Source organism: Aedes albopictus, chromosome 2 (genome assembly GCF_035046485.1).
Source record: "Aedes albopictus strain Foshan chromosome 2, AalbF5, whole genome shotgun sequence".
Classification (NCBI taxonomy): Eukaryota; Metazoa; Arthropoda; class Insecta; order Diptera; family Culicidae; genus Aedes; species Aedes albopictus.
The window spans coordinates 24,679,369-24,732,966 of NC_085137.1; the positions used below are offsets into that span (position 1 = coordinate 24,679,369).

General features: G+C 39.6%; 2 protein-coding genes across 2 annotated transcripts; both read left to right on the forward strand.

Moving 5' to 3' along the window:
- Positions 1-8,777: 8,777 nt before the first annotated feature.
- On the forward strand, positions 8,778-10,198 carry LOC109622662 (uncharacterized). Its single transcript, XM_020077069.3, has 4 exons — positions 8,778-9,282; positions 9,352-9,598; positions 9,661-9,791; positions 9,854-10,198. The coding sequence occupies exons 1-4, from the start codon at positions 9,213-9,215 to the stop codon at positions 10,150-10,152; spliced, it is 747 nt and encodes a 248-aa protein (XP_019932628.3). The 5' UTR covers positions 8,778-9,212; the 3' UTR covers positions 10,153-10,198.
- Positions 10,199-24,212: 14,014 nt separating this feature from the next.
- On the forward strand, positions 24,213-47,732 carry LOC109429642 (retinaldehyde-binding protein 1). Its single transcript, XM_029864124.2, has 4 exons — positions 24,213-24,806; positions 25,083-25,306; positions 36,016-36,477; positions 47,228-47,732. Exons 2-4 carry the CDS (start codon positions 25,085-25,087, stop codon positions 47,414-47,416), a joined length of 873 nt encoding a protein of 290 aa, XP_029719984.2. The 5' UTR covers positions 24,213-24,806; positions 25,083-25,084; the 3' UTR covers positions 47,417-47,732.
- Positions 47,733-53,598: the final 5,866 nt, after the last annotated feature.

Sequence of the window (53,598 nt, forward strand, 5' to 3'; positions counted from 1 at the left end):
CTCTGCTCCCCATAGCCCATCCCTTGTCCCCTTCCCCACTAACCCCTAGATTCAACCCTTACTACTACTACCCCCCCCCCCCCTTTTCTTATTACTCTCTAAAACAAACCTCGGATATCCGAAGGTGAAGACATTTCAAATGTTTTCAGATTTCCCTCAGTTTTTTTTTACACGGATTCCCGAATTAGCACGGTATTTTTTTACACGGTTTCTCAAATTAACACGGTTTTTTTTTACACGGTTTCGCGAATTAACACGGTTTTTTTTACACGGATTCGCGAATTAACACGGTTTTTTTACACGGTTTTTTTTTGCACGGGACGTATCCCCCGTGTAAAAAAAGACCTTAGTGTATATCAATATTGCATAGTGTCAGACTCTCACAGAACCGCACAAATTTGGATTTTCAGGACATTATTTTTGAACTTCGGATATTTTCCGCCTGTACCAGTTATCGCACTACTTAAGGAAAACTATTTCTACAAAAAAAAAAAACGGACCAACCGATGTCGTGGATGTGTCAAATGATAGATTTGTTTTCATACTTTACAGGAAAAATATTGAAACGGAGTCAAATCCATTTTAAGTATTTATTATGGCGTGTGCCATTGATAGGAACCCTGTACCAGTTATGGACATGTTATGTTATTTCGGTTCCACTTGGTACTATTTACATGCATTCCTTATGGGATTAGCCATAACTGGTACACTATGGCGAAAAAGGGTGAAAGGAAGCCAACATTTTAAGGAAAATGATTTATTTCTATGATAATTTTAGAAAATTGTGATGTTTTAATAAGGGCAATCATTTTTTTGTGAACGTGATCTGTTGCTCACATATGTTTTCTTGTTGATTTGTATCGTAAAAGGTTGAAAATCAACTATGGCGAATTTGAGGTACAATAGCCATAACTGGTACACTGAGCCTACTCTAGAAAACAATCGTTGTATTAAATATTGAAACACCATCATCGATCTTATATGCCCATGAGGGTTTCAGAGCCTAAGATTCCATAAAATAGTCGCCATATTGAAATTTGAGTTGCCAACTTGAATTTCGACAAGCCGTCATGCACTTTCTGATTATCAAGTTTGGATAGATTCCGACCAATTTCACCATAAGAAATATTCTCATATTGCATGGTTTAAAAGACCTAGTAAAATATCCGACATCATGGATTTTGTCCGCAAACACGGTTTTTGGACCGTCATCATGCATTTTCTGGTCTAAGTCATATTGCATAGTTCTGGAGCTAAAACTCCAAAAACAGCCACAATCTTTAATTTGGACGGCCATCGTGGATTTTGGACCACCTTTTAGGGTTTTCTAGCATTTTCTGACTCCGAATGCCTTCCGCATATTAAATATACCCATTATTGCGTAGTTTTGGAGCTAGAAGCTAAAAAACAGACGCCATCTTGAATTTGGTCTACCATCTTGAATTTCAGACCACTGTCTTGATTTTTATGGTCACTGCAATGTCATCCCGTGCGTCGTCGGCGGTATTGAACTGGAGATGTTGGTAGACTCCGGCGCGGACGCCAATCTGATCAGTAACGTGTCATGGTGCAAGTTGAAGGAAGAACGTGTGCAGGTGGTGTCTTCTACCAAAGGAAGCAACCGGGTCCTGAAAGCGTACGGCAGCGACAGACCGTTGAAGATATTGGGTTCCTTCGTGGCAGAGATAGAGGTTGGAAAACGCCGAACGCAAGCTGAATTTCTGGTAGTCGAAGGGGGACAGCGTTGTTTGCTCGGTGATACTACTGCGAAGAGATTGGGGATCCTTAAAGTAGGATTGGATATTAATCGAGTTGATGCCCCAACCGCACCGTTCACAACCATCAAGGGCATAAAAGCATGCGGTTCCCGTGTTTCAACCCATGCGTCGACTGCCGCTGCCCCTGGAAACAGCTGTTAACAGGAAATTGGACCAGTTACTTCAACGCGGTATTATTGAGCCAAAAACAGGACCTACAAGCTGGGTGTCCCCACTTGTTGTAGTTGGAAAGGCGAATGGCGAAGTTCGATTGTGTCTCGATCTTCGTCGCGTGAACGAAGCGGTCATGACGGAACATCATCCCATGCCGGCGGTGGATGACCACATTGCGCGGCTCGGTCGTGGTACAATATGGAGCAAACTGGATATTAAAGAAGCGTTTATGCAGATTGAATTAGCAGAGGAATCCAAGGATATCACTACGTTTATTACCGGACGAGGACTATTTCGCTTCAAGCGCTTACCGTTCGGACTGGTGACAGCGCCGGAACTCTTTCAAAAAGCGATGGACGAGATTCTTTGCGGATGCGAGGGAGTAGCTTGGTATTTGGATGACGTCATCATCGAAGGGAAGGACATCGAGGAGCATGATGCTCGTTTGAATGATTTGCTTTTATTTTCATGTTTCTACGATGCTTCGTTCTGGTGTTACAATTTTTCAAACGAAAGGCTTTTATGGTACATTTGGACATTTTTCAACAAAATTGGCCATAACTCAAAAACGAAAAGAAGTGCATTCCAAAAATTTCAGCGATTAAAGCTTATAAAATAACCTTCTCAAAAATATTTTTTCGAAAATTTTCCACGAGTTTGGGCATAGTTTTTCCGGCTTTTCTTTACGAATTTTCTCAACTGTGGAAAATTTTGTGTTGAACTTTTTCCAGTTAATATTTTTTTTGGATTTCTGAGAAAATTGGCTTTCATTTTCTAAAAAAAAACTTTGTTTCTACTATGCTTTGTTCTTGAGTTATGATTTTTCAAAGTGAGTAGTGTCAGGGGAAAACAAAAAAATTCCACCCGTGTTTTCCGGGAAAATAGGCGACCCTGAATTTTCCTCATTTTTTTTTGCTCATATATCCATGAGCCCTGCATGTGAAAAAAGTTTCGTGAAAATCTGAGGCCCTTCGGCCCAAACCCGTGCGGTAATAAAAAAAAAATCCCCAGTAGTAATATGTTTGTTTTAATGAAATTGGATATTTGAATTTACATTCAGGCTTATGACATCTAGACTTAAAAACAACAAAATAAATGCTCTGAAGCTAATACTCGCTGTTTTTGATTCAATAGAAATCGTACTTAGGCCGTGGATCAATGATATTTTATTTTTGTTTCAAAGTCGTTTTTTTTAGAATTTAAAGTATATTTTTCTGCGCGTAACGATTCAAATGATCCAACAATTGACCAAAATTGGGGGTCCGCTAAAGTTGTTGTCAGGGGTCCATCAATTTGAATAACCAAATGTATCTTCCTTACTTTTTTGGATAGGACTTTCAGAAAATCGCCACCTTCAATATTTTTAAAGACAAGGTGTAAATAGTGGGCCAGTCTTAGCGAGAGTTATATAAACACGGTCAACCGTTCCAGTTTTACGGTAGCAGAGAAGAATGTTGAAGTCTTCCAATATCTTGGTATTCAAATGGCGGGCAAGATCGACATAGGAGCGCGGATCAAGAAGGCAAGGGCTGCTTTTGCGAGTTTAAGATATGTGTGGAAAAACAACCAGATTAGTCGACGCACCAAAATTCAAATTTACGCCAGTGAAACCTGGTGAGTATCAGTGGAGAACACCCAACGGCTGCAGGTCTTCATCAATAGATGTCTGCGGTATATAACCCTCTAATACCCAACCCCGCCTTTAGACGGGGTATAGTTTGAGCATTTTTGTATATTTTCTTGCCTGGGCAATCAAAACTTTCATATTTTTAGCTGATATTTAGGGCTGTTCTGGTACATCTTACAATTGTTTTTGGTGTCTTTTAAAGCGTAATAACATTTATTAAAAATCATTGAAAAAAAGGATGTTTTGGTTACCTTTTGGATGTCATTGTTTCTTTTGTGTTTAATTGCAACAATTAACGTATTTTAAATTTTTCCTCCATCATTCTATTATAGTAGAAGAGTTTAAGGGAATTGAATACACTCTTAAATTGTTTTCCTAAATATTACATGGAAAATAAAATTTGTCATGAAAAAAAAATAAAAAAATATAATTTAACAATAATTATAAAATCTCAAAATTTTTTCGTCTTAAAAAATTGGTATGCCAAATAGGCTTACAGGAAAAGTATAAAAGTGTAGGGATGTCAAAAAATAAAAATTAGAAAATTAATAAACCAAAATTCACAAAATCGAGAATTAAAAAGAATCATCTTCCAAAACATGTTTAAATCGATTTTAGATGACGAAAAATGATATTTAGATCAACATAAAAAATGTCGGTATTAGAGGGATAATTCGTGCATGGTGGCCTCAAAATTGGATCTCTGACGTGGAGCTCCATCGTCGATGTCATCAAAAGCCGATAGCGACAGAAACTCGGAAGCGAAAGTGGAGGTGGGTCGGCCATGCTCTACACAGGGGCGGAAACGAAATCTGCAAGCAATCGTTAGATTGGAACCCAGCAAGACATCGCAGCAGAGGCAGGCCCAGTCGCTCATGGCGGCGCAGCATCAACATAGAAATAAAGGAAGTCGTCAGAAATTCAGGTCAAGGCGATGGCTGGCTATTGTCCAGGCGATCTGTCAATTCGGCCTTCTCCATCTTCATGAGTGCTCAGAAAGTAACGTTCCAATCATTTCAGGGGTCTCATAGAAAAAGTGTAGAAAACGGACAAATTTTGCGTGACGTGGTTTAAAAGCGTTCCCTAAATCTGATTTTTGACTGCATTGGTTTACCCATTTGATTATCTTTGTAAGCTGTACTTGTTTATGTTACACACCCTTAGTAGCTTAATTTGAGGTCCCGAATACGATATTGTTGCCAAAATTCATACAAGTCACGAACTTTTGCAGTTATATGAAGAGGGAGCAGCCATTAAGTACGTCACGCTAAAATTGGTAATTTTCATCCTCCACTCCTCCTGCTTCGTACGGGTTTTTTTTTCTATACTTAATAGGGTGACGAAGGGTATTATCGGCAGGTTTGTTCTCTTCGTCATGGGGGGTTTTTGTGAGCCGAATTATCTGGAATTTGGGCATATAACTCAGTTAGGTTGGGAAATATTTGAGGCCAAATCTGAGACCAATAGGTTTCAAAAAACCCGCCATGACGAAGAGAACAAAACTGATGAAAATACGTAAGTTCCCCTATATTGCTTGTCACACTTTAACAAACCCTCCCCCTGTGAACGTGATGTAGTTTATGAATGGCACTTGACTAAATTTACCAAAGCCACGAACAACGCATAAAGGTAGGCAATGTCCCAACAAAGATTTGGACGGCTACTTCTTATTAGAATGGGGTTTTTCCAGGGCTTAAGAAAACATGCACTCTTACCTGCATCTCATCCCAGGGGTTACCTAGCCTACAGAGACTAAGGGTACGACGGCCCAGGCCGCCGGATTCAGGACGCCAGACTCACACCACTTTCACCGATTGCACAATCTCGGCTACGGGATTCACAATGCCCTATCCGCGTACACTTTTGGGATCGGGTTTTAGACACTCCTCGTTTTGGACCCCCAAATCACTCGCGGATTCACAACGGGCCAGGACCATGTGCTGCCCACGCGGTCGAACCGACATCACTCCCTCACAGCTAGTTTCTCGATAGTTACGCCACTGGATCCACACCAGGCCCACGGAAACACTTTCTTGGGTGGGAATTCGCGGGACTCTGTCCTTCCACGGCTAGTCGGACTCGGGGTATCTGCCTTTCGCGCACACGCGGCCAACTTCGTTCAAAGCTTTTCTCGGGTTAGAAATTTATCACCGGCACGTCTATCTTCGCCAAGCATCAATCACCAAGAGACCTATCTCCCACTATCCCCGGTCGAGTCGGCAGCCCCGATTACCCGTCTCCTCTTTTTTGCTCCCCTTTTTCGAGCATCATTCGTGTCGCGAGTGGGGTTTAGTACAACGAGGGGAGTCGACGATTTTCCGACGGCGTGTGGATGGGCAATTTTTTATAAGAAATTTAAACTAGCTCCTACTCTAGTACTAATTATTTGTATTTTATTAATGATACATTTCTAAATGTAACATTTCCCCTGGGGCACAATAAAAAAAATGTGTACAATATGTATATATTTTTTTTTAATAACAAAAGCAAACAATTTGAAGTTAACTTGAACAATAACAAAGAAAATAATAAACATGCAATATAAAGATCAATTACACAAATATCAAGAAAAAGCAACTTTTTTAATTATAGAGTGCTCGAGTTGGGTTCGCGCATTCGGGGGACTCCCGTGATCTGGCACGCCATCACGGTGGATCCAAAAACATCTGATCGATCTCCCCGAACACTCGTTATGCTCGGCAACTGTTGCGAGCCATGCTGGTTAACTAATTATTCCTCCGAATCTAAACGACTTCAGCAAGGCTACACATTTTCATTTAGCATTGACAAACCCCAAAACAATTGAAGTTCTTTTCCGACGGACAATTGTTAGTATATACTTTTGGTTCACGCTGCTTGCATTTCGGAGTATGATTTCAACATTCCCCTTGTCACTATTGTTCGATAAGTCGATCGATTAGAAATCCTATTAGAATTAATTATTATTATCCTATTAGAATTAATTAGAATTTAAGGTCGTCCTTAAATGAAGTACATATCATTTTACACCTGTTGGGTAGTCCCTGCAATTGCTACGAGCGTGCGTGTTTGCATCAAGTCAACTCGGTGTCTTCATTCAAAGCATTTATTAACCCTCGAGCAGTCGCGTCTACTAGCCGGAACCGATTTCTCAGATCAAAGGTTTTTTGATTTCATTTCGGGTCCTAAATATCTGTGCAAAATTTGAGCACGATCGGTTGGGTCTGCACTTTGCGCATTGCAATTGAAATTTGTATGGGATTTTGTATGGGAAACATACTTTTTTGCTTTTTTGTCATAAGTAGAAAAAGTTTGTCTGAAACTTTTCAAACGATGATGTTAAATAATATCCTAGAATGTTATGAAAATCTTTGTCGAAGACCACAAAGCGATCCGATGCTAGTAAATAATGTAATATTCAACAAACCGTATGCATGTATTTAAGTTTTAACACGTAAAGGAATAACAATAGCATCAAAATCATGCTGTTTCGGCAAGCAATTCCAACGCTATAACTTTTTTAATAGGCATCAGATCACTTCGTGGTCTTCGATGAAGTTTTTCAGGACACAATAGGCCATGTTTTCACATTATAGGTTACATAATTTAAGAAAAAATCGAGCTTGTCATGGGAGAAATGCAAAAAGTATGTTTTCCTATGTAAAATCCCATACAAACTTCAAACGCGATACGCAAAACGTAGACAAAACCGATCGTGCCCAAATTTTGCACAGCTATTTGGGTCCTGAAATGGGACCTAAAAAACGTTAATCTGATGGGATGCCATGAAATTTTCCATTTTTCCATATAACGGATGACCCACTCTAGTCCACATGCGTGCATTTTTCATAGTGCGTGTACTCAGTACACGACGCAACCGCACTCGGGTTAATCACATATCGAAGAAATAGCGCGCCGAAGACATCAACTTGATTTGATACAATTGCTCACTTTCATTTACGTTTTCGTACTCGTGATTACTTATGTGATATTCCAGTGGTGAACTACATGCGCAATTATTTCTTGATATGGCTTGTATTTCAAGAACTTTATATCGTTTTGTAGCTAAATAATGTCAGATTATGAAACACCATTCATGAAGACAAACTAATTCATTGCTATGTAAATACTTTTTGAATATTCACTGGGTCTAGTCAGCCAGTGATCGTATAACATGTTGTATGAGATGTTAAAGTGGAGGCGATATGCGTAAATTTTACATGCGCCTAAATGGAGGCATGCACGCATATGGCCTCCAGTTTATCATGTTATGCAACATCTTATACGATTACTGGTTGTCTGGGTAACATCTTATGTTACTAATTGACGTGAATGAGATAATTTTGCTCTAAACGTGGACGAACATTTTAGGATTTTTTTTTGCTCAACAGTGTTGATACGTTTTGAAGCTTTTCTTGCAGTTTGGATCTGTACCACACAAAGCCCATACGGACTTCCATGATACATTGCGTTCAAGATGAAAGCTCCACATGCTTCTCCTATGCCACCGCTTGGCGCCCATCTCGCACACAACATCTTCGCACCGCTGGTTGCAGGCCCCCGACCTTACCCAACAAAATTCCTGTTAATCTTGCGCTCACGCAACGCACAATGGCTATTTTTGCCCCTTTGCTTTATTGTCGCGTTCACCATCGTTGGTGGCTAGGCTAGTTGATCGAACCGCCGGTGCGGCCGGACCAGACTGCCGAACGATCCCAGCCGAGGAAAAAGCCATGAATGAAACTATTCAAGCATAGCATATTGGAAACGCTGACGGACGATGTTCTACAATTGATTCCGCACAAGTGTGCTTCGCACGCATCGCGCACGACACTATTCGGCGGCAGCTGATTGGTATAGACAGAGGTTGGTCTGTCTGATCATCATCGATCGTCGTCATCATCAAAAGCGAGTCAGAATCAGATACGTATTTATCAGGACGGTCTCCATTGAGTCAATTTTCGCTGCCTTCAATGAATTACTTGTCGTCCGGGGTTGCGCTAGCCGAAAATAACGATCAAGCTTCTCCTATCAATTAGGTAGACGTCGAATGGCTGGCGATGGCGAATAGTGTCATAGTCTCGCTGTCGCAGTAGTCGGGCAGCAGCGTCTCCGAGGTAACCAATTGTTCCTTGTAGACTCTCAACTGACACAAAGTTGGCATGGAAATAGAGCGCTCGTTGAAAATGTGCAATTTCTTGTTGAACCAATCGGGTTCAACGCAGCAAAGATCGGTCAATCAACAAATATGAAATACGGGGACTGAGGGAGTGCAACCGAGGTGTGGTCCATTTCTGCATCGAACTTCGCAGTTGCAATCCGGGATGATTGTCTGCGGCCGTGGGGTGAAAAGAGATGGCAGATCGGTCCAGCCGAAGCGCCACCATTTAATTGAATCAGCGCGAATTTCAATTGATCAATGCTTACTTGGATCGTCTGGTGTTCAAACCCACGAGTGACTTTCCCCAAAGCGGACCCATCTGGATTCTCGGGATACTTGTCGAAGATAGGTCGAAATTTGGCAAACGATAATTTTTGCAACATATTAGAGCCGTACAATCTGGACCGAAGCGATTGATTGGCCGAGTCGCAGTCGCGAGCGATCGTTGGTGTCGTGCGGAGTTCTAGTCTCGAGCAGTGCGCTGAATCTGTGATTTTCTTTGTCAACGAACAAAATGGTCTCATCCGGCATGTGCTTGCTGCTACTGTTGGCTAGCATCCACGTAACATTGACTGCACCAACTCGTAAGTTACAAATCACGCGAAACGTAACGCTTCGATGTACAATACAGATCTTTCTTTTTTTCACAACAGGACGACGCCAGGAATTGGAAGGATGTTCGAGGAGTTCACCTGACTTGGGCGATTGCGTCGGGAACTCAATTCAGCACTTTGTCAACTTCATGGCCAGCGGGAAACTTTCACCGAAAGTTTCGGTAACACCGTTCGACCCTCTTCTGCTCCCAAATATGACGATAACCCATCAGAGCAAAGAGTTCAAGGCAGTATTCGTCAACCGCTATCTAGTAGGACTGAAACACAGCTTCGTTCATGACACGAGGTAGATATAATTGTTTACCGTCGGCTCAGAGCATCTGTACTGAAATGGTATTTCTCTTACAGCGTTGATCTCAAAAAGAAAGAACTGAGCCTCACCTTGTTGATGCCCGCTATGGAGCTGCTTGGAATGTACACAACCGAGTCCATCGATTACCACGAAGCGACGGAGAACACGATCCTGACCATTTCAATTAGTAAGTAACCTACCCAATTCATGCGATTAGCAATCTTCTAACCTAACATTCCCACAAAATAGGGAGTTCCGCGGCCAAATTTCGAGCTCAAGGTGAACTGTACAAATCCACAACAACCGGCATGGACCACGTCCGTCTCAACGTGACGGACGTCGAACTGGTGATGGGCCACTACATGATCAACGATCTGGACCACAGCACTCCCGTCCCACGGACGAACCGCCACTTTGATAGTGTTTCACGGCCCGAATTTGTGAAACTCATCGAAAAAGACCTACGGGTGCAGCTGGGCGCCCGATTGCAGCACATCGCCAACGAAGTGTTAGCACTGGCGCCCTATCAGAAGCTCTTTCCCGTATGATCTCCCGAACAAAGTAGGCCTCAATAAAGCACTGAGAAAATAACAAGCCAACGATCAATTGCCAATAAAAACAATGTATCACAGTTCCAACCCCTTCTCCCGTTGACCCATCCAAGTAGGCCGGCCGGTCGGATGCAGCGATCGACTGTCTCTTTCTGCCTTGCTCTCTTGGTCGCTGTCGCCGCCTGCTGTTGATTGGCTTCAATCAAAATGGCATTGATGCAGTTCAAAAGCCTTCAGACGCCTCGCCTCGGACAGTAAGAACCAGTCCCGAGACTGTAGATACTGATGATGATGGTTGAAAATAAAAGTGCATCTCCTCCGTGGAACAATAGCGGACAGGCTATAAATAGCGCTATGTCGCAACCCCCCACGACTGCAGAATGCAACAGTCCAACGACCCTGAACTTTGGAGTGGTGAGTGGCCGCCCCTTCAGGATGTCTCGCACGAGTGCACTTTTATTTCGGCGCGCCGGCGCTTGATTTGGGTCGGTCGGTTGTTGAACTGGCTCGCCGCCGTCCGTCAGGCACCTTTGACTGAGAGTAGCTCCGTCGAACATGGAGAAATTGTGTGGCAACGTCTCTCCGCGCGATCAATGAGATCGTAATTAGAATGTTTGGCTGCGACGAATTTGGGCAATGATCGGGTTTCGTCTGTAATTGGCAATTGGGCGGGAAGCTTGGTGGCGGTTGCGGTGGGGCTTTCGGTGCGTGATGTGTGAAAAGATGGCGCGATCTTTCATTGAGGATTGTGTCTATCTGGTGAATTATGTTTGATAGACGGGCACTGAAGTTGATAAAACCAGCGTGTTATCTTTTAATCGTCTGTATGGATGAACACCTAATTGGATCAATTTGAAGATACTTTTCATGCCAAATGGGAACATATTAATTTCATTTATTTAATTCAATATCTTTACTTAGAAAAGACCGGCTAGGTCTACAATAATACACCACAAATTTCGGTGAGCTGCCTCTGACGGAATGTTCGTTGAAGTTCTCAATGAATTTCATGATGATTTTTTTTTCGAAGTTTTTAAATATCTTCTGAGGTCGTTCTTCAGCTCCAGCTCGTCTAGGGATCTCAGGAGTGATTTAGGAACAACTCCGGTAGCCGTGAACTTACTTTCAGTCCTGAGCACCCACGGTGGTACAAAGGGGTAAATCCACAATACCTATCCTGGGCGATTGCCCGCCAATAATGTCTTGGCATGTGGCTAGGTCAAATTCTGTCGACTTTCTTTATTTCCTTATTAGGGCGTGCCGCCATGAGCCTCTGGATCTGCCTCTGCTGTGATGTCCTGCTGGGTTTTAATCTAACGCTTGCTTGCAGATTTCGTTTCCGTCCCTGCGTAGAGGGTGGCCGAACCATCTCCACTTTCGCTCCCGAATTTTCGTCGATATCGACTTTTGATGACTTCGACGATAGAGCTCCACGTTGGTGATCCAATTGTGAGGCCACCATGCACGAATTATATACCGCGGGCATCTATTGATGAGGACCTGCAGCCGTTGAGTGTTCTCCATTGATACACACCAATTTCCACATGCGTACAGCAGCAAAGATGCCACGTTCAAGTTGCAAATTCAAATATTGGTGCGTCGACTAATCTGATTGTTTTCCCATATACATTTCTTGAACTTACAAAGGCAACCCTCGCCTTCTTTATCCGTGCACCTATGTCGATCGTGGCGGCGCCATTAACCAACATTTGGTTACCAAGATATTGCAAGCTTCCAACATTCTCCACTACTTGCCCAGTTATCGTGAAGCTGGAAGGGTTGACCGCATTTACATCAATCGATTTGGCCTTGTTGACGTTGATGGTGAGACTTGCTGCTGATCAGCGATCAGCAAGATCATCGGACTTAAGCCCTCAGTACACGCTTTGCCAAGTGTGCAAATTTTTCCGCACGAATAATCCAGCAGGCCAACAGTGGTCTCAACATTGACAAAACAACGGAAATGTCAATCGTATGCTTTGATGTTGGTTGATGCATGCGGAAAAGTTTGTACACTTGGCAAAGCGTGTACTGAAGGCTTTACTCTGTATATCACAGCGCCGTTGAGCTAAGAGAGCAACGTCATCGGCCAGTTCGAAGTAATTAGGTGCTTCATGATTATGCGCTTGCACAGCAACCCACGATTTGGTTCACGATCAATCGCTCCTACCAGGATTTCGTCGATTACGATGAGGAACAGTAGTGGTGATAGGATACATCCTTGCCTCACTCCAGTAACGACCCGGATGGGATCGGACAAGACACCGTTGTGCTGTGCTCTGCACGAAGATGCCCTATACTGTGCTTGAATGAGGCCGATGAATTTCTCAGGGACACCCTTACGCCTGAGGGCTCCCCACATGTTTTCATGATTGAGACGGTCGAACGCTTTTTCGTAATCAATTAACACCAGGTAGAGAGACTCTTGTAATTCATTGATTTACTCCAGGATGATACGGAGTGTGACAATTTGGTCCACACAGGATTGTACGGCACGGAATTCTGCTTGCTGCCACCGGAGAGTTACGTCAATCTTCTCCTGCATCCAGTTAAGGATCACTTTGCAGAGGACTTTGAGAACGATACACAGTAACATGATGCCCCGCCAATTATCACATACAGTCAGGTCACCCTTTTTGGGTACCTTTTCTAAGATGCCTTGCATCCAGTCGGCGGGAAATGTCGCGGTTTCCCATATGTTGCAGAATAATTGATGCAATAGTTGTGCTGATATGCGATCGACCCCTGGGACTCTGTTCGATTTCATACTAAGGATGGCTGTTTCTATCTCCTGCACTGATAGAGCTTCGGTGTTGACACGGGTAATGCGTCGAACCCTTGGCGGATCATGCTGATCGTTATGATGGCGTGATTGACGCTTAAAAAAGGTTTCCAAAGTGCTCGAACCAGCGTTTTAACTGGTCAGCCGGGTCGGTCAGTAACTGTCCAGACGTGTCTTTCACGGGCATCGTAGCATTCATCTTGGTCCCACTAAGGCGACGTCCACCCACGCTCTTTTGTCCCGTCTACATGAGCGTTTCATTTTCTTCTCGAGAGCCGAATAGCGCTGACGGGCTACGGCTTTGGCTCCTCGTGTTTTCATTTGCTCTATCGCGGCTTGGGCGTTCCTTCGCTTCTCTATCTTCCTCCAGGTGTCATTTGTGATCTACCGCTTTCTCTGGGTGTGTAGCTCACCCAAATTATTCTTGCCGGTGGCAATGAAGGCGTTCTTGATGGTGCATCATTGATCTTCTACGCTTCTACCTTCCACCTTCCACCGAAATATCCGGAGCATGGTTCTCCAGCTCCTCGAAGAAGGACCTTTTTCTCGCAGCAATTTAAACAATAACTCCTATTGAAATCTCAAAAGTAACTCTGAATGAATCCCGGAAGGACTCTTGGTATAAAGTCCAGGATAAATTCTAAAAAACTCTGAGCAATCTTCTAAGAATCTCAAGTAGAACTTCAAAAGAAATACCGCGAGATTCTTTAAAAAATCCCGTGAGGAAGCCTAGGAGCGACTCCGCGAAAACTTTCTCAACAAATTCTTTAAGAAATTCGGAGAAACCATGAAAAACTCTTGGAAAATCCTGGTAGGAACCTTACCGAAAATCCCAAGAATAATTCCTATAGGGTTACACAAATTTTGGTTTTCTCTTATGTCACCCCTTCCTCGGAAAATTATAGTCGGGATCCGACATTTTGAGGGGTGACACACATAAATTATTCAAGAAATTTAGATTTTTCAAAGCGCACTTAGAGTCTTCGAAAAATTTCGATGAGTTTGACGATTTTGCCTAATTGTTTGGGTAATTTTGCATCAGATACATTTATTATTTATCTTGCCCCCCCCCTTGACGAGTCATTGAGTAAAGTGACAAAAGAAGAAAATGAGATTTGTTCCGGCCTAATTCTACTCTATAAGCATGTTGTAAACGTTCATGCTCGAAAGAAAAAAGTACTGTAGTGCATAAATTAGTTGAGTTGCATATTGCCAACAGATGTGGCACAGCAACAATAATTCCCATCGTCAAGGTCTTGCAACGTGGACAAGAACACCCAAGTGCAATAGCCCATGTTGCAACCGCCAACGATGCTCTTTTCCCAAGCTCAATATTCCCAGGCTAAATGATTCTCAAATTTCACTTATCGACGGGTTGTCAACTGCAATATAATTTTAACGCATACCGATGTTACCATGCGCCTCCTATTTACCGATTCTCTCATTCTCTCGATTTGTCTCTGTGAAACCAATTATGTAGCTTAGAATTAAGGCTCAATAGATTTCTTAGACCTGAATAAAATACATTCGTATCGCAACCACGGAGTTGAACACTTCGGATGACCTCCTCGATAACATAGTTAGTACAGTACTGCATGTTCGAAAACAGTTTTATTCATACCAACTATGTTGTGAACTCTGAGTAGATGCTACAAGTAGACAAGTTCGCTACTTTTTATTCATACGATCCATTTTGGATGAGTTTGAAAGCATTTATGAATGTAACGGCTTCCAGTGGAAGAAGCTTTGTGGGGTCAGAAGGGATGGTGCACCAGTTATGCTGAGATCAAACTCGGTGCTTCGAAACCCTTGCAAAACCTTCGGGATATTTGGATCAAAATCATGAACCATAACATGATCTCTGAGCACACTGTTCAATGTGCAATGACTGTACCTAAAGATATGAACTCAATTTTTTTTTCTTTTTTGATACTTTTTTGCACTGGTTGTCAATGGACGACAAGATCGTCGCGTTTTGAAATGAAATACATTATGAAAACGTTCGTACATACTCAAAGAAATTTTGTTCACAGATTTCGATAAGAAGTGGCTTTGTCGTCCCGCGTATCTAGCAGATATTATTAAACAACTGAATTGAGTCTAAATCTGCAAAGAAAAAAAAACAAACCTACATGATTTTTATTTCAAGATACATAAGTATCGAGTGAACAGGGTCAAATATTTGACAAGTAATGAACTAAAGAGTAAACATCTGTTTGACATTGTTGTTTGTTTGATCATTGGATTGTTTTGATCAAATATTTGACCATGTGCACTTGTTCTAGCATCTATAGTAGGTAGTCTGTTGCTGTTAAAACATTGGTGTTCAAAGACGCTCAAATCGAAAACCTCTGTTCTCTCGCAGCACTGCAATTTGATCGCGGTTTGGCAGATTATGCGGGCAAATTTCGACTTACTATTTATTTGAGAATACAAACAGTTTTTGCTGGTGAGCATTGGCGTAGCAAGCTTTTTCTTTTTTCTCACTCACTCTCCTAAACAAACACGAGAAAGAGCAGGATGAAAGAGGGGGCGTAGGCCCCGCTCTTTCTTGTGTTTGTTTAGAAGAGTGAGTGAGAAAAAAGAAAAAGCTAGCTACGCCAATGCTGGTGAAAAAAAAAAGAATCGGGTGTAATAGTAAAGTACCTTTATAGAGTATACGAGAGCGGGTTTTTGCTCCCTGTTCAAGTTAAACAATCACACAAACTGAGGGTGATGAAATATGCTTATGCATAACCAATCTTAATTGGATTTATTTACTTCATTTACCTACAGTGTATCAAACAATTGTCCGTACAGCATTTTTTTTGTCAAAATAATTTTTCATTCAATTGTTTATAACTTTTTTATACGTCAAACAAAAACGCTGAAATTTTGACCAATCATGAATCATATATTAATGCTCCATTTGTGAAATTTTGAGCGAGATCGAATAAGTTTTCTGAAAGTTGTAGAACTTTTAGTAAAACTTATAAGATTTTTGAACACATTTTCAAAACATTATATCTCAATAAGTACTCGATGAAACATTTTCAATTTTTTTTTTGTGTTACAGCTTAAACCAAAGGCTTTCATATGCAGCTTCGTTTGAGGTTTTATATTCACTACAAAAAATATGAAAAATGTGCTTATGTAGTTGACGATATTTAAAAAATTACCATATTTTGCACATATAATCTGCCAAACGTTTTCCACCAATAAAAGTGCATTAACTGAACGAAAAATGCATAGGACCTACTCTTCATATGTAGTTTAGTAGGTCCTGTATAAAAATATTACATTAGGAGAGTTTAAAAAAGTTGATAACACTTGGCACTTTCATTGATCAAAATATGATAAATTTCCAAATTATACTCTGAACATATACAGATTTTTCATATTTTTTGTAGTAAATATAAAACCGCAAATGAAGCTGCATATGAAAGCCTTAGGTATAAGCTGTAACACAAAAAAGATTGAAAAAGTTACATCGAGTACATATTGAGATATAATGTTTTAAAAATGTGTTCAAAAATCTTATAAGTTTTAGCAAAAGTTCTATAACTTTCAGAAAACTTATTCGATCTCGCTCAAAATTTTTCCAAAGGAGCTTCAATACATGGTTTATGATTGGCCAAAATTTCAGCATTTTTGATTGACGTATAAAAAAGTTATAAACATTTGAATGAAAAATTATTTTGACCAAAAAATTGCTGTACGAACAATTGTTTGATACACTGTATAAAAGTATTTTTCTGAAATTTATTATTGAGTCGCAGGTAAGTGGACATTTTTTTAATGGGATCGCTATCTCAAAAAGTTGATCACCACTGGCTCAGAGCTATCCACCTCAAACTTGTCTGCAGTCTGTGGACCGAGTGCTGGTTATCAGGCGGTTCATAGCATGGAGGAGAGCACTTCCGAAGAGGCATTGTGATCGGGGAATCAACTTTGTTTGAATCAGATTTCCCTCTTTCCAGCTTCATGTTTTGTTTATCTACTTCGGTGCTAAGGACTCTCAGTAGTGCTTCAGAGAGTGTCATAGGCGTTTCAGAGGTGTCAAGAGGGATCCAGGCAGTGTCAGGGGCGCTTCAGAAGGTCTCAAGAACGTTCCAAGGAGTTTCAGGGGTATTTTAGGGAGTCCCCGAGGGTTTCAGGGGGTACCTGGAGGACTGATACTTCATGTTGTTTTATAACAAGCATTCATATAATTTTCACAATAAAAAAGCAATTAGAAATTTGTAACCGACTAGATTCACGACGCGTAGCAGAAGATTTCCGAACGTTTCAAAAAGCTCCGAGGGGATTTCAGATAGTATGCATCAGGAGGTCTCAGGGGCATTTGGTGAGGTATCAAGGTCGTCTTTGGGGATTTCAGGTGTTCAAGGGGGCTACAGGGGGTATCAGAGATGTTCCAGAGGGCCGCGCTTCAAGGGATTTCAGGACGCCCCAGGGGAGTTCCCAAGAATCTCAGTGGCATTTCATGGGGTTTCAAGGATACCGCAAGGCCTCTGAGGCGATTAAGGGTGTCTCAGGGTCGTCTCAGGGGTTTCCAATTAGCTCCAGGGGGTCTCAGCGGCGCTTCAGGATGCATCAGGGGGTCTCAGAGGAGTTCCAGGGAGCCTCAGAGGCCCTTCAAAGGGTCAAGAAATTTCACGGGGTTCCAGGCTTTCTTAGGGGTGCTTCAAGAAGTTGTAGGGTCCGTTTTAGGGGGTCTTAGTACCGAGACCCCTCACTCAGGGGTATTTCAGGGGCCCTGGTATAACAAAAGCGCACCTGGAGGTCTTAAGTGCATTTCAGGATGTTTCGGGAGGTACTTGGAGGTCTCAGGGGCTTTCAAGGGCGTCTCATAGAGTTTCAGGGAGTACCACCACGGGATTTCAGGAAGTTTATGGAGCGCTTGATGCTTTTGAAATTCTCGTTATGCCTTTGAAATATCCCTGAACATTCTTGAACTCCCGAAACCCTTGCAGAAATGCCTTTTATAAATATGCCTTGAAAAGCTCCTGAAATGATCCCATGGATACTCCCTTGAAATCCGCAAATAAATTTGAAATGCCTCTGAAGACTCTAGTTTACATCATGAGGCTTTAAATGTTTAGGAAAAAAAAGCATAAACTTTCACCACCACTGCAATCCAATGGCGCTTCATCGACAAGCTGGGTAGCACATGGAGAATCTTGGGAGTGTACAATTCAATCCATGAAGTGAGCTTTTGCTATCGAACGCAAATCGAGCGATGAAGTTTTCGTCAAGCTGCTGATCGAAGGAGAAATGGACGTGAATTTAAGACCGTTGACCTACATGCCGCCCATCGAGATGTCGTCGAGCCATGGGGTACTAACACCGAAATGTTTCCTCATGTTGAACTCGAGCGGAGTGAATCAACCTCTAGCTCAACACGTGGACGACAAGCTCAGGCTAGCTCTATCTTATCAAGCATAATGCCGTATGACATAATTCCGTTTGGCATAAAATGGAGAACAACCTTCCTGGTAAGACTGTGCATAATTCTCGTTATGCCAAAATGGACTTTCCCGAGTAGAGGAGAATATCAAATTAATAACTACGAAATAACATAACCTGTTTTTATATTTTGGTTTGTTATCATTATCTTATCAAGGCATTACTTCTCCATTACATCGTTTATTGGACAATCTTATTTTGTTATGAGCACGGTATTGGTATACATTCATTAAATAACATTCAAATAATATGTTTTGTTGTAAAACAAATTTAGTTATTATTGAACTATAGAGTGTACATAAACATTTAATCATCAATACCACAACGATAACAAGTTTTGAAATCAAAACTACCGTCGTTGGGGGTGAGAATGGGTCAAAAAAGGATACTCAAAGATTGTTTGTTAAATAGCAAATGCAATTGAAGTCGGAATAACTTTTTATTTGGTATGTATACTCTCCTATGTGGTAATGATAGTTTAGCAAGAAAGTATCACGTTATATGAATTGCTTACTAAACTACAAATGATTGAAAATTGACCCAATCTCACCCCTTAGAGGGGGTGAGAATGGGTCAAAGTATTCGAAATCACCTATCTAAGAATATAAGTTAATTTTATTGATCATATCTATTAAACCTACTTAAAACACAATGTTATCATGACGAATAAAAACTTAGGTAATTTTAAAAGATGACTAATCCACATAAAAGAGCTAATACAACCGAAAAAATGGTTGAAATTTGATAAAATAACGTTTGTATACTGAATCACCATTTTTAGCCATCATAATCATCCTCAATAAGAGTTTAAACATCCATCAGAGGAGGGGGGATTACAATGAGGGAGGGGCGCATTGAAAGATTGATTGTAAAAAACATGATAGTTTTAGTATACTGCATAAGAAATGTTTAACCAAACCCTCCGTTATAAACTCTTATGTACATGATCATTGGCCTCTATATTGCTAAAGCAAATCACTCCATCTCAAGATAGAGGGTCGTTCAAATATTATGTTAAGTCTATTTTGTGAGCTTACGATATTGCAGTACACTAAAGATAAGCTGATGATTAGAGGAGCTGTCCAAACGCATGGGTGTATTGTTATGAATTGTTATAGGCACTAAATGTATTAACACACTCGTTTGACACTTCTCAACATATTTTTGAAAGAAAGCGTGCTTTTATGAAGATACGGTGAACATGGCACCACTCTAACGTCAAATGGGGACTGGATAACAAGTTGAATTTTTAGTTAAGGTTATGTGCACTCGATAACTTGCTTGACCCAATCTCACCCCCATTCTTAATATTTAGACATAGGGACGAAAATATTGAGTTTTTAAATAAAATGAGCAATGACAGCCCGATTTTTTCATTACATCAACCAGGTAATACCTACAGCTAACCACTTATAAGAAAATTTATGGTTAGGTACTTGTGTTAAACATTACGAAGGAGAATTTTTTTCAGAGTGATTTACTAGTAATTTCATCATATAAGTTTAGCCACAAATTTAACAAAAAACGATTATTGCAAAACATCTTATTCTGCATCATGACGTGTAAAAACATCTCCTCTTTGAAATAATATAAAGTTTTCAATATAAATTAGCGATAGTTGCTGAGCTATTTCAAATTTCATGTTTCTCCGTTTTGACCCAATCTCACCCCCCAGACCCATTGTCACCCCCATCGACGGTACATCATTATATTTACGTTGTTTTCAGCATTCCGTGATGGGGAGCTTATGCATAATCTCTCATCTGTTCACCTTCCTCTTCTCTCTGGCCTTACATCCTAACTGATAGTATACCAGCTTCTCACCTTAATGTTTTAGTGTTATAGATAGTAGAGCCAACATTGATCAGCGGAGCTGAAAGACCTGTATCCGAAAGAACATGATTTCACGATTCCAACAACGCCAACGAGCCATCCCGACTAGAAAATAATATCAAGTTTGTATAATATTGTGTGATGATGTTATAATATTTTTCTCTAACTTATTATGTTATAAACTAGGTGCAGGATGATGTTAAAATAACTAAATTTGTAACAGAAAGCAGTGTTGGTAAAAACTCAAATTCTCAAATCTCATGGTTGAGTTGTTTCACGCGCGATTCTTGACTCGCCAAACTCACCGCCGAAAAAATCATGCATGAGTTGACTCATGATTTCACTCATTGCTTCATTTCTTGGTGTTCTTGATATTTACATCAAAGTTTTTACGATTGTATGATAGAACAAAAGCAAATCTAGCGTACAACAACATTGAATGCCGTTTAAATTGATTTGAATCCGTTTTACAAGCAAACGAGATTTCGACGCTTGACTCGTGAGAGCGAGATTTTGCATGAAATTCTCGCGCGTGAGAAAACGATTCAGAATCGCGTGCGAGTTTACTCACGCAGGAGCGGTTCATGAGAGCGCTTTGCGTGTGAGTTTACCAACACTGACAGAAAGTACACTGGTCTAATCAAGATTATATCCTATTTTGTTATAATCATATCGAAATTATAACAAAATGTGATATGAACTTTAGCCTCTGGATTACTGGTTTCTATCATAATTTGATATAAAATTGTTACATTATTTCCCAAATGTCGAAGATTCAAAACTAAATTATAATACAATGAGTTATGAAACAACATTTATAACATAATGTGATATAATTGAGTTATAGTATTTTGAAAACACCAAGAATGTTGAACATGATTATATCACAATAAGATATAAATATCATCATATCGGATTATGTTACATTTTTGTTACAATTTTCTAGTCGGGATTTTACAAGATGTTTTCGATCAGTTTGTAACATTCCAGAAGGAACTTATTGAAAGGTTTATTAGAAAAATACCATAAACTTCAGACCAGAAGACTTGTCAATTCAAAAAAATGGCACTCTATCTCCCTTGTGGCATTTACCATACCTTATATTAAACATAAGGTACATTATTATATTTCAGGTATATTAATCATAACTAATTTTGTTTTTGAATTATCATTAATAACAGAGAAAGTTCAAAATTTGTTATTGAAATATTTTTATATTCATTATTATTAAGTTGTTATTGAAACCAACAAAACATGCTATCAAATTGTTCTTTCAGGAACATTTTTTTGTTATGATTTTTGTTATTTTGCCGCTTATGACAGACAAGTTAATAACATAGTATATTATGTTAATAACATAAAAATAACTGATTCCATTGCTCAGTTATTTTGCCAAAATAACGCATTTTATGATGGAGTTGTTATTTCCTTCTGCTCGGGTTATACCAAAAGACATTATGCGAAACGGAATTATGCCAAACGGCATTATGCTAAATGGGGTAGAGCCAAGCCGGCTCTACGTTCTAATCTAGTCGATTCTTGTTTCAATGGTTAATGACCCAATTTTGAACAAGCTGGGTGAAAGATTACCTTCTTAACATAACGAAGCGGACCAAATGAATTGCCACTTGAACGTTACTCCATTAAATGTGTACTAGCATTGCTAACGAGTAATAATTACTTAAACTATACTTAAGTATACTAATGTATGTTGTTTGGATTTGAACTGTTATGTTCAGTTCGAGACTGGCCAACGGTCAGTTAAATTCAACGCATAGCAGCACAATAACCTCAAAAGCTACAACTTCTCCACCAAGTAAACCGGCACGCGGAGCGATAAGCTCCGGAAACAAATCAAATCGAACACTTGAACTTCGTGCTCGCGGGACTCCAAGCAAGCAAGCAAGCAAGCAGGCAAGCATGCACTCAAGAACCAAACACAAAGAGTGTGCGGGAGGATGGGGTGAATCGCACGTTTCTAACTGGTACTGTGAACAAAAACCTGTGTCAAATAACAAGGGAACAAAGCCCAAAATGCCAAGATGTGGTAAAATGGCCCAACTCATAAAACCATTCCGGAATGGGACTTGATCATTACTATAGGTGAATGGTGTCAAGATATGTTTGCACCAAACATTCTTCTAGAAGCTAAGCCGCCAACCCCACGAACAATCTTTTGATTTTCCAATGAAAATCGGCAACTTCCGGTTTTTCGTGCTTGCAATTAAGGTTTTCTGGTGATTTTATTACCAGCCAAGTGTTTCCAACAAGGTTGAGGCACACATGGAGACGCATGGTTGTTGATGTCCACGCTACCATGTTAGGGGTCATTCAAATATGATGACCATCGTTTTGCGGGGAGGGGGGTGCCACTCCATTTATTGAGTATACGGAAAAAGCGGTTCAGAGAGGGGAAAGGGAGTCGGAAATGCCCGAAAACTGATGAACGTAATTTTTGAATGTTTTCATGAAGTAGCATCTTACCCCATGCCAGGTGGCCTTTTTACACCACTTCCGTTTTACGAACCAGTTTTTAAAATCGCTAAAAATCGATAAAAAGGCATTAGATTAGTGAATATTTTTGCTGAAGTATCGAGCAAATATTGTCTAGTTGCTGTTACCACTTTGAAAGCCTAACAAATGAGGCTAATTATCATTGAAAACGATGAAAGTTTAAAAAATGGCATCTTACCCCACTTTCCCCTAATGGGATGAGGTCGATGACTTCTTTGGGCAAAGAGTTATTCCGTACCTGCAGTACGATATTGCAAAATGGCTAATTGGCTTAGAAAACTCTATCAATGGATTAGTATGGAGGTGCCCATGGGACTCTGAACTGAGAAAAAAGTTCTGTCTCAGTTGAGCCGTAATGCTTGAAAGCAGTAGAAAAGAAGGTAATTGAGGGTACAAATCTTTATAAGGAAGTATTCTGCGTACAAGGCTTGTACAGCACTTTAAGGAGTAACTTGATTGTTGCATTTTGCACCATTTTCCCTCAAAAGCAAGCAACACAACGCTCGCTCATCGCCGCTTGTGTAATCGGGATGTTTTCATTCAAGCCAAGCGTAATAGTGCGACAGCTTGAGGCACCGAAGTGTCGGAACGTTAGTGCAAAAATAATCCTGTGTGGAAAGCAGCTCCTAAATGCATATGGTGGAACCACAGACAAGTAGACGTTAGAACATTCTTCATTCGTACTTCAATCCGTTTTGCGAACATGTGTGGTAACGTACGTGGTCCGTTTTTTGAATATGTCGCTTGTGAAAGCTTGATTCAAATACTGCATAACCGTTACTGTTACTTGAGATTCTGACAAATATGTTTTACAAAAAACGTGAAAAACAAAAACTTTATTGACAAAAACAGTTGCGTCTGATTATCTGTGGAATCATATCTAGAAATTTAATGAAGGAATCAGCACAATACCGTTGTTGATGTTGACTCAAGTGCAGAACAAAAACCGTGATGCTTTGTCACAAATAAATCGATCACAGAATGGCAACTCTTTTGTTGTGGTGCGCAGATCTACTAGAATCCGATCAACTGCTCAACGTTGATCCGGTGGGATCCGCTTAGTCACCATCAGACACACTAATGAGTCGGTAACAATGACACTTCGATTCTGATTGAAAGATCATCCTAGCAGCCTGGAAGTAGATCACTTCACCGATGGACTCCGCGAACAATGATCGATTCCCGATGCAAAAAATGTTAACCTTTGCATCCATTGTCACTTCAGCAGAGAGCTACCTGTGTGACGCGCTCCTGACTCAAGAATCTACCCGCTATCAATAATTCATCAATCGATCGCATCGACAGAAAGAAAGTGATTCGATTCCATCGCATCGGTTTGAACCGCGAGCGCCCGCTCGATCTACGTGGATCGGTCAGACAAAGGGCTCTTGGATTGCGATGAGTTGGCTGCGTTCTTTGTTTCCAGCCTGAAGAACTTCCTGAGCCCTCGTCGACTCATCCGTCCGTCCTGTTCGATTTTCCATCAGTCTCAGTTATCACCGAACTCTAGGAGGCAGCCTCACCACATGCGTCGTCGTCGTTGTTGCCGCGCTTCACGGAGTCAGTGAGTGAAAGAAACGCCGGCGACCTGATAAGACAACTCTACACAGTCTTCGGGGGACTCTTCGGTACGGGCTGGCTGGTGCGCAATCGATAAGAACGGAAAGCATAATTTCTTCGTTTGAGCCTACTTGGATGGACACCACCACTACTAGGCTAAGCCAGCAGCGTACTCAAGTTTGGAACTGATAAAATATAGACGGCTAGTGTGCGTTGTTTGAAGAAGCGTCCGTCCGTTGTGTATTCCTTATTTTTTTTATTAATACACATGTTATTCTAAGTGAAAAAATATATTTTCTGTCTTGTTCGGGTTCAGATGTGCGATAGGGACTTTTGAGTGTCATCGGTTTGTAAGTGATTAGCGGTGAAGCCTCGCTCATCAGTTGCTAATCGAACGTTCCTCCGTACGGATCTCCACTGGGAATAAGCAGGCAGAAAGTTTACTCTTAGGCTTAGTCCCGCATCGAAGCTGAGTTCAGTTGCATAGTTTTGAAAGTTGTCCAGCAACAATCCAGAAGTAAGTACTGTGGGATGCATTCTGAAGCAGATATTGACTTCGGTGCTTAGATTTTGGTGAAAAAAAAAATTCGGTGAAACTTACCGATGTTCGGTTAACATTATCCGAATATCGGAAATAATCCATCGAAGTTGGGTTCAAATTGTCTAATTGATTTTCAACCGGAAGTCGGTCAATTCTACCGAAGTTTTCACTGAAGTCAATTTCTGTCGATAACTGAAGTACCTTAGCTGTTGTTCAAGATGCTAAACTGTTCAAACCCTATCCACCCACCAGAAATGACCCACAAATTCGACATCGATACCGATCCGCCAACCCCTGAGCTGCTGGAGATAGCCCGGAAGGAACTTCGAGAGACACCGGAAGTGCGCGAAGCATCGATCAAGGAACTGCGCAGTCTGCTGAAGGAGGCCACCGATTTGCACTACAAAGATGACGACGAGTTCCTCCTGATTTTCCTGCGCCCATGCCACTTCTACCCGGAGAGTGCAATCAAAATGGTAAGTTTCTCTTTCTAATCTAGTATAGATGTCCACCATCTAAATTCCCCGATCAAATCCGTGTCTTCCTAATCTCCAATGCTGATTGCTACGCATTGTTTCCTGATTATCAACCATGTAACCGTTTTATCGGAGCCTACTGCGATCCAGATTACCAGTCTGAACTTCTTCCCTTCCCCGTCATTCGCCTTGAACCGTTATCGCGGCACTCGGGTAACGACGTGACGAAGAACCTCCTCAGGTTTCGCGAGGACAAAGGAAAAATCCATTGACCACCTGCGTGTTTTTTGCAGTTCCCGAATTCGTTGATAATGATTTAACAACTGAACAGCTTCATGCACACGGTGCGCCCGGGGTGAAATGCATTCGTCGTCGGTTCGTTGTCTCCAAGTGAACATTATTGACGCTATTTTTTGTTTTGATTGTTTCGCGCTGCGCGAGCCGGACTTTGTGTTGCTGATGCTGATCGAATGGAGTGTGTCACCGCTGCTGCCTGCGCTGCCATGCACGCTGCATTGTATTGTGACGTCGCGGCATCATCGCGACAACAACCCTTTGCTAGGCGAACGCGCGCGCGAATTTCTTCTTCATTTCTTCGAATGGCGTCATCGGGTTGCATTTGCTGATTTAGTTTTTTCGTTTTGTACCCCATTCTGTGTTGTCATGGGAAGACACGCGCGATTTGTTGATGATTCTGGGTGTGTAACATTTGTTGACTACTGAGAAAGAACATTGTTATGTAATCGACCGTGCAGTTGAGTGCAAATGTGGAGGTTCAATTGATCTTTTGGACATTTATTGTTTCTTCGCTTGATAGAACTGAGTTACAAACGGCACTCGTTTAATAACGAAACGAACCGGTATGAAATCAAAAAGTTTGAAAACTAATAAATAATACTGAAATGTGTATTCAGTTGAACAAGAGTATAACCATTTCATTAGCATTGCGGAACAAGCAAAATATAAATGGAACACGCACAAAGCTTTATCAGTTCCACGCAAATTTACTGCGTGATCATTAGCACAACACATTTCGGCTTATTCGACAGTGGTGTTTCTAGAAAAGGGATGGAGCAGATTACTCCTTCTCCAGCTCTCTAACCGCTGTTCAGTTCTCCAGATCTTGACTATCAACCGTTCAGCTGCGAAACCACCCTTACCAGCTGCTTGGTTGTTTTTGAGCTAGTGGATGACATACAGGGGATGGCCAAAATGTTTGGGATAGGCAACTTTTTTTTCTCTCACAAAACAGTTCAACATGCTATAACTTTTCATAGGGCGCATCAAAAAATCTCAAATTTTGACTATTTGTCAACCTACTATATGTGCATCATTGGTACAAATTTGGGCTCGATTGATTAATATTTCGCAAAGCTAAAACCGTTCGGGTAAAACACTATTTTTTAGACAACTCATTTTTGAGCTGTCATATCTCGGAAACCAGTGAACCGAATTGAATGAAAATTTGAACGTACACTAACAATATACAAATGCTTCACAAACTATTAAAACATAGATACTTTTTGAACGTTGCAAAAAGTTATCATGAATAGACACTTTTTGGATTTTTCTCGAAAAAATGTAATTTTTTTAACGTCAATGTCAATAAATTCTAGTGTTGATATCCAAAGATTTTCCACTTCTGTTCTCAAATTATCTCTAATCAGATATATTGGAGCCTATTTAGATTGAAGGAAGAACACATTTAATAATTTTTGTGTGGTATTGTAAATTTGACTTAGTTTCCTCTATATGGGTAAAAATTTCAACCCGGTATAACTTAATTTGTCGTGAGAAAATATTACATTTTATAACGTCGTATTAAGTATCAATATATTGTTGAAAAACGTTAAAAAAATCATTCAATTCGGTTCACTGGTTTCCGAGATATGACAGTTCAAAAATGAGTTGTCCAAAAAATAGTGTTTTACCCGAACGGTTCTAACTTCGCGAAAAATTAATCAATCGAGCCCAAATTTGTACCAATGATGCACATATAATAGGTTGACAAACAGTCAAAATTTGAGATTTTTTGATGCTTTCTATGAAAAGTTACAGCATGATCATTTTTTTTTGTGGGAGAAAAAAAGTAGCCTATCCCAAACATTTTGGCCATCCCCTGTAGCTTCACTCACCATTGGAGTTGGTTCATTCCAGTAATCAGCTGCATTCTTCTTCTTCTTCATGGCTCTACGTCCCCACTGGGACTTGGCCTGCCTCGCTTCAACTTAGTGTTCTTTGAGCACTTCCACAGTTATCAATTGAAGGGCTTTATTTGCCTGTCATTGCATTAATTTGTATATTGTAATTTGTATACAAACTTTGGAGGCTTAAATCTGACGAATGAAGCATGGAACCAAGCTGCACTTGTTTATTCTGACTTTGATCACTTGCAAATAGAGGCATATATTGCTGTGTGCGTTCAAGATGCAAACGGTGCCCAAATGCGCTTCAAACGCGGTAGCACATGTTACCAAAGGCAACGTAGCAACCATAGCCAATATCACCACCAACCTAGGATTCGAAAGCTCCCACAGACATCGGGTTACTTGTTAGAAAATCTTACCGCATTTGGTGCTCCCGCATTTGATATTTGCATTTTGAATGCACACAGCAATATTCCAAATCAGACGCATTTGTTTACGAATTTTCAAGATCGGTGCTCTTGAAAACGTGAGTAAGGGTACGAGTAGGTATTATTCAACTGGGTTGGGAAAGATTTGAGGCCAACTTTGAGTTCAATTGATTTAAAAAACACCTCTATTTAACCCTTCAGGACGCGCGCTGTTGTAAAAAATACAACACTGCCAAAAATCCTCGCTCGTAGTGTGCAGCGCGAGCGCGATGAAGTTTCGGTTGCTTGATGGCGCACGTCCTGAAAGGTTAAAATCATTCTGCTCAATCGTACTTTGAACACTTGATTTGATTTGGATTGCGAAGAATTTGACCGTCTTTTTGAATAAACACCCACGGTCAAATTATATTTTTGACCATCTTTTGTTCCATAGTGTCAGGTAGAAGGTTAATCGGGAATTGAATTCAGGTTGTGCCCGAAATTGACGTGGATTAGACAGAATTATTCAAAACAGATACTTATTGAATTTTATTATTTTAAGGCAATTGTAGTTCTTTCACAATATGTTTACATGATATGGAAGCTGATATAAAAATTAGAATGAGCAATTTTTCATCGTAAAGCGCTTTATACTGAAAATTTGTTCCAAAATGTTTGGCTCAGGGGGGGGGGGGGGTTAACCCTAAACGATAATGATTTTTCATAAGGGCCTAACTGACTTGATCGATTTCTCTCTGCCGGCTCTCTCTTTCGCTAATAACTTGATCAAAACAAACAACATAATTATTCTTTTTGTTTCTATAGCAACATGTACTCGTCTTCATCGCAATTTAACCAAAAAAACTCAATACACATTCAGTGACAACACAAAGAGAGGATCGATAAGGAGAAATCGAAAATGTCAGTTAGGCCCAAACGATAAATCAGTGTCGACTTGTTTCTGTTGTGTGCATGAATGTTCAAGCAATCTAACGTTGTAATTTACAGGGAAATTCTAGAAGAATATCATCAGATTTTCTTTAGGGATCCTTTTGGATTTTTTTTTGAGAATTTTTTTGAGTTATTTGTTAAATTCAGATTTCATTTGAAAAAAAAAAAAAATCCAGGTATTTTTCCGATAATTTTTAAGTTTTTTTGAAGGAATATTTTCAACAGTTCCTGTTTTAATTTTTTCTTGTTTATTCGATGCGGAACACTGCCAGAGATCTCCTTTGGAAATTCATCTGGGATTTGTTTTAATAAAAATTTAAAAAAAATCATTGGAAATTTCATTATGGACTATTTGGGAAATATATCAATATAATTTCATCCCATGCGCTAAGATTTAATCAGAATTTCCTCTACATATTCCGGAAATTATTTTGGGAATCATCGAATTGTTTCTCTCCAAGGAATACCTTCTCCATCAAGAAATTTTCAGATTTATTGAGCATTTTTTCCAGAGATTCAGATCTTCTTCTTCTTTATGTCTCTACGTCCCCACTGGGACTTGGCCTGCCTCGCTTCAACTTAGTGTTCTTAGAGCACTTCCACAGTTATTAATTGAAGGGCTTCTCTTTGCCTGCCATTGCATGAATGTGTACATTGTGAGGCGCTATGCCCAGGGAGTCGAGAAAATTTTCCCGACCGGATCGGGAATCGAACCCGCCGTCTCCGGATTGGTGATCCATAGCCTTAACAACTAGGCTAACTGGAGACCCGATTCAGATATTTATCATTTCATTGGCAACTAATCTTGCTATTCCAACAAGAATGAGGGATTCTTCAAGAGTTTCTAGACTTTTAGGATTCCCCTTAGAAAACATTGGAGCATCTTAAAGGATTCTATCGAATATTCCTCTAAGGATTTCAATAGGATTTTTTTTCAAGAATTTTTTTGATATTTTCTCCAGGAAATTGATTGGGAATTGATATCGGGAAGTCTTCCGGGACAGAGTTGGATAAAATCGCAAAAATATCAGTTCAGTTGCTATGATAGTACTCTGGAGTGTGGGTCAGTATCAAGTCGTTGCCGGTCACTATCGTTTTGATATTGATCGGCCTACAGTGATAGTGACGATGGTGCAAAATCAGTAGTCAACTGACATGACTGATATTTGGCAGCTCTGCTCCGGGTGTGTACATCAACCGGGATTCCTAAATGTATTGCTTTGAGAAATCCTTCATTTATACTTACTGGGATTCCTTCGGAAAGTTACTGAACGTTTCTTCAAGGCTTCATTCGAAAATTCTTCTAAATTTGTTTCTGCAAACTTTTCCTTAGACTGCTAGCTAGACTGCTATGGAAACATCCTGGAGTTGTCTAGAATAACTTTGATTTTTTTCCCTAACAAATCTTAAAAAAATCGAAAACAACGTCAAGAAGAATATAAAAATCACAGAACGAATTATTTCGAGATTTCATTGAGAAATTCTGAAAGGGGTGTGCCTAGTTTGATGCACGATTCCAACGGTTTGGTTTCACTGAAGTCGACCTTACAGTTGTGTGTGGCTGAAATTCGTATCTGTCATAGGCTGCCAAATATGGTCAGTTTTATTTTACTAACCGTTAACGCTTTCTGCTCAGTCAGAAGAACCTTCTAGAAACACTTGCGCAAAAACACTTCTTTAAATTTCTTGAAAATTCGCCAGGATAACCTCCAGTGAAATTGCCAGAAATTCCTTTGAGATTTCTTTCAGGATAAAAAAAAATCTGGAACTTTTAAAGAAAAAAGATTCTCGCCGGCTATCTTGGAATGATTTTAGCAAAAAATCCTCCAAAGATGCCTTCTAGTATACCTTAAAATGTATCTCTGTCCATACATTTCTGTGAACATGTTTCCAGGGATTCCTCCAGAGATTGTTTCAGGAATTCCTCCCGGATTTTCATTCTACAGGACTTTCTTAATAAAAAAAATACTCTAAAGATCCATCTTGAAACTGGTTTTTGCGTCTCCTCAGAAAATCTTTCCGAAATTTCTCTTGGAGATCCTAAAGGGATTCTATTGGAAATTCCTACAAGGATTTCCACATAAGTTCATGTTGGTATTCGGTCATGTATTTCTGCAAGTTCTATTGAAGGAATTCTTCCAGAAATATTGTCAAATTTTTCCCAGAAGTTTTTCTTTGGGATTTCTCCGGAAATTCTTCAAGAAAATAATCAATAAATTCTTCAAGGAATTTCTTCAGGGGTTTCTCCAAAAGTTTCTTCAAACTGTGAAACTCCGGAAAATATTTTTCACGAAGATTTGGAGGTACATCGATAAATTCCTCTAAGATTTTCGCTCAGACATTCGAGATTTTTTCCAAAAACATTTTCAAAAACTATTTTATGATTTTTTTAAGAGTTTACTTCAGATATTACTCTACTTATTCATGGATTTGTTGGGCATTGGATATTTCTCTAGAAAATACTCAAGAGATTCATCAGGAAATTCCTCCAGTGGTTTATCCAACAGTTCCTTTAGGTATTCTTCAGAAATTCTATGTTTCCAAAGTTTAGCAATAGCTGCAGGATTTTTTCAAAATAAATTTCTATGAAAACCTACAAAGAATTCTTTCAAAAATTCATTCATTCAAAATTTCATCATTGTTTCTCTAAGGAATTCCTCATGTTGTTTTATTGGAAGATTTCCTTTGGAAATTTCTCCTGGTAATAGTCAATAAGTTTTTTGTGCATAAACCCCTTCAGAAATTGTATTTAAAATTTCTCTGAGAGTTCTTACAAGGATTTCTTTATAAAATATATTGAGTATCTTTGTCTGCCATTTCTGCGGATATTTTTTAAGAAATTCCTACAGAAATTCCTCTAAGGATTTTTTTAGTAATTATCAAACATGTTCACTTAGTATTTCTTCCAGAGTTCCTCCTGAAGTCTTCAGCGATTTTTTTTTCTGAGAATTAAGCGGGTTTATTGAACTGTTTCTTCAGGTATTCACCAAGGCACTCATCTAGAAATTGCTCCAGATATAATGTCAGAAATTGTGTCAAATGTTTTGGTCCAGGAATTTCTCTAGAAAATTTAAATTTAATTCAAGATTTTTTCTAGGACTTCCCGGGGGTATCACCAGGAGTGTTTTGAGAATTCTTTGGAGACAATCCTCCACGTATTTTCTCAAAAATTCCATCTGGGAATTCTTTTCAAATTTTTGATTTATTTCTGGAAGAACTCTGGAAAATTCTTGGAGGAATATCCGAACATATAATAATGCACGGAAGAACTATCGAAGAAATTCCTGCAGAAATCTCTGGAGATCAAAATATCTTTTCAAAGGAATTCAAGAATGAGTTCTAGAATGAACTTCTAAAAGAATCCCTGAACGAATTTTTGAAGAAATCTTATGAAATACTTTAGATTGAATCTCTATAGGAAAATCTGAAGAAATCCCAGAGGAATTCCTGAAGGAAACTAAAGAGAAATTTCTTGAAAACTTCCTGTAGAAATACGTAAAAAAAACTTCTAGGGAAACCCTTGGTGAAATTCCTAGAAAAAAAGATTGAGAAATTTTCTAGGAGGATTTTCTGAAGATGCTGTTGGAGAAATCTATGGAGTAATAAAAAAAATAAATCCTGTAGTGAAAAGCAAAGTTATACGTCTGCAAAGATCCTTGGAAAAAACTCTCGGGATATTTCTAAGAACTTTCCGTAGAAATTACCAGAAAACACATTTCTTAAAGAATTCGTAGAGAGTCTGTTAGAGTTATCCTTGGAGAAAATGCCAGATAAATTTCTGGGAAAAACATGGAGGAAATCCCGCCTTAATCACTGAAAGTAATATTGCAAGAATGTTTTCAGAAATTCCATCAGATATTTGCAATAGAGCCCCAATTTCTTAACAAATCTCTGGTGGACTTCCTGAAGAACCCTAAAAAATTCAATTAGGAAACCACTGGACGAATTTTCTGAAAAAAATCTTTGGGATAATTTCGAAAGAAATCCCTTGAGAAATTCACGATGAATCCCTAGAAGAATTTTAAAATTAATTACTGGTGGAATTTCAGAAGGAACCTATAAGAATGTACCTAGAAATATTCTTGGAGAAATTTCTTGAAAAATTCATGAGGGAATATCTAAAAGAAACCCTGAAGAAGTTTCGAAAAAAAACCAGGAGAAGTTTCTTGGAAGATTTTAGGACCGATTTCCTGATCTACTTGGACTTGGAATCTTTAGACATTAGTTTGGAGGAATCTCATTATTTCTTAAAAATTCCTGAAGAATTTATGAAGGAATTTTCGTAAGAATTTCCAAAGAAATCTGAGGTTAATTTTCTGAAAAAAATCTTGGGGGAATTTCTGGAGAGATCTTAGATATTCTTAAAGAAACACTGAAAGCATTTCTGGGAAATCGGTGAATGATTTTCTTAAATAATTTTCGTACGGATTCCTGTAAAAAGCTGTGGAGTTTTTTTTAAGGAAATCCAGAGGATTTTTAAAGAAATTTCTGGGAGATCCTCTATTAAAAGTTCCAAAGGAAATATTATATAGGAAATTCTGAAACAATCCATGAATGCTGTTCTAAAAAACTTCCAAAATCCGTGGAATATTCCTAGAAAAAAAAATTCTAAAGGAATCCATGAAGCAATATCGGATAGAATCCAGGATAGGTTTTGTAAATGAAAATTCTAAATTAATTTCTGGGCTATTCTCTAGAAAACATTGGTGACAATTTTCAAGGAAACTAAGAATTTTCTAAAGGAATCAATAGAAGAATTCCTGATAGACTTTACTTAGAAATTTCCGAAGGCATTGCTGGCAGAATTTCTTATCTCACTTTTAACTTCAATTATATTGATAATTATGATTCCGAAAAAAAAAATCAGAAATCTGCTTACACCTATGGGATATTAGCTTTTACTCTTGTTTGATTTTTTTTGTTTTAAATGCAGAAACTTGTTGGAGAGAAACACACCATTGAGTGATTCTTTTGCTTAAAATTGAGAAGAATTTAACATGCCAACCCGAGAAGGTGGAAAAATCTGATGAGTAGCATATTCAGTTATTATTGATTGAATTACTGAAGACCAAAAACTGATATTGGTTTGATTGATATAAGAGGTAAAAGATCAGAAATAATAGCAAAATCTAGTATGGTGAACTACTCAATGATAGCTCGTTAAGATATTACAAGATCAAAACAATAGCAGACAAGATTTATCTTTTTTTAGAAAAAATAAATTTAAAAAAAATGTCAGCATGCAGCATCAAACCTACGACCTTAAGGATTCACAGGCGGCGATGCTTGCCACTCAACTGTGGCTCGCTGTTGTAAATGACATGGGAATAAGAGCATGCGGTTCTTCGTTACTAAAGCTCAGAAAGGGGCATATTGCATTTCACTAAGATTGAGCCATCTCTATAGGCGTATGTGTTCCATTTCGTGCAGAAGATCTATAAACTTGTTCTTATGTTGAATATTTCAGCTATTTCGACAAGAACAAAAACTGATATCACATCACTTTGAGCTATTCGTGCGATATTCATTAGATTTTTGAATAACACATCAAAACCACATCTAGCTGTGATAGCAAAAAATGTTCGATTTTAGATATGATTTAAATATTCTCGTCTACCGGGGAACTCAGAAAATGTTGGTTATTACCAAAAAAACTGCTGTTTTACTACTGCTAATGTTTCTCGACAAACAAAAATGCACTTGGACAATGTAGACTTGATCGTCATCAACTGTATCGAATCGGTTTTAAGTCACGCATTCATTGTAGTCATGCTGACAATACTCTAAATCCTTGCAAATGTATCCATTAAGGCGAAACTGGAAGCATTTCCTCACTTTTTGGTTTTTGATTTTTTATAAAATAACGAAACAATATTTTCAAAATCGGTTTTCGTACACATGTAGAGAATAGATCAACGATTCTTCTGATTTTTTTCGTTGTGGAAAATGTTTTTTGTTTTTGCAGAAACCATTTTTGAACGAAATTTCACAAAAAAATGGTAAACTTTTTCAATACGAAAAAAATTCTAAAGATACATTGATCCATACTCTACATGTATACGAAATCCGTTTTTGAAAATAATGCTTCGTTATTTAAAAAAAAACACAAACTGAAAAAATGAGGAAATGCTTCCAGTTTCGCCTTAAGGTGAAAATATAACGAAGCCACACTTCGAATTTTCAAAACCACAAATCTGAAGAACCGAGGGTTGGTTTGCATTGAAAAGTTGATCGATTGGTCACCACCAGCGATCAACTTTTCAGCGCAATCTGTCTTTTGGTTCCTCAGATTTGTGCTCTTGAAAATTTGAGGTGTGGCTTCGTTATAGGGTAAATGTACCAATAGTGGTGCTATTAGTAGCTCCTTGTAGAAAAAAAATGAATAAAATTGATAATACCACAAAATATAAAGCCTGAAAACGTTAATCGGTAGTTTTTCATTTGAATTTGCTAGGAAAAATGTAAAAACCATTGTTTATTACAGTTTTTGCTAATAAATCACTTGCACCAACTATAGGTACACGGTTCCTATTATGGAGGTAAAATTTAACATTGGTTCCTATAGTGGCGCATCCCATTGAATTCTTATAGGACCCACCACTATAGGAACACTACCACCACTATAGGTGCAAAGGAGCCAAAAATTTAAGGAAAAAAATTGTTTAAAATAGGTTTTCCGGCAAATCCTGAACACAAAACTGAATTAATGTTATTATTTAGTTATGATGCATCTATTAAAAATGTCATTTGCAAGCTTTTAGTTTGAAATAGTGCTAAATTGGCACTACCACCACTATTGGTACTAACTCCACTAAGGGAGCTTTTACCCTATATAAATTTTCCTCCCAATCATTTTCGGATGATTCTTTTCTACCCTCTGTCACTCTTTGAATTACCTCTATCTTTGTATCGGCTCTACCCCATTTGGCATAATGCCATTTGGCATAACGCCGTTTGGCATATTGGCATTTGGCACAAAGACTATTTGGCATAATGGCCGTTTGGCATAATGCCGTTTGGCATAATACGATGAACAGCCTTCTTGATAAGAATGTGCATAATCCTTGTTGTGGCAAATGGCCATTTTGCCAAATGGCCGTTATGCCAAATGGCTTTTATGCCAAATGGCATTATGCCAAACGGGGTAGAGCCCTTTGTATCAGTTCGTTTATGATTTATTTACATAGCATTCCATCTTTTTCAGATGCGTCGCATTGCCGAGTTCAAAAAGAACTACAACAATCTGCTGCATAACCTGATGCCAGAGGACGAAAAGCGCGCCTTCACCGAACACAACGTGGTCAACGTACTGGCGAACCGGGATCAGAAAGGCCGCCGTGTGCTGTTGGTCAACTGCGGTCAACTGTGGGACCCCAAACAGGTCAGCTCCGAGCAGCTGTTCCGCCTGTTCTACCTCATCCACTTGATCGCCCAGCTGGAGCCGGAAACTCAGATCAACGGAGCCGTGGTCATCATGGACTTTGATGGGCTTTCGTTGAAACAGGTCAAGGCGCTGTCGCCGTGGTTCTCCAAACTGCTGCTGACGTTCATCCAGGAGGCTCTACCTTTGCGGCTGAAGGAGGTTCACATCATCAAGCAACCTTTTATTTTCAAGATGGTGTGGGCTCTGTTTACGCCATTCATCAAGGAGAAACTCAATAAGCGGGTAAGTTTGGAAGGAACTGCTTACTAAGGAACTTAAATATTGGTGAAATTGTTCACTCTTTATAGTTTCAGGTTGTTTATAATTGATATTATCTTTTTGATGTCCATACCTCATTGTTTTCTGGTTGAAATGTGTTTACATTCCATTGAAACACATCGGACATATAATAATGTAATTGACCGAATTCACCCACATTTACGGTACGCCACCCTAATCAACCGTGGTGAACTTCACCATGTAATGTGTACACACTCTTACAAATTTAATTTAAAATGCCGTTCAAAGTTCGAACTGACGACAGTAATTGTCTCGGGTTTGAGGCTGGTTCGAAACCCAAGATAACGCTTTATCAGCAGCTTGAACTTTGACGACATCGATGTTTCTAATCCTCACCGTGTGTTGTTCGGTTTACATTCCAATCGGGAGGAGATGCATGAATAATGAGAGTTCTAAGTCCACCAACCGACCGACTGACATGACGGTGAGTTCTGTGCTTCCCTGAAATGGCTGCAGTATGATCAATATTGAAAATGAATAACGTACATATTTTCAAATAGCCACACGGCTTGAGCTGAGACTGCATGCATGGTGTGAGGTGATTTGGTAGTGTTTATAAATATTATAATCTCGTGAAGGATGTTGATGACCTTTCCGGTGCTCTACAATCGGAATGAAATGTTTCTTCAAGTTCAAGATTGCCTATTTGTTCCAGTACATCTCATTGCATAAGATCAGTCTATTCAAAATAATTCACAATTTCATATTTGAAAGCAGAAAGGAGCCGTGCACAAGACAGGAGTTTTGGGGGTTAGCGATGTTCCATATACTGGGAACCCCTCTGCCCTTCGTCAAAATTAGGAAAAGCCCCTCCCTTGTCCTCTTTTCTGTGCACGGGTCTGGTGGAGCCAATTGGCTCCGGTGACCAAATTATTCTCTTTGACTACACTCAAACTTCTGAATTGCATATTCTGTACTTTGTTGGTGAAAATCCATCCTGAACTATTGTCCACCGTCACTTTGAAGATCAATTTCTTTTAATTTCTTTTATTTCCTTGTTGAGGCTACCGCCACGAGCCCCTGGGTCTACCTTGCGATATCCGGCTGGGTTCCAATTGAGATGACCTCTAAGCGGCATGGTCGCTCGATATGTGAATATGCGAATTGGCATTGCAGTTTTGAGGAATCAAAATAACTGTTTAACATTTTTCCCAGTTCCTTAAACTATATGAGTATCAACAATTTCTCTAGGAATTTTTCCAAACCTTGCTGCACTGATTTCAACATGGATTCCGCCAAAGATTCCTTAAAGAATGCATCTAGGGAATCAACTGGCCTTTTTTTGGGATTTATCTTGGAATATCTTTAGATGTTCCTCCAGTGCTGTTTTCGCGGTTTTCTTCGGGATTTTCTTCAGAGATCCTTTAAGGTATTTCTGCAGGTATTCCTTCAGAGATTTCTTCAGGATTTTCGCCATATATTCCTTCCAGAATTCCACTGGATATTCCATCTGGAATTATTCGAAGTATTTCTGCAGGAATGTCTTCCAGAAATTCATTCAGAAAATTTTACTAGAGGAATTGCTTAAAAGTTATGTACATGAAATCCTCTAGGAGTCCATCCAATTGTTCCATCAATAATCCGTCTAGAAATTACAGCAGATATGGATTTCTTCAGAAATTCTTCTAGGAATTCGCAAAGAGAACTCTCCTGTGATTCCCTAAGAAATTCCTCATGGGATTGCATCCGGGATTCCACATGGGATTCACCCGGGAATTCCTTCTGTATTTTTTTAGGAACAACTTTCGGGATTATTTGAAAAATGTCTCCAAGCAATCTTCTTGGGTTTCCTTCAGCAATTCCTAATGGACATCTATCAGAAACTCCTCCAGGAACTGTTCAGAGATTCTCTTAGGAATTCCCCTTGGCATTGCTTCCAAGATTTAGCCTAGGGTTTCTTCAATATTTGCTACAGGAATTCCTCCAAGAGTTCCTCTACTTACTCTTTTTAGGATTCCTTCAGTCTTTCCTCATGAATTTCAGCGATTTATTCAATACTCCCTCCTTTTATTTCTCCTGGAACTTCTTCTCAAATTCTCTTAGAAATTGATCCTAAGATTTCTTCCTGGGATTCGACCAGGAATTCCTCAAGGGATTCCTCCAGAAATTCCTTCCGGAATTATTCTGGGATTTCTCTGTGAGTTCCTTAAGGGATTCGTCTTGAAATTCCTACAGGAATTCATCCAGTAATTCCACTAAAAACTCCGCTAGAGATTCCAGAGATTCCTCCAGGTATTCCTCTAGAGATACATCAAGAAATTCCTCTAGAGATTACCAGTACCAGGTACTGGAAAAATACTGGAAAAATTTGTAATTAGAAGACACGAAATGTTGCAAATTCACAAATTGAAAGATGAAATTTGTGAAAAAACGCGTTCTTTTACACAAACTTCCGCAGAATCATCACTTGTTCTGTGGTTTAGTTGGTTAAAGCGCTGGTCTAGCGAATACGGAGTCTTGGGTTCAAATCCCAGCAGAACGCGATTTTTTTCACAAATTTAATCTCTCCATTTGTCAATTAGCAACATTTCGTGCCTTCTAATTACAAGTTTTTCCAGTATGTTTCAGACATCCCAGCAAATCTGGTAATATGCCAGTAAAATGAACAATATATGTCATTGTTGTTAGGGTCGTTTCTTTCTCGGGAGTGATGGAAACCTCTCGACAGCAGCTTGGTAGTTCAGCAGCTTCGAGACTGTAATTTTATTATAATTCATGATTTCAATAGTGACAATTATCCTAATTTACTTACATTTAAGTTTCACGACTATCTCTCCGAAATACGACTCGCCTAACCTAGTATTACAATAACTTTTCACATAATTAAGGAACATAATAAACCTTATGGCATATCAACTGATGCACTTTTACCTCTTCCTAATGGCTACTCAGTTGACAAATCACCCTTTTTAGTCCCCATATACGTCAATGACAAAGGTACGTAATGGAGAAGGCTGGAGTCACTAAATACTAGAGGAAATCCCGTCGGTATTTCCAACAATTGTGTTGTACCAGGTATTCCTCCAGGAATTCTTTCAGAGATTTTTCCTGAAAGTTCTTCAGTGATTCTTCAAGAAAATCCTTCAGAAATTCCTCCAGGGATGTTTCCAAAGATTCCTCCAGAAGTTCATCTGAAAATTTCCGAAGGATTCCTTTAGGAATTCTTCCAGAGATTCCTTCCGGTATTACTCTAGATATACCTCAAGGAATTTTGCTAGAGGTTACACCAGGGTTTTCTCCCGGAATTCCTCCAGGGATTCTAACTTTAAATTCTCCAGTTATTCTTCAAGAAAATCCTCCTGGAGTTCCTCTGGAGATTTCTCAATGAATTTCTCTAGAGATTCCTCCGGCAATTCTCACAGGCATGTCTTCGGAAATTTCTCCAGGGGTTCCTCCTGGTATTCCTTCAGGAGCTCCTCTAGGGATTGCTCCAGGACTTCCTCCAGGAGTTCCTTTAGGAATACTTTCAAGTTTTTCCTAGGATTTCTATAGGAGTTCCTCAAGCGATTCATCAAAGCATTTCTCCAGGAATGTTTTTAAGAATTCCATCAGGAATTACCCCAGGAATTGATCCTGGAATTTATCCAGGATTCTTCCAAGAATTTCTCCAGAAATTAGTACTACGGTGATTTTTCCAGGAATTTCTTCTGGAAGTTCTCCTCCAGATGTTTATACAGGTATCATTTAAAGAATTTCGCCAGGGATTCCTGCTTGAATTCCTCCTGAGATTCCTCTAGGAATTCCTTCAAGCATTTCTTCAGAAATCACCCCAGAAATTCGCCCTGGGTTTCCTTCAGAAATTCCCCCAGGAATTACTTTCGGAATTTATCCAGGTATTCTTCCAGACATTCCTCCAAAATTTCATCCAGGTATTTCCTCAGGGACTCCACTAGGAATTACTCCAAGAATTTCTCTAGGAATTGATCTAGGAATTCTTCCAGGAATTCCTTCGGATATGCCTGCAGCAATTCTTCCATGAATTTCTCCAAAATCTCCTTCATGGATCCCGTCAGAAATTCTTTCAAAAAAAATTCCAGTAATTACTCCAGGAATTTTGCCACAGGTTTTCTCTAGAGGTTCCTCTAGGAACTATTTAACGAATTCCTCCAGAAACTTCACCGTGAATGCCTCAAGGAATTCAGCAAGAATTCCTATATAGTGACAGAATATCATTCAGGGATTTCTCCATTGATAAATCCTCGGAAGTTCCTCAAGAATTCCTCTAGAGATTTCTCCAGGATACCTCCTGGAAGTTGTCCAGATGTTCCTTCATGTATTGCTCCTGAGGTTCCTCGAGTAATTGCTTCAGAGCTTTTCCAAGATTTCCCCAGGGATTCTTCCAAGAATTTCTCCTGAAATTTCTCTAAGGATTCATCCCAGAATGTCTCAAGAGGTTTCTTTACAATTTTTACCAGGGATTCTTAGCAGAATCTCTAGGGAATCCTCCAGGAATTCATCCAGGGATTCCTATAGGACTTCTCCCAGGGTTTGCTTCTGGAATTCATCCAGCTATTCCTGCAGGAACTCCTTCAGAAATTCCTTTATGAATTCCTCCACGGATTCAGGGATTTCTCTAAACAATTATCCAGGGAACACTCTGGGCATTTGTCCAGCAATATGTCCAGGGATGCCTCCAGGAAATCGTCCAATTATTCCTTCACAAATTTCTTCAGGGATTTCTCCATGATTTCCTCAGGCGGTTTCTCCAGGAGTTGCTCCAGGTATACCTTCAGAAATTCCTCCAGTAATTTCTCCAGGGATTCCGCCAGGATTTTGGCCAGAATTTCCTCCTGAGATTCCTCTAGAAATTGCTTCAAGGATTTTTCCAGGAATTTTTCCAATGATTTCTCCAAGAGTTCCTCTAGACATTGCTTCAGAAATTCGGCCAAAAGATTCCTCCAGAAAGCATTCTTCAAGTATTTTTTTAGAAATTTTGTCAAGGATTCCTTTCATTTTTGTTCTAATTACACTAGTTTACAAAATAAAACGAAAGTCGTGAACTTCTGTCAATGACCAAAATTTTTGAAGCACAATTTAGCGCTGATTTCGAAACCGTGCTACAAAAAATTTTAAGTAGAACAGTTTTTGAGTTTTGCATCTAAGCCCGCAGATAGACAGGGGTCCCCTGCAAGCTTCGGGGCTGGTGGAGGCTCCATGTCCACAAATCATTTTGTGTGTTTGCTGATAAGGCCTCACTTTCAGGAGGTTAAATTGCGGTGCACACGGTATTAGTTATTGATACTTTCAGAGCAGTGGTATGCGAACGTGGTGTCGACCCTTTCTCGCCAGCCGAGGACAAAGGGAGTGGTAAGGCCACCCGGGAAGCTGGTAATGTCCCAGCACCTTTTCTCGGTGCCATTCTAAAAGAGCGTGTCGTGATGATCGTTGATGCAAGGCTACGCTGCTACCTTCGAGAGTATGATGTGTAGTAGCCCCTTTCTGATACAAAACCTTTTTCTAGGTGATCCCGGAGAGACGGACTTGGCGGCAATGGGAACGGTTTAGTGGGTTAGAGATGAAGTTCTGCCTACTTCGTTGGCTTCAGGAGGTGGTCCTTATCCCCACTCTACCTGTGCCTCCTGCTCAGGTGGCTGATAAGTACATTTTTCCCTCATTGCTTAGAGATGAAAACAAGGGACTTAATGGGGTTTTCCAGTGGCGGTAGTGGAGCTCTTAGGAGTATTCAAGGATTGTTTCAGGTTTATTTTTTCAGAGTGGTTTAATTCGTATCAGAGGATTTCAGAGATTCTCAAGAAGGTTCAGGCTCAAAGTCTATTCAGGGGATTTCTGGGAGCTTAGGAAACTTTCTGCTATTTCCAAGGATGTTTAAGGTGAGGGTCCACAGCGTCTATTTTCTAAAGAAAGCATTGTTCACGTTTAAAATGTAGTTCAACTAATTGAAACTTATTGAAAAGTCCTGAAAAGGTTTTGAATCTCCCAAATGCTAATCTGCATTTGCTCTGCGTTGATATCCGATAATATTTCTTTAAATGTTTACCATTCGTTTCAAAAATCTGTACCCCTTGTGAAATCTATTTAAAATTCTGTGTCATATACAAAATAAGACCTATTTTTCTCGAAAATCGGTATTTTGCATAAAATCAATCTGTATGCTGACATTTAAATAATACAGATAGGTCTGTATGTATTGCATTGCTGTCCCTCTGTAATCGTTTTTGGATGTTCTGAAAGCCCCAGAAATGCGCTGAAGGTGAAACTGGAGGTTTTTCACATATTTTGGTTTTTGAAGCAATATTTTCAAATCAGTTTTCATACACATTTAGAGAAAGGATCAAGGCATAGACAAACAGACGTAAGACTTCGATCAGTTTTCTATTCCAATCATAGTCACGAAAACATATTTGCCCAATGCTAAAATGATTGAGTTTAGTCAACCTTAAGCTTGGTCACAGAGAAAAAGACGTCACACTCTCATCGCTTCCCATCGATCACCTTTTTAACGGGTAATTCAAATATTTAGTAGTAGGTCGATCGGCCACTCGCGGCGCTGGTATCGTTTTTGCTCCTGTTTGACGTTTGCTCATTATCACCATCTAGTGGCGGCCCGGCCCAGCACAGTACATTTAGCATTGGGCGATTATGTTTTCGTGACGATGTTTTTTAATGAAGTTTCTAAGTGTTACGTCTGTTTCTCTGTGGCTAGGTGGCGGTAGTGAGCAAACGTCAAACTCTAACAAAAACGATGCGAGCGCCACGGGTGATGAGTTGACCAAGCATTGGGCAAATCTGGCTGAGACATCGATTTTTGTGAATCGATTCGATCCGGATCAGCAGAATCGATTCACTGATTTAATCGAATGCTTTGAATCGATGTTTTCACATCGATTTGAAATTATAAATTATAACAAAACTATAAAATGATTCGTTTGCTGCATGAAGTAAGTTTATTGTATGTTTTATGTGTATACATAATTTCAATATCATAATTTGAGATTGCACTTCGAACATTTCCCGACCTTGACTCTGATTTGAAAATGGATATAACGTTAAGATAGTGCATTCTGAAAAAAAAATATACTCATAGTTTTAAATCGGATGAAAAATCATGAAATTCCCCAGAACTCTGAGAAGTATTTCCATAAAGTACTGGGATAAATTCCCGCACGCTGCTATGAGAAATTCCCCCAGAATCTTTAAAGAGACTTCTTCAGAGTGCTGAAAATGATTACACCAGAATCCTGAGTGATAATACCTAGAAAAGAAAGCAAGACTCTTCGGGTATCTTGGTAGGAGTTCTCTCTGAATTATATTAAGGGTTTTCCTGGAATCCTGACAGATATTACTCCATATCTATGAGACGGATGGTCTCAGAGTCCGAGAGTAATTCTCCCAGAATCCTGTGATAGATTATCTCAGAATCCTAAGAGAAGCTTTCCCTTGGGATTCTTCCAAAATGTTCCAGAATCCTGAGAGGAATTCCAAAAGCAATTCTTCTACATTCTTGAGATAAATTCAGCAAGAATACTGAGAGAGATTCTCACACAAAAAAGAAGTTTAAAAAATGACCCAGAATCCTGAAAAGGGTAGCCTAGAACCTCAAAAAGGATTACTTCAGAATCCTGAGAAAGGTTCCTTCAAATTAATGGGCGGGATTGCCAAAGAAACCTGAGATAAACGCTCATAGAATTCTTGAAGATAGGATTCTCCCAGAACCCTGAGATAAATTCCTCCAGAATCCTTTTAAGTAAGGATATTCCCCTAAAATCCTGGGTGAAATCCCTTAGAATGTTGAGGATAGTTCTGCCAGAATCCCGAAAAGTATTCTCCAGAATTGTATGAGTGATTCCCCCAGATCCTTAGAGGGATCATAAGATGGATTCTTCCATATTCTTGAGAGAAATATATCTAGAACCTATGAGAGTTTTTCTGTTTTCGAAAATCTGATAAGGATTCACCCTGGAAGGGATAATGAAAACTTCTAGAATGGACTTCCCCAGCATCATCCTGAAAAGGACACTCTGAAATTCTGAGAGGTATTCCACATAAAACAGAAAAATAACCGCAGACTCCTGAAAGACATTCCCCCAGGGTTGTCCCAGAACTCTGAGAGTGATTCCTCTCAAGAGAATCTTCTCAAAATCTTGTCAGGGATTTTCTCTGATTTCCTTGGTCTCAGAACCCTGAAAGAGGGAATCTTCCACATTATTAAGGAAATTTCATTAAGAATCCTGAGAAAAAATCCCAAAGAAAATGTTCGGAATCCAGAGATGGAATCCTTAGAAAGATTCACTTAGACTCCTGAGAGGGATTGCCCAAGAAACTTGTGATATACAGGTATACCTCGATTTAGTGGACCCTCGATTATATAGATCCTCGATTTTATGTACTTCAACTTTATGCACATTTTACCTTGATTTTATGTATTTTTTAATGATAAAATTCTACAGTGCATTATGAAAAAAAAAAGAAATGTAACATTTTTTAATCGAAAAAAAAAATCGAATGTAAAAAATCGAATGTGAAAAATCGATTCAAAAAATCGATTAATCGGAACAAAAACATCGATGTTGCGAACATCGATTCAAAATTGCCCAACGCTAACCAACTATCAAATCGTTATATAGACTGTTTAATCGGCGAAAGATGGGAATTATCAGCGTGTTACGTCTGTTTGTCTGTGGTCAAGGTATCTTCTGATTGTTTTCCTGGTGGAAAAAGTTTTTCGTTTTTCCAAAATCTTTTTTTTATTTTTTTAGAAATGAATTCTGTAAAAATGAAAAATATTTTCCACCTAGAAAATAAATCACAAGATACCTTGATCCTTCCCCTAAATGTGGGCTGTCCTGTTAAAACACGGGACATAAGTTAAAAACTCTACATAAAGATAATCGATGTCCAAAACACAAAGTGGATATTGTAAACAATTCTATTCGAGCATGAAATAACGCATTTGAAAAATCAAAATGGTCAGATCATCTATATGTGAATGATTTTGAAAATATTGCTTCGTTATTAAATAAAAAATCTAAAACCAAAAAACGTGGAAATGCACCCAGTTTCGACCTAAACTTAAATTATCTTAGATCTTTCTTTTTCTTATAATTCTCAAATCTAAACATGTACAATCCCGTAAATAGAATAAAAAAAACGATTTCTAGGTTGCTGTTCCTGGGCATTGTTTGCTTTTCTTCGTGCACAGTGCAATGAGTACAAATTTTAATTTAGAATCGCCGTATATAATCATAATGGTATTGATAAACTTTATAAGTTTTATAATTGATACATATTTCTACTATTTTTTTACCGAAACCAACACAAAATTCAATTTCGGAATGACGTTTCGGCCCAGTTACACAAAAAAGTGCAAAATTTGGAGAATTGGCAAGTATCCCAAAATCAGTACTTTGATCAATGTTACTAATTTTCTTCTTGTTCCTTCTAAACTTCCTTCATTTCACTGGGCTAGATATTTTTCCATGGCAACGATATGCGCAAGATCCATCGCTTCATCGATCGTGAGCTACTGCCGGCAAACTACGGAGGCGACTTACCACCGTTGAACTACGGTGGCACCGAGTGGTACCCGTGCGTGTTCCGCCACATCGATCACGTCAACGATTGGAACACTTTCGGGTTTGTGGACGATCCGCAGCTGCAGAAGTATCGATTGAAGGATGTGAAATTTCGTGAGAACTTATCGTCACAAATATGCTAAGGGTTTTATGAGATGTAAGAGGGATACATTTTAGCTTCAAAAGTTTTCAGAGAACTTTCTAAGGTAGATAAACAGGGAGTTAGTCTTAGAAATGCAATTAGAACCAAAACTGGTTGTAGGAAACTGTAAAAGTATTATGCATAAATCTCATCGAAATAAAATACAATGCTCAAATTGTTTAAGTAATGTAAGTTACGTTTAGTGCTATGAACTATCATTTCAAATTCTGTCAAAACCTACAATTTTATTAAATATCACAGAAGTATGCACGTTTGTTTTAACTACAAATTTATTTAAAACAAATCGATGTAGTAGATGTGTTTATGTATGTAATCAAGCATGGCATTTACGTTATGAACCTTAATCGGTTGCCACACATTTTTTGATAAATTCTGTGATCTGAAGTATGGTATTGATGCTTGATGAATGAGCTGAAATATATATATATATATATATATATATATATATATATATATATATATATATATATATATATATATATATATATATATATATATATATATATATATATATATATATATATATATATATATATAAAGGTTAGCCTGTAGCAACAAGAATGACCTTGACCTACTTTTTCTTTGTCATACTGGCTATGTAATCATTAATAGTAGTAGTTGTAGAAAGATAAAGCTAACTTAAAACATTTCCGTTAACAAACTAGTCCCTGCTTAAATCCATATCAAAAAAGTTTTGCGTCACAAACTAATCGACTGCGCAACATTCAGTAACCCGATTGATTTATTGACGCATGCTCTAATCTCGTCAAGCTTGACCAATCGTAACGCGTGTCCTAAAAAACACCCTTCTCCACTATTCACAAATGGCGATGTTTACAATATTCCACAACCACTCCGTAGGGGGTGCGTCGTAATCACAAACTATATTTACCAGTTATTATTTTTCCATCAATCATTCGAGTGCGATGAACTAATTCCCCTCCGGCCCTAATCTAATCTGCTGTCTTTCACTCTTCTTCTCCGCATTCTTCTGTAGATGTTCTTCCACGGTGGCGATATGAAGAAATTCCACCAGTACGTTAGCCCGGATGTGCTGCCGAAGAACTACGGCGGAAGTTTGCCTGAGATCGACTACGCCGGCAAGGATTGGTTCCCATGCGTCGGGAAGTACGTGGACCACATCAGCCGCTACAACGAGTGCGGTTTTGCTGCCAAGACTGAATAGGATGAGACCGAAGTTACCATTCCAAAGAGCAAAGACTTTCCGAGATGACAAACATGAACATATGCGGGTACAGCATGTTAATGCTAGAAGAAAGTTGTACTTTAAGGAGAAATGAAAATTGTGTTCTTATGACGAAAGTTCAAAGATTTTATTCTATGTTATGTTGTCTAGTACAAGTTGTTTGCATGAGATATTTTGATACCGTACCTTATCGAATGTTCAGGAATTCTCCTTAATAATATCAATTCAGTTTACTATACTCTTGCCATTGTTAATTACCAAATATGTTTTAATAAACTTGACATTCCAAGAACAATTGTTTTTAAGTGTTTTAATTATTAAGGGGTAACGTACCATGTGACGATAAAAAAAAATATTGCATAATCTGAAAGTATACTAGCTAGACAATACATATTTCAAGTTTCATAAAGATTGGAGCTCTAGAACCAAAGTTACAGTCCATTGTAGCGCACTTGTTTATCCGGGCTTTGCTCACTTGCAAAAAAAAAAGATTTTCCAAATCATGCGCATTTGTTTACGAATTTTCAAGATTATTGCTCTTGAAAACATGAGTAGGGGTGCAAGTTGGACATTGCGGCTGCCATATTGGTATTCACTGATGTTCCCCCTTAAAAACTATTTGACCGATTTTTTTTTTGGTGTAAGAAATTTGAAGTACTTTTTCAAGTCTTCTAAGCATGAATTTATTAAAAATGAATCGTTCAGTAGGGGAGACTGGGGAGACTTGATCCCTTTTTCTTAATTTACCTGAAACTTTAAGAAAAAACACAAAACTAGATCTGATTTCCGTACAAAATGGCACGTAAACATCTATTGCAAGTTAATACACAACAGAAGGCCTTTAAATTATTGTTAAAGTTTTCAAAACTGTGTTTTTATGGAGGCATGTCCTGTGGTGTATTTTTCAAAAATGGGTGACACTTGATCCTCCTTGGTTTATTCAAAGGGAAAATAATTCCAGAGTCTTCCTATTCATTTTCTTTTTGAGTTTTCTTGTATTTTCGATGAGTATGGAGTGTTTGAAATTGTAAGTTTTCCTTTAATTTTTAAGGATATGCCATATTTTCAAAATGGGGAGACTTGATCCCACTTTTCTTGGTTTGTACTAAAGCTATAATTATCTGACACATTTTATCGTTGAATAGACTAAAATTCCAAATAAGAGGCTTCCGAATAGAATTTTATTTTTCACATGTATAATGTGTGTGTAATCCTCGAGGGATCAAGTCTCCCCATGTCACTGTTGTGTATACTAAGCTGAATTAATTAGAATATGTTAACAACAGCCTTATTTGGATTAATGAGTTTGAAAGTATTTTATTTGAACTATGTGCTGTGAAATTTCGACACGTTTTGGTTCAATTTTCACAAAGTTATTGAGATTTTTTGGAATCGCCCAAAAGATTTCTGAAGGACTGAAAACAAACCATCAGCCGTTAAAAAATAATACAATGTACGATCGAAATCACTTGTAGGCAAAACATAGTCGTTTGTCCAGGAGTAGTTTTGGAAAAATTATGCTAGAAGAAAAATGTTTTTAATTCCGAGAAAATATGGGGGGAACAAGTCTCCCCAGGGATCAAGTCTCCTCAGTCTCCCCTACGTCGTGATTTTGAATACGAACAATTTAAAAAGAGGTTGCAAATCGATCAACTAAATTTACAAAGACGATTTCGAGATAATCGCGTTTAAAGTTTTGCGCTTGTCCTTATGCAGGTTGCGCGCTACAATGGGCAGTAACTTTGGTTCTAGTGCTTCACTCTTTATGAAATTTGGAAAGTGTATTGTCTCTAGCTAGTATTATTTCAGATCAAAAAGCAAAAGCACGTTTTTTTTATCCCCGCAAGGTATGTAATTTCTTAAGGACAAGGTATTTGGAGTACATAGCTCCAATTTTATCGAGCACAAATCTATTTAGAGAACCGTCATACGTACACTGTGGTGCATAATTGATCGGACAAACGCCGATTTTCATACAAAATGGCCGTGTTTGAGATGCTGTAACTATAGTTTGCTTTGGTGGATTGAGCTCAATTTTTGACACGGAACTACGAATATGCTGAATTTTGTGTATACAAAGTATAAAATGTTTTCGTTCACAGGTCTGGGCGTGGCAAGGCGTTGAAAATATTGCAAAAGTGATCGGACAGCTTTTGCAATATTTTCAACGCCTTGCCACGCCCAGACCTGTGAACGAAAACATTTTATACTTTGTATACACAAAATTCAGCATATTCGTAGTTCCGTGTCAAAAATTGAGCTCAATCCACCAAAGCAAACTATAGTTACAGCATCTCAAACACGGCCATTTTGTATGAAAATCGGCGTTTGTCCGATCAATTATGTACCACAGTGTATCTGGCTGAAAATATAACTTTATGCTTGTTGCCGTACTGCTCGAGAAAATTTGTGCTGTGTACTCCAAATCTCCAAATACCTTACCCTTAAGTTTGCATGTTCCACTGTAACACATCGGTCTCCTGCATACCACCAAAGATCGTCCTTAAACTGGTCGTTATAGAATTCTTCCATGCTTGCCCGTCCTGCTCAAGCATGATTTTAGGTTGCCCCTGAAACTCTTATGGAGTTTTGCATCTTCCGTTGCTTTGATCAGTCTGGTAACTTTTCACCTTTCTAGGGAAGCTGTTCTCGTTCATTACTTTGAATAGTTCTGCGCGGTCAATACTGTCGTATGTCGCCCCAAAGTCCATCAACAGGTGATGCGTTGGTAAGGAACTGGTCCGTTGTCGACTAGACATCGATGAATCCAGCTTGATACAGCATATTTAGTTCGTCACTGGTCTATTGCAAAAGTTTTCGAGAATGCGAAAACGTAAATCGAAGTGCGCGATTGCAACAAATCAACTCGGTGTTTTCAGATTCAGCATAGGTAAATCAAAAACAAAATAGTGCACCGAAAACATCAACTGGATTTGATGCAATTGCGCACTTTTATTAACGTTTTCGCACTTATAGAGTCTGAGTGCGTAGTCCAGTGGTGAACTAAATGCGCTATAACTTCTCATAATCTTTTTTGCTTTTGTTGTCGGACCATGAAATTTGGCAATTTACATCAATTTAAAGAAGAAAAAGTAGATGAAAAGAAATCGCTCATGTTACTTTCGCCCCTATTTAAACTCAATCTAGAAATATGTTTCAGATTGCGGATCTCGTGGAGCGCTTTCAACAAAGCTCAGTGATTCCCAACTTTGTGTGACGGGGCATGTGTTTATTTTACGAATCTAAGTGGCTTGGAATATATGCAAATGTTTTCTGGATTGTTCACCTCAAGAACAATACCAAACAAATAGTGTTGTTGCCAAATCCAAAATTTTCAAGCTGCAGTGATGGACCATAAAATTTCTCAAGAATCTGAAATGCTTGGAGAACGTCATACGCGCCAACTTGTGACGTAGTTGGGGGGGGGCGAGGCCTCTCAAAATCAACCAAATTCGTAAAATTTCGACGCAGTTCATCTAGTTTAGGCATATTTACGTGAAAACTAGTGCATTGAGCTAAAAAAAGTTGAATTTTGTCCAATTTTGGAGAGCTTCGCCCCCCCAACTACGTCACAAGTTGGCGCCTATGGAGAACGTGATAATGTTTCTAGGATTGACCATTTCATACAGCAGTATCACCCAAACAGCTTGGTGGTTTCCAACCTGGGATCACCTGGCCATACTGATTGCCCAAGGCATGAGCAAAGATTACCGCACAATTCGTAGTCATCGCTCCGTGACCGACCAGAACAATCAAAACTGCACAAGGAAACGCCAAACGGAGCCCGGCAGATTTATTATTTGCCAAACGATTCGATACTGGGGTTTTATGTTATAAGTGTTCTGAAAATGACACAAAACTCCAGTCTCGAAACGTAGGACAAATAGTAGACCATTTCATTTTAAATAAATGACTGCGTATTTGGGCTACAAAACGGTGAGTCGTTAAGGAGAGTGTTCAACATAGCTCTGGTCCTCACAAGTTCCTACCTCATGCTTCCACGGGTCAAGCGATGACAAAGACCGCCAGCTAAGAGTTGTGTGCTTAGCTGGTAGTGCAGCCTGGGCACTGTTGTCCTTCTGACTTTAGCTAGATTGAGGAGGTACGAACCGAGTGTCTGTTCACCAAGGAGGTGCGGCTCAAACAGCGTCTGTTCTGGCATCCAGCGGCTGAGTAAGAAACGCTGCACCACGCCCAGCTAGATCCAAGGTGGTAGCCCCATCAGCGTGGTCGTCCCAGTGTTGGTTGAGACGTTAAACAGAACTGGCACAATGGCCCTCCGGCGAGACAGGAGTGTTGGCGTAGGCCCAATAAGCCACCCGTAAAAATCCCCATTGCGAATAACATAGGAGAAAATACGACTCGATACAATCGGCAAAGACCCACGCGACGAAATAAGGACTACGATTGGAAACTTGGCACATGGAATTGCAAGTCACTAGATTTCGCAGGATGTGACGGGATAATTTACGATGAACTACATCCCCGCAACTTCGACATCGTGGCGTTGCAGGAACTTTGTTGGACTGGACAGAAAGTGTGGAAAAGCGGGCATCGAGCAGCTACCTTCTACCAAAGCTGTGGCACCACCAATGAACTGGGAACAGGATTTATAGTGCTGGGCAAGATGCGACAACGTGTGATCGGGTGGCAGCCGATCAACGCCAGGATGTGCATGTTGAGAGTTAAGGGCCGTTTCTTCAACTACAGCATCATCAACGTCCACTGCCCACACGAAGGGAGACCTGATGACGAGAAAGAAGCATTCTACGCGCAGATAGATCAAACATACGATGGTTGCTCGCCGCGTGACGTGAAAATCGTTGTCGGCGACATGAACGCGCAGGTACGAAAGGAGGAAATGTACAGACCGGTAATCGGGCGAAACAGCCTGCACGCCGTATCGAATGATAACGGCCAGCGATGCGTAAACTTTGCAGCCTCCTGTGGTATCATAGTCCGAAGCACCTTCTTCCCCCGCAAAGATATCCACAAAGCCACCTGGAGATCACCCGACCATCAAACTGAACACCAAATCGACCACGTTCTAATCAACGGTAAATTCTTCTCAGATATAATCAACGTCCGCACATACCGCAGTACGAATATAGATTCGGATCATTACTTAGTCGCTGTATGCATGCGCTCAAAACTTTCGACAGTTATCACCACGCGTCGAAGTCGAACGCCGCGACTCAACATCGAGCAGCTGCGTAACGTAGAAGTGGCTCAAGACTACGCGCAGCAGCTAGCAGTGGTCCTACCAACGAAAGAGCAGCTTGGCACAGCTACACTTGAAGATGGTTGGAGGGACATCCGATCCGCCATAGGTAGTACCTCGGCTACAGCACTAGGCTTCGCGACTCCGAATCACAGAAACGACTGGTACGACGGCGAATGTGAACAGTTGAAAAACGAGAAGAATGCAGCATGGGCGACAATGCTGCAACACCGTACGAGAGCGAATGAGGCACGTTACAAACAGGCGAGGAACAGGCAGAACTCAGTCTTCCGGATGAAGAAGCGCCAGCAGGAAGAACGAGATCGCGAAGCGATGGAAGAGCTGTACCGCGCTAAGGACACACGCAAGTTCTACGACAAGCTGAACCGCTCGCGCATAGGCTTTGTGCCACAAGCCGACATGTGCCGAGATAATCACGGGAATATTCTCACGAGCGAGCGTGAGGTGGTCGACAGGTGGCGGCAGCATTACGATGAGCCTCAATGGTGACGTTGCAAGTACTGAAGGTGGCATGGTAACAGATCTAGGAGTATGTGCACAGGACGAAAGACTTCCGGCCCCTGACCTCCAAGAAAAACAAGAAAGCCGCGGGAGCAGATCAACTACCAAGCGAGCATCTAAAATACGGTGGAGAAGCACTGGTGAGAGCACTACACTGGGTCATTACCAAGATTTGGGAGGAGGAAGTATTACCGGAGGAATAGATGCGTGTGTCCCATCTACAAAAAGGGCGACAAGTTGGATTGCGGGAACTACCGCGCGATCACACTACTGAGCGCTGCCTACAAGATACTCTCTCAAATTTTATGCTGCCGTCTATCACCGATTGGAAGATAGTTCATGGGGCAATATCAGGTTGGGTTCATGAGTGAACGCGCTTCAACGGACCAGATGTTCGCCATCCGCTAGGTGTTGCAGA

What these genes read in the sequence shown, in the direction of transcription:
- LOC109622662 (XM_020077069.3), top strand. Translation starts at nt 9,213, where the DNA reads ATGGTCTCATCCGGCATGTGCTTGCTGCTACTGTTGGCTAGCATCCAC. An exon ending in AACATTGACTGCACCAACTC is followed by an intron (nt 9,283 to 9,351) that starts GTAAGTTACAAA and finishes TTTTCACAACAG; the next exon opens with GACGACGCCAGGAATTGGAA. An exon ending in AGCTTCGTTCATGACACGAG is followed by an intron (nt 9,599 to 9,660) that starts GTAGATATAATT and finishes TTTCTCTTACAG; the next exon opens with CGTTGATCTCAAAAAGAAAG.
- LOC109429642 (XM_029864124.2), top strand. Translation starts at nt 25,085, where the DNA reads ATGACCCACAAATTCGACATCGATACCGATCCGCCAACCCCTGAGCTG. An exon ending in CGGAGAGTGCAATCAAAATG is followed by an intron (nt 25,307 to 36,015) that starts GTAAGTTTCTCT and finishes CATCTTTTTCAG; the next exon opens with ATGCGTCGCATTGCCGAGTT. An exon ending in AGGAGAAACTCAATAAGCGG is followed by an intron (nt 36,478 to 47,227) that starts GTAAGTTTGGAA and finishes ATTCTTCTGTAG; the next exon opens with ATGTTCTTCCACGGTGGCGA.